We start from the raw sequence: 71747 nt of genomic DNA, 5'->3' as shown, positions 1-71747 counted from the left end.
TGGGAGAAAAATCGATTGGGCGCAGTCCCAATACGCTGCGATCGACGCATCAAAAGTTACAGCCAAAAAACGAGGACCTGAGTTTTCGACGTTTCTCAGCAGGATTTTTTTGCTCGCCATTTCTCTCCTCTCGGTCCTACGCTCTTTTCACTGCGTTTTCTGGGTTCCTGAGGGTCCAATTAGTCAGGTAAGGGCCATATAAATCGAATCTGAGACCTAAAATTTTCGGCTCGAAAATTGAAGAAAAAGTAAGGCTAACCGCTTTGCATTTTTGGCGAAAATTTTCGCAATTTCGAAAAGTGCTGGAAAAAATTCGTTCATGCACTATTCCGACGTAATTTTGCTAGAAAAATCGATTGGGCGCAGTCCCAATACGCTGCGATCGACGCATCAAAAGTCACAGCCAAAAAACGAGAACCTGAGTTTTCGACATTTTTCAGCAGGATTTTATCTGCTCGCCATTTCTCTCCTCTTGGTCCTACGCTCTTTTTGCTGCGTTTTCTGGGTTCCTGAGGGTCCAATTAGTCAGGTAAGGGTCATCTAAATCGAATCTGAGACCGGAAATTTTCGGCTCGAAAATTGAAGAAAAAGTAAGGCTAACCCCTTTGCATTTTTGGCGAAAATTTTCGCGATTTGGAAAAGTGCTGGAATAAATTCGCTCATGCACTATTTCGACGTAATTTTGGGAGAAAAATCGATTGGGCGCAGTCCCAATACGCTGCGATCGACGCATCAAAAGTTACAGCCAAAAAACGAGGACCTGAGTTTTCGACATTTCTTAGCAGGATTTTTTTGCTCGCCATTTCTCTCCTCTTGGTCCTACGCTCTTTTTGCTGCGTTTCCTGGGTTCCTGAGGGTCCAATTAGTCAGGTAAGGGTTATTCAAATCGAATTTAAGACCGAAAATTGTCAGCTCGAAAATTGAAAAAAAAGTAAGGCTAACCCCTTTGCATTTTTGGCGAAAATTTTCGCGATTTCGAAAAGTGCTGGAATAAATTCGCTCATGCACTATTTTGACGTAATTTTGGGAAAAGAATCGATTGGGCGCAGTCCCAATACGCTGCGATCGACGCATCAAAAGTTACAGCCAAAAAACGAGGACCTGACTTTTCGACATTTCTTAGCAGGATTTTTTTGCTCGCCATTTCTCTCCTCTTGGTCCTACGCTCTTTTTGCTGCGTTTTCTGGGTCCCTGAGGGTCCAATTAGTCAGGTGAGGGTTATATAAATCGAATCTGAGACCGAAAATTTTCGGCTCGAAAATTGAAGAAAAAGTCAGGCTAACCCCTTTGCATTTTTGGCGAAAACTTTCGCGATTCCGAAAAGTGCTGGAATAAATTCGTTCATGCACTATTCCGACGTAATTTTGCTAGAAAAATCGATTGGGCGCAGTCCCAATACGCTGCGATCGACGCATCAAAAGTTACAGCCAAAAAACGAGAACCTGAGTTTTCGACATTTTACAGCGGGATTTTTTTGCTGGCCGTTTCTCTCCTCTTGGTCCTACGCTCTTTTTGCTGCGTTTTCTGGGTTCCTGAGGGTCCAATTAGTCAGGTAAGGGTCATCTAAATCGAATCTGAGACCGGAAATTTTCGGCTCGAAAATTGAAGAAAAAGTAAGGCTAACCCCTTTGCATTTTTGGCGAAAATTTTCGCGATTTCGAAAAGTGCTGGAATAAATTCGTTCATGCACTATTTCGACGTAATTTTGCGAGAAAAATCGATTGGGCGCAGTCCCAATACGCTGCGATCGACGCATCAAAAGTTACAGCCAAAAAACGAGAACCTGAGTTTTCGACGTTTTTCAGCAGGATTTTATCTGCTCGCCATTTCTCTCCTCTTGATTCTACGCTCTTTTTGCTGCGTTTTCTGGGTTCCTAAGGGTCCAGTTAGTCAGGTAAGGGTCATTTAAATCGAATCTGAGACCGAAAATTGTCGGCTCGAAAATTGAAGAAAAAGTAAGGCTAACCCCTTTGCATTTTTGGCGAAAATTTTCGCGATTTCGAAAAGTGCTGGAATAAATTCGTTCATGCACTATTTCGACGTAATTTTGCGAGAAAAATCGATTGGGCGCAGTCCCAATACGCTGCGATCGACGCATCAAAAGTTACAGCCAAAAAACAAGGACCTGAGTTTTCGACATTTTTCAGCAGGATTTTTTTTGCTCGCCATTTCTCTCCTCTTGGTCCTACGCTCTTTTTGCTGCGTTTTCTGGGTTCCTGAGGGTCCAATTAGTCAGGTAAGGGTTATTTAAATCGAATCTAAGACCGAAAATTGTCAGCTCGAAAATTGAAAAAAAAGTAAGGCTAACCCCATTGCATTTTTGGCGAAAATTTTCGCGATTTCGAAAAGTGCTGGAATAAATTCGCACATGCACTATTTTGACGTAATTTTGGGAGAAGAATCGATTGGGCGCAGTCCCAATACGCTGCGATCGACGCATCAAAAGTTACAGCCAAAAAACGAGGACCTGACTTTTCGACATTTCTTAGCAGGATTTTTTTGCTCGCCATTTCTCTCCTCTTGGTCCTACGCTCTTTTTGCTGCGTTTTCTGGGTCCCTGAGGGTCCAATTAGTCAGGTGAGGGTTATATAAATCGAATCTGAGACCGAAAATTTTCGGCTCGAAAATTGAAGAAAAAGTAAGGCTAACCCCTTTGCATTTTTGGCGAAAATTTTCGTGATTTCGAAAAGTGCTGGAATAAATTCGTTCACGCACTATTCCGACGTAATTTTGCAAGAAAAATCGATTGGGCGCAGTCCCAATACGCTGCGATTGACGCATCAAAAGTTACAGCCAAAAAACGAGGACCTGAGTTTTCGACATTTCTTAGCAGGATTTTTTTGCTCGCCATTTCTCTCCTCTTGGTCCTACGCTCTTTTTGCTGCGTTTTCTGGGTTCCTGAGGGTCCAATTAGTCAGGTAAGGGTTATTTAAATCGAATCTGAGACCGAAAATTTTCGGCTCGAAAATTGAAGAAAAAGTAAGGCTAACCCCTTTGCATTTTTGGCGAAAATTTTCGCGATTTCGAAAAGTGCTGGAATAAATTCGTTCACGCACTATTCCGACGTAATTTTGCAAGAAAAATCGATTGGGCGCAGTCCCAATACGCTGCGATCGACGCATCAAAAGTTACAGCCAAAAAACGAGGACCTGAGTTTTTGACATTTCTTAGCAGGATTTTTTTGCTCGCCATTTCTCTCCTCTTGGTCCTACGCTCTTCTTGCTGCGTTTTCTGGGTTCCTGAGGGTCCAATTAGTCAGGTAAGGGTCATTTAAATCGAATCTGAGACCGGAAATTTTCGGCTCGAAAATTGAAGAAAAAGTAAGGCTAACCCCTTTGCATTTTTGGCGAAAATTTTCGCAATTTCGAAAAGTGCTGGAATAAATTCGTTCACGCACTATTCCGACGTAATTTTGCAAGAAAAATCGATTGGGCGCAGTCCCAATACGCTGCGATCGACGCATCAAAAGTTACAGCCAAAAAACGAGGACCTGAGTTTTCGACATTTCTTAGCAGGATTTTTTTGCTCGCCATTTCTCTCCTCTTGGTCCTTCGCTCTTTTTGCTGCGTTTTCTGGGTTCCTGAGGGTCCAATTAGTCAGGTGAGGGTTATTTAAATCGAATCTGAGACCGAAAATTTTCGGCTCGAAAATTGAAGAAAAAGTAAGGCTAACCCCTTTGCATTTTTGGCGAAAATTTTCGCGATTTCGAAAAGTGCTGGAATAAATTCGTTCATGCACCATTCCGACGTAATTTTGCGAGAAAAATCGATTGGGCGCAGTCCCAATACGCTGCGATCGACGCATCAAAAGTTACAGCCAAAAAACGAGGACCTGAGTTTTCGACATTTTTCAGCAGGATTGTTTTTGCTCGCCATTTCTCTCCTCTTGGTCCTACGCTCTTTTTGCTGCGTTTTCTGGGTTCCTGAGGGTCCAATTAGTCAGGTAAGGGTCATCTAAATCGAATCTGAGACCGGAAATTTTCGGCTCGAAAATTGAAGAAAAAGTAAGGCTAACCCCTTTGCATTTTTGGCGAAAATTTTCGCGATTTCGAAAAGTGCTGGAATAAATTCGTTCATGCACTATTTCGACGTAATTTTGCGAGAAAAATCGATTGGGCGCAGTCCCAATACGCTGCGATCGACGCATCAAAAGTTACAGCCAAAAAACAAGGACCTGAGTTTTCGACATTTTTCAGCAGGATTTTTTTTGCTCGCCATTTCTCTCCTCTTGGTCCTACGCTCTTTTTGCTGCGTTTTCTGGGTTCCTGAGGGTCCAATTAGTCAGGTAAGGGTCATTTAAATCGAATCTGAGACCGAAAATTTTCGGCTCGAAAATTGAAGAAAAAGTAAGGCTAACCCCTTTGCATTTTTGGCGAAAATTTTCGCGATTTCGAAAAGTGCTGGAATAAATTCGCTCATGCACTATTTCGACGTAATTTTGGGAGAAAAATCGATTGGGCGCAGTCCCAATACGCTGCGATCGACGCATCATAAGTTACAGCCAAAAAACGAGAACCTGAGTTTTCGACGTTTTTCAGCAGGATTTTATCTGCTCGCCATTTCTCTCCTCTTGATCCTACGCTCTTTTTGCTGCGTTTTCTGGGTTCCTGAGGGTCCAGTTAGTCAGGTAAGGGTCATTTAAATCGAATCTGAGACCGAAAATTGTCGGCTCGAAAATTGAAGAAAAAGTAAGGCTAACCCCTTTGCATTTTTGGCGAAAATTTTCGCGATTTCGAAAAGTGCTGGAATAAATTTGTTCATGCACTATTCCGACGTAATTTTGCTAGAAAAATCGATTGGGCGCAGTCCCAATACGCTGCGATCGACGCATCAAAAGTCACAGCCAAAAAACGAGAACCTGAGTTTTCGACATTTTTCAGCAGGATTTTATCTGCTCGCCATTTCTCTCCTCTTGGTCCTACGCTCTTTTTGCTGCGTTTTCTGGGTTCCTGAGGGTCCAATTAGTCAGGTAAGGGTCATCTAAATCGAATCTGAGACCGGAAATTTTCGGCTCGAAAATTGAAGAAAAAGTAAGGCTAACCCCTTTGCATTTTTGGCGAAAATTTTCGCGATTTGGAAAAGTGCTGGAATAAATTCGCTCATGCACTATTTCGACGTAATTTTGGGAGAAAAATCGATTGGGCGCAGTCCCAATACGCTGCGATCGACGCATCAAAAGTTACAGCCAAAAAACGAGGACCTGAGTTTTCGACATTTCTTAGCAGGATTTTTTTGCTCGCCATTTCTCTCCTCTTGGTCCTACGCTCTTTTTGCTGCGTTTCCTGGGTTCCTGAGGGTCCAATTAGTCAGGTAAGGGTTATTCAAATCGAATTTAAGACCGAAAATTGTCAGCTCGAAAATTGAAAAAAAAGTAAGGCTAACCCCTTTGCATTTTTGGCGAAAATTTTCGCGATTTCGAAAAGTGCTGGAATAAATTCGCTCATGCACTATTTTGACGTAATTTTGGGAAAAGAATCGATTGGGCGCAGTCCCAATACGCTGCGATCGACGCATCAAAAGTTACAGCCAAAAAACGAGGACCTGACTTTTCGACATTTCTTAGCAGGATTTTTTTGCTCGCCATTTCTCTCCTCTTGGTCCTACGCTCTTTTTGCTGCGTTTTCTGGGTCCCTGAGGGTCCAATTAGTCAGGTGAGGGTTATATAAATCGAATCTGAGACCGAAAATTTTCGGCTCGAAAATTGAAGAAAAAGTCAGGCTAACCCCTTTGCATTTTTGGCGAAAACTTTCGCGATTCCGAAAAGTGCTGGAATAAATTCGTTCATGCACTATTCCGACGTAATTTTGCTAGAAAAATCGATTGGGCGCAGTCCCAATACGCTGCGATCGACGCATCAAAAGTTACAGCCAAAAAACGAGAACCTGAGTTTTCGACATTTTACAGCAGGATTTTTTTGCTGGCCGTTTCTCTCCTCTTGGTCCTACGCTCTTTTTGCTGCGTTTTCTGGGTTCCTGAGGGTCCAATTAGTCAGGTAAGGGTCATCTAAATCGAATCTGAGACCGGAAATTTTCGGCTCGAAAATTGAAGAAAAAGTAAGGCTAACCCCTTTGCATTTTTGGCGAAAATTTTCGCGATTTCGAAAAGTGCTGGAATAAATTCGTTCATGCACTATTTCGACGTAATTTTGCGAGAAAAATCGATTGGGCGCAGTCCCAATACGCTGCGATCGACGCATCAAAAGTTACAGCCAAAAAACGAGAACCTGAGTTTTCGACGTTTTTCAGCAGGATTTTATCTGCTCGCCATTTCTCTCCTCTTGATTCTACGCTCTTTTTGCTGCGTTTTCTGGGTTCCTAAGGGTCCAGTTAGTCAGGTAAGGGTCATTTAAATCGAATCTGAGACCGAAAATTGTCGGCTCGAAAATTGAAGAAAAAGTAAGGCTAACCCCTTTGCATTTTTGGCGAAAATTTTCGCGATTTCGAAAAGTGCTGGAATAAATTCGTTCATGCACTATTTCGACGTAATTTTGCGAGAAAAATCGATTGGGCGCAGTCCCAATACGCTGCGATCGACGCATCAAAAGTTACAGCCAAAAAACGAGGACCTGACTTTTCGACATTTCTTAGCAGGATTTTTTTGCTCGCCATTTCTCTCCTCTTGGTCCTACGCTCTTTTTGCTGCGTTTTCTGGGTCCCTGAGGGTCCAATTAGTCAGGTGAGGGTTATATAAATCGAATCTGAGACCGAAAATTTTCGGCTCGAAAATTGAAGAAAAAGTAAGGCTAACCCCTTTGCATTTTTGGCGAAAATTTTCGCGATTTCGAAAAGTGCTGGAATAAATTCGTTCACGCACTATTCCGACGTAATTTTGCAAGAAAAATCGATTGGGCGCAGTCCCAATACGCTGCGATTGACGCATCAAAAGTTACAGCCAAAAAACGAGGACCTGAGTTTTCGACATTTCTTAGCAGGATTTTTTTGCTCGCCATTTCTCTCCTCTTGGTCCTACGCTCTTTTTGCTGCGTTTTCTGGGTTCCTGAGGGTCCAATTAGTCAGGTAAGGGTTATTTAAATCGAATCTGAGACCGAAAATTTTCGGCTCGAAAATTGAAGAAAAAGTAAGGCTAACCCCTTTGCATTTTTGGCGAAAATTTTCGCGATTTCGAAAAGTGCTGGAATAAATTCGTTCACGCACTATTCCGACGTAATTTTGCAAGAAAAATCGATTGGGCGCAGTCCCAATACGCTGCGATCGACGCATCAAAAGTTACAGCCAAAAAACGAGGACCTGAGTTTTTGACATTTCTTAGCAGGATTTTTTTGCTCGCCATTTCTCTCCTCTTGGTCCTACGCTCTTCTTGCTGCGTTTTCTGGGTTCCTGAGGGTCCAATTAGTCAGGTAAGGGTCATTTAAATCGAATCTGAGACCGGAAATTTTCGGCTCGAAAATTGAAGAAAAAGTAAGGCTAACCCCTTTGCATTTTTGGCGAAAATTTTCGCAATTTCGAAAAGTGCTGGAATAAATTCGTTCACGCACTATTCCGACGTAATTTTGCAAGAAAAATCGATTGGGCGCAGTCCCAATACGCTGCGATCGACGCATCAAAAGTTACAGCCAAAAAACGAGGACCTGAGTTTTCGACATTTCTTAGCAGGATTTTTTTGCTCGCCATTTCTCTCCTCTTGGTCCTTCGCTCTTTTTGCTGCGTTTTCTGGGTTCCTGAGGGTCCAATTAGTCAGGTGAGGGTTATTTAAATCGAATCTGAGACCGAAAATTTTCGGCTCGAAAATTGAAGAAAAAGTAAGGCTAACCCCTTTGCATTTTTGGCGAAAATTTTCGCGATTTCGAAAAGTGCTGGAATAAATTCGTTCATGCACCATTCCGACGTAATTTTGCGAGAAAAATCGATTGGGCGCAGTCCCAATACGCTGCGATCGACGCATCAAAAGTTACAGCCAAAAAACGAGGACCTGAGTTTTCGACATTTTTCAGCAGGATTGTTTTTGCTCGCCATTTCTCTCCTCTTGGTCCTACGCTCTTTTTGCTGCGTTTTCTGGGTTCCTGAGGGTCCAATTAGTCAGGTAAGGGTCATCTAAATCGAATCTGAGACCGGAAATTTTCGGCTCGAAAATTGAAGAAAAAGTAAGGCTAACCCCTTTGCATTTTTGGCGAAAATTTTCGCGATTTCGAAAAGTGCTGGAATAAATTCGTTCATGCACTATTTCGACGTAATTTTGCGAGAAAAATCGATTGGGCGCAGTCCCAATACGCTGCGATCGACGCATCAAAAGTTACAGCCAAAAAACAAGGACCTGAGTTTTCGACATTTTTCAGCAGGATTTTTTTTGCTCGCCATTTCTCTCCTCTTGGTCCTACGCTCTTTTTGCTGCGTTTTCTGGGTTCCTGAGGGTCCAATTAGTCAGGTAAGGGTCATTTAAATCGAATCTGAGACCGAAAATTTTCGGCTCGAAAATTGAAGAAAAAGTAAGGCTAACCCCTTTGCATTTTTGGCGAAAATTTTCGCGATTTCGAAAAGTGCTGGAATAAATTCGCTCATGCACTATTTCGACGTAATTTTGGGAGAAAAATCGATTGGGCGCAGTCCCAATACGCTGCGATCGACGCATCATAAGTTACAGCCAAAAAACGAGAACCTGAGTTTTCGACGTTTTTCAGCAGGATTTTATCTGCTCGCCATTTCTCTCCTCTTGATCCTACGCTCTTTTTGCTGCGTTTTCTGGGTTCCTGAGGGTCCAGTTAGTCAGGTAAGGGTCATTTAAATCGAATCTGAGACCGAAAATTGTCGGCTCGAAAATTGAAGAAAAAGTAAGGCTAACCCCTTTGCATTTTTGGCGAAAATTTTCGCGATTTGGAAAAGTGCTGGAATAAATTCGCTCATGCACTATTTCGACGTAATTTTGGGAGAAAAATCGATTGGGCGCAGTCCCAATACGCTGCGATCGACGCATCAAAAGTTACAGCCAAAAAACGAGGACCTGAGTTTTCGACATTTCTTAGCAGGATTTTTTTGCTCGCCATTTCTCTCCTCTTGGTCCTACGCTCTTTTTGCTGCGTTTTCTGGGTCCCTGAGGGTCCAATTAGTCAGGTGAGGGTTATATAAATCGAATCTGAGACCGAAAATTTTCGGCTCGAAAATTGAAGAAAAAGTCAGGCTAACCCCTTTGCATTTTTGGCGAAAACTTTCGCGATTCCGAAAAGTGCTGGAATAAATTCGTTCATGCACTATTCCGACGTAATTTTGCTAGAAAAATCGATTGGGCGCAGTCCCAATACGCTGCGATCGACGCATCAAAAGTTACAGCCAAAAAACGAGAACCTGAGTTTTCGACATTTTACAGCAGGATTTTTTTGCTGGCCGTTTCTCTCCTCTTGGTCCTACGCTCTTTTTGCTGCGTTTTCTGGGTTCCTGAGGGTCCAATTAGTCAGGTAAGGGTCATCTAAATCGAATCTGAGACCGGAAATTTTCGGCTCGAAAATTGAAGAAAAAGTAAGGCTAACCCCTTTGCATTTTTGGCGAAAATTTTCGCGATTTCGAAAAGTGCTGGAATAAATTCGTTCATGCACTATTTCGACGTAATTTTGCGAGAAAAATCGATTGGGCGCAGTCCCAATACGCTGCGATCGACGCATCAAAAGTTACAGCCAAAAAACGAGAACCTGAGTTTTCGACGTTTTTCAGCAGGATTTTATCTGCTCGCCATTTCTCTCCTCTTGATTCTACGCTCTTTTTGCTGCGTTTTCTGGGTTCCTAAGGGTCCAGTTAGTCAGGTAAGGGTCATTTAAATCGAATCTGAGACCGAAAATTGTCGGCTCGAAAATTGAAGAAAAAGTAAGGCTAACCCCTTTGCATTTTTGGCGAAAATTTTCGCGATTTCGAAAAGTGCTGGAATAAATTCGTTCATGCACTATTTCGACGTAATTTTGCGAGAAAAATCGATTGGGCGCAGTCCCAATACGCTGCGATCGACGCATCAAAAGTTACAGCCAAAAAACAAGGACCTGAGTTTTCGACATTTTTCAGCAGGATTTTTTTTGCTCGCCATTTCTCTCCTCTTGGTCCTACGCTCTTTTTGCTGCGTTTTCTGGGTTCCTGAGGGTCCAATTAGTCAGGTAAGGGTTATTTAAATCGAATCTAAGACCGAAAATTGTCAGCTCGAAAATTGAAAAAAAAGTAAGGCTAACCCCATTGCATTTTTGGCGAAAATTTTCGCGATTTCGAAAAGTGCTGGAATAAATTCGCACATGCACTATTTTGACGTAATTTTGGGAGAAGAATCGATTGGGCGCAGTCCCAATACGCTGCGATCGACGCATCAAAAGTTACAGCCAAAAAACGAGGACCTGACTTTTCGACATTTCTTAGCAGGATTTTTTTGCTCGCCATTTCTCTCCTCTTGGTCCTACGCTCTTTTTGCTGCGTTTTCTGGGTCCCTGAGGGTCCAATTAGTCAGGTGAGGGTTATATAAATCGAATCTGAGACCGAAAATTTTCGGCTCGAAAATTGAAGAAAAAGTAAGGCTAACCCCTTTGCATTTTTGGCGAAAATTTTCGCGATTTCGAAAAGTGCTGGAATAAATTCGTTCACGCACTATTCCGACGTAATTTTGCAAGAAAAATCGATTGGGCGCAGTCCCAATACGCTGCGATTGACGCATCAAAAGTTACAGCCAAAAAACGAGGACCTGAGTTTTCGACATTTCTTAGCAGGATTTTTTTGCTCGCCATTTCTCTCCTCTTGGTCCTACGCTCTTTTTGCTGCGTTTTCTGGGTTCCTGAGGGTCCAATTAGTCAGGTAAGGGTTATTTAAATCGAGTCTGAGACCGAAAATTTTCGGCTCGAAAATTGAAGAAAAAGTAAGGCTAACCCCTTTGCATTTTTGGCGAAAATTTTCGCGATTTCGAAAAGTGCTGGAATAAATTCGTTCACGCACTATTCCGACGTAATTTTGCAAGAAAAATCGATTGGGCGCAGTCCCAATACGCTGCGATCGACGCATCAAAAGTTACAGCCAAAAAACGAGGACCTGAGTTTTTGACATTTCTTAGCAGGATTTTTTTGCTCGCCATTTCTCTCCTCTTGGTCCTACGCTCTTCTTGCTGCGTTTTCTGGGTTCCTGAGGGTCCAATTAGTCAGGTAAGGGTCATTTAAATCGAATCTGAGACCGGAAATTTTCGGCTCGAAAATTGAAGAAAAAGTAAGGCTAACCCCTTTGCATTTTTGGCGAAAATTTTCGCAATTTCGAAAAGTGCTGGAATAAATTCGTTCACGCACTATTCCGACGTAATTTTGCAAGAAAAATCGATTGGGCGCAGTCCCAATACGCTGCGATCGACGCATCAAAAGTTACAGCCAAAAAACGAGGACCTGAGTTTTCGACATTTCTTAGCAGGATTTTTTTGCTCGCCATTTCTCTCCTCTTGGTCCTTCGCTCTTTTTGCTGCGTTTTCTGGGTTCCTGAGGGTCCAATTAGTCAGGTGAGGGTTATTTAAATCGAATCTGAGACCGAAAATTTTCGGCTCGAAAATTGAAGAAAAAGTAAGGCTAACCCCTTTGCATTTTTGGCGAAAATTTTCGCGATTTCGAAAAGTGCTGGAATAAATTCGTTCATGCACCATTCCGACGTAATTTTGCGAGAAAAATCGATTGGGCGCAGTCCCAATACGCTGCGATCGACGCATCAAAAGTTACAGCCAAAAAACGAGGACCTGAGTTTTCGACATTTTTCAGCAGGATTGTTTTTGCTCGCCATTTCTCTCCTCTTGGTCCTACGCTCTTTTTGCTGCGTTTTCTGGGTTCCTGAGGGTCCAATTAGTCAGGTAAGGGTCATCTAAATCGAATCTGAGACCGGAAATTTTCGGCTCGAAAATTGAAGAAAAAGTAAGGCTAACCCCTTTGCATTTTTGGCGAAAATTTTCGCGATTTCGAAAAGTGCTGGAATAAATTCGTTCATGCACTATTTCGACGTAATTTTGCGAGAAAAATCGATTGGGCGCAGTCCCAATACGCTGCGATCGACGCATCAAAAGTTACAGCCAAAAAACAAGGACCTGAGTTTTCGACATTTTTCAGCAGGATTTTTTTTGCTCGCCATTTCTCTCCTCTTGGTCCTACGCTCTTTTTGCTGCGTTTTCTGGGTTCCTGAGGGTCCAATTAGTCAGGTAAGGGTCATTTAAATCGAATCTGAGACCGAAAATTGTCGGCTCGAAAATTGAAGAAAAAGTAAGGCTAACCCCTTTGCATTTTTGGCGAAAATTTTCGCGATTTCGAAAAGTGCTGGAATAAATTTGTTCATGCACTATTCCGACGTAATTTTGCTAGAAAAATCGATTGGGCGCAGTCCCAATACGCTGCGATCGACGCATCAAAAGTTACAGCCAAAAAAGGAGAACCTGAGTTTTCGACATTTTTCAGCAGGATTTTTTTTGCTCGCCATTTCTCTCCTCTTGGTTCTACGCTCTTTTTGCTGCGTTTTTTGGGTTTCTGAGGGTCCAATTAGTCAGGTAAGGGTCATTTAAATCGAATCTGAGACCGAAAATTTTCAGCTCAGAAATTGAAGAAAAAGTAAGGCTAACCCCTTTGCATTTTTGGCGAAAATTTTCGCGATTTCGAAAAGTGCTGGAATAAATTCGTTCATGCACTATTTCGACGTAATTTTGCAAGAAAATTCGATTGGGCACAGTCCTAATACGCCGCGATCGACGCATCAAAAGTTACAGCCGAAAAACGAGGACCTGAGTTTTCGACATTTTTCAGCAGGATTTTATCTGCTCGCCATTACTCTCCTCTTGGTCCTACGCTCTTTTTGCTGCGTTTTCTGGGTTCCTGAGGGTCCAATTAGTCAGGTAAGGGTCATTTAAATCGAATCTGAGACCGGAAATTTTCGGCTCGAAAATTGAAGAAAAAGTAAGGCTAACCCCTCTGCATTTTTGGCGAAAATTTTCGCGATTTCGAAAAGTGCTGGAATGAATTCGTTCATGCACTATTTCGACGTAATTTTGGGAGAAAAATCGATTGGGCGCAGTCCCAATACGCTGCGATCGACGCATCAAAAGTTACAGCCAAAAAACGAGGACCTGAGTTTTCGACATTTCTCAGCAGGATTTTTTTGTTCGCCATTTCTCTCCTCTTGGTCCTACGCTCTTTTTGCTGCGTTTTCTGGGTTCCTGAGGGTCCAATTAGTCAGGTAAGGGTCATTTGAATCGAATCTGAGACCGAAAATTTTCAGCTCAGAAATTGAAGAAAAAGTAAGGCTAACCCCTTTGCATTTTTGGCGAAAATTTTCGCGATTTCGAAAAGTGCTGGAATAAATTCGTTCATGCACTATTCCGACGTAATTTTGCGAGAAAAATCGATTGGGCGCAGTCCCAATACGCTGCGATCGACGCATCAAAAGTTACAGCCAAAAAACGAGGACCTGAGTTTTCGACATGTCTCAGCAGGATTTTTTTGCTCGCCATTTCTCTCCTCTTGGTCCTACGCTCTTCTAGCTGCGTTTTCTGGGTTTCTGAGGGTCCAATTAGTCAGGTGAGGGTCATTTAAATCGAATCTGAGACCGAAAATTTTCGGCTCGAAAATTGAAGAAAAAGTAAGGCTAACCCCTTTGCATTTTTGGCGAAAATTTTCGCGATTTCGAAAAGTGCTGGAATAAATTCGTTCATGCACTATTTCGGCGTAATTTTGGGAGAAAAATCGATTGGGCGCAGTCCCAATACGCTGCGATCGACGCATCAAAAGTTACAGCCAAAAAACGAGGACCTGAGTTTTCGACGTTTCTCAGCAGGATTTTTTTGCTCGCCATTTCTCTCCTCTCGGTCCTACGCTCTTTTCACTGCGTTTTCTGGGTTCCTGAGGGTCCAATTAGTCAGGTAAGGGCCATATAAATCGAATCTGAGACCTAAAATTTTCGGCTCGAAAATTGAAGAAAAAGTAAGGCTAACCGCTTTGCATTTTTGGCGAAAATTTTCGCAATTTCGAAAAGTGCTGGAAAAAATTCGTTCATGCACTATTCCGACGTAATTTTGCTAGAAAAATCGATTGGGCGCAGTCCCAATACGCTGCGATCGACGCATCAAAAGTCACAGCCAAAAAACGAGAACCTGAGTTTTCGACATTTTTCAGCAGGATTTTATCTGCTCGCCATTTCTCTCCTCTTGGTCCTACGCTCTTTTTGCTGCGTTTTCTGGGTTCCTGAGGGTCCAATTAGTCAGGTTAGGGTCATTTAAATCGAATCTGAGACCGGAAATTTTCGGCTCGAAAATTGAAGAAAAAGTAAGGCTAACCCCTTTGCATTTTTGGCGAAAATTTTCGCAATTTCGAAAAGTGCTGGAATAAATTCGTTCACGCACTATTCCGACGTAATTTTGCAAGAAAAATCGATTGGGCGCAGTCCCAATACGCTGCGATCGATGCATCAAAAGTTACAGCCAAAAAACGAGGACCTGAGTTTTCGACATTTCTTAGCAGGATTTTTTTGCTCGCCATTTCTCTCCTCTTGGTCCTACGCTCTTTTTGCTGCGTTTTCTGGGTTTCTGAGGGTCCAATTAGTCAGGTGAGGGTCATTCAAATCGAATCTGAGACCGAAAATTTTCGGCTCGAAAATTGAAGAAAAAGTAAGGCTAACCCCTTTGCATTTTTGGCGAAAATTTTCGCAATTTCGAAAAGTGCTGGAATGAATTCGTTCATGCACTATTCCGTCGTAATTTTGCTAGAAAAATCGATTGGGCGCAGTCCCAATACGCTGCGATCGACGCATCAAAAGTTACAGCCAAAAAACGAGGACCTGAGTTTTCGACATTTCTTAGCAGGATTTATTTGCTCGCCATTTCTCTCCTCTTGGTCCTACGCTCTTTTTGCTGCGTTTTCTGGGTTCCTGAGGGTCCAATTAGTCAGGTAAGGGTTATTTAAATCGAATCTGAGACCGAAAATTTTCGGCTCGAAAATTGAAGAAAAAGTAAGGCTAACCCCTTTGCATTTTTGGCGAAAATTTTCGCGATTTCGAAAAGTGCTGGAATAAATTCGTTCACGCACTATTCCGACGTAATTTTGCAAGAAAAATCGATTGGGCGCAGTCCCAATACGCTGCGATCGACGCATCAAAAGTTACAGCCAAAAAACGAGGACCTGAGTTTTCGACATTTCTTAGCAGGATTTTTTTGCTCGCCATTTCTCTCCTCTTGGTCCTACGCTCTTCTTGCTGCGTTTTCTGGGTTCCTGAGGGTCCAATTAGTCAGGTAAGGGTCATTTAAATCGAATCTGAGACCGGAAATTTTCGGCTCGAAAATTGAAGAAAAAGTAAGGCTAACCCCTTTGCATTTTTGGCGAAAATTTTCGCAATTTCGAAAAGTGCTGGAATAAATTCGTTCACGCACTATTCCGACGTAATTTTGCAAGAAAAATCGATTGGGCGCAGTCCCAATACGCTGCGATCGACGCATCAAAAGTTACAGCCAAAAAACGAGGACCTGAGTTTTCGACATTTCTTAGCAGGATTTTTTTGCTCGCCATTTCTCTCCTCTTGGTCCTACGCTCTTCTTGCTGCGTTTTCTGGGTTCCTGAGGGTCCAATTAGTCAGGTAAGGGTCATTTAAATCGAATCTGAGACCGGAAATTTTCGGCTCGAAAATTGAAGAAAAAGTAAGGCTAACCCCTTTGCATTTTTGGCGAAAATTTTCGCAATTTCGAAAAGTGCTGGAATAAATTCGTTCACGCACTATTCCGACGTAATTTTGCGAGAAAAATCGATTGGGCGCAGTCCCAATACGCTGCGATCGACGCATCAAAAGTTACAGCCAAAAAACGAGGACCTGAGTTTTCGACATTTCTCAGCAGGATTTTTTTGTTCGCCATTTCTCTCCTCTTGGTCCTACGCTCTTTTTGCTGCGTTTTCTGGGTTCCTGAGGGTCCAATTAGTCAGGTAAGGGTCATTTGAATCGAATCTGAGACCGAAAATTTTCAGCTCAGAAATTGAAGAAAAAGTAAGGCTAACCCCTTTGCATTTTTGGCGAAAATTTTCGCGATTTCGAAAAGTGCTGGAATAAATTCGTTCATGCACTATTCCGACGTAATTTTGCGAGAAAAATCGATTGGGCGCAGTCCCAATACGCTGCGATCGACGCATCAAAAGTTACAGCCAAAAAACGAGGACCTGAGTTTTCGACATGTCTCAGCAGGATTTTTTTGCTCGCCATTTCTCTCCTCTTGGTCCTACGCTCTTCTAGCTGCGTTTTCTGGGTTTCTGAGGGTCCAATTAGTCAGGTGAGGGTCATTTAAATCGAATCTGAGACCGAAAATTTTCGGCTCGAAAATTGAAGAAAAAGTAAGGCTAACCCCTTTGCATTTTTGGCGAAAATTTTCGCGATTTCGAAAAGTGCTGGAATAAATTCGTTCATGCACTATTTCGGCGTAATTTTGGGAGAAAAATCGATTGGGCGCAGTCCCAATACGCTGCGATCGACGCATCAAAAGTTACAGCCAAAAAACGAGGACCTGAGTTTTCGACATTTCTTAGCAGGATTTTTTTGCTCGCTATTTCTCTCCTCTCGGTCCTACGCTCTTTTCACTGCGTTTTCTGGGTTCCTGAGGGTCCAATTAGTCAGGTAAGGGCCATATAAATCGAATCTGAGACCTAAAATTTTCGGCTCGAAAATTGAAGAAAAAGTAAGGCTAACCGCTTTGCATTTTTGGCGAAAATTTTCGCAATTTCGAAAAGTGCTGGAGAAAATTCGTTCATGCACTATTCCGACGTAATTTTGCTAGAAAAATCGATTGGGCGCAGTCCCAATACGCTGCGATCGACGCATCAAAAGTCACAGCCAAAAAACGAGAACCTGAGTTTTCGACATTTTTCAGCAGGATTTTATCTGCTCGCCATTTCTCTCCTCTTGGTCCTACGCTCTTTTTGCTGCGTTTTCTGGGTTCCTGAGGGTCCAATTAGTCAGGTTAGGGTCATTTAAATCGAATCTGAGACCGAAAATTTTCGGCTCGAAAATTGAAGAAAAAGTAAGGCTAACCCCTTTGCATTTTTGGCGAAAATTTTCGCGATTTCGAAAAGTGCTGGAATAAATTCGTTCATGCACTATTCCGACGTGATTTTGCGAGAAAAATCGATTGGGCGCAGTCCCAATACGCTGCGATCGACGCATCAAAAGTTACAGCCAAAAAACGAGGACCTGAGTTTTCGACATTTCTCAGCAGGATTTTTTTGCTCGCCATTTCTCTCCTCTTGGTCCTACGCTCTTTTTGCTGCGTTTCCTGGGTTCCTGAGGGTCCAATTAGTCAGGTAAGGGTTATTCAAATCGAATCTAAGACCGAAAATTGTCAGCTCGAAAATTGAAAAAAAAGTAAGGCTAACCCCTTTGCATTTTTGGCGAAAATTTTCGCGATTTCGAAAAGTGCTAGAATAAATTCGCTCATGCACTATTTTGACGTAATTTTGGGAAAAGAATCGATTGGGCGCAGTCCCAATACGCTGCGATCGACGCATCAAAAGTTACAGCCAAAAAACGAGGACCTGACTTTTCGACATTTCTTAGCAGGATTTTTTTGCTCGCCATTTCTCTCCTCTCGGTCCTACGCTCTTTTTGCTGCGTTTTCTGGGTTTCTGAGGGTCCAATTAGTCAGGTGAGGGTCATTTAAATCGAATCTGAGACCGAAAATTTTCGGCTCGAAAATTGAAGAAAAAGTAAGGCTAACCCCTTTGCATTTTTGGCGAAAATTTTCGCAATTTCGAAAAGTGCTGGAATAAATTCGTTCATGCACTATTCCGTCGTAATTTTGCTAGAAAAATCGATTGGGCGCAGTCTCAATACGCTGCGATCGACGCATCAAAAGTTACAGCCAAAAAACGAGGACCTGAGTTTTCGACATTTCTTAGCAGGATTTTTTTGCTCGCCATTTCTCTCCTCTTGGTTCTACGCTCTTTTTGCTGCGTTTTCTGGGTCCCTGAGGGTCCAATTAGTCAGGTGAGGGTCATTTGAATCGAATCTGAGACCGAAAATTTTCGGCTCGGAAATTGAAGAAAAAGTAAGGCTAACCCCTTTGCATTTTTGGCGAAAATTTTCGCGATTTCGAAAAGTGCTGGAATAAATTCGTTCATGCACTATTCCGACGTAATTTTGCTAGAAAAAACGATTGGGCGCAGTTCCAATACGCTGCGATCGACGCATCAAAAGTTACAGCCAAAAAAGGAGAACCTGAGTTTTCGACATTTTTCAGCAGGATTTTTTTTGCTCGTCATTTCTCTCCTCTTGGTTCTACGCTCTTTTTGCTGCGTTTTTTGGGTTTCTGAGGGTCCAATTAGTCAGGTAAGGGTCATTTAAATTGAATCTGAGACCGAAAATTTTCAGCTCAGAAATTGAAGAAAAAGTAAGGCTAACCCCTTTGCATTTTTGGCGAAAATTTTCGCGATTTCGAAAAGTGCTGGAATAAATTCGTTCATGCACTATTTCGACGTAATTTTGCAAGAAAATTCGATTGGGCACAGTCCTAATACGCCGCGATCGACGCATCAAAAGTTACAGCCAAAAAACGAGGACCTGAGTTTTCGACATTTTTCAGCAGGATTTTTTTTGCTCGCCATTTCTCTCCTCTTGGTCCTACGCTCTTTTTGCTGCGTTTTCTGGGTTCCTGAGGGTCCAATTAGTCAGGTAAGGGTTATTTAAATCGAATCTGAGACCGAAAATTTTCGGCTCGAAAATTGAAGAAAAAGTAAGGCTAACCCCTTTGCATTTTTGGCGAAAATTTTCGCGATTTCGAAAAGTGCTGGAATAAATTCGTTCATGCACTATTTCGACGTAATTTTGGGAGAAAAATCGATTGGGCGCAGTCCCAATACGCTGCGATCGACGCATCAAAAGTTACAGCCAAAAAACAAGGACCTGAGTTTTCGACATTTTTCAGCAGGATTTTTTTTGCTCGCCATTTCTCTCCTCTTGGTCCTACGCTCTTTTTGCTGCGTTTTCTGGGTTCCTGAGGGTCCAATTAGTCAGGTAAGGGTCATTTGAATCAAATTTGAGACCGAAATTTTTCAGCTCAGAAATTGAAGAATAAGTAAGGCTAACCCTTTTGCATTTTTGGCGAAAATTTTCGCGATTTCGAAAAGTGCTGGAATAAATTCGTTCATGCACTATTCCGACGTAATTTTGCGAGAAAAATCGATTGGGCGCAGTCCCAATACGCTGCGATCGACGCATCAAAAGTTACAGCCAAAAAACGAGAACCTGAGTTTTCGACATTTCTCAGCAGGATTCTTTTGCTCGCCATTTCTCTCCTCTTGGTCCTACGCTCTTTTTGCTGCGTTTTCTGGGTTTCTGAGGGTCCAATTAGTCAGGTGAGGGTCATTTAAATCGAATCTGAGACCGAAAATTTTCGGCTCGAAAATTGAAGAAAAAGTAAGGCTAACCCCTTTGCATTTTTGGCGAAAATTTTCGCGATTTCGAAAAGTGCTGGAATAAATTCGCTCATGCACTATTTCGACGTAATTTTGGGAGAAAAATCGATTGGGCGCAGTCCCAATACGCTGCGATCGACGCATCAAAAGTTACAGCCAAAAAACGAGGACCTGACTTTTCGACATTTCTTAGCAGGATTTTTTTGCTCGCCATTTCTCTCCTCTTGGTCCTACGCTCTTTTTGCTGCGTTTTCTGGGTCCCTGAGGGTCCAATTAGTCAGGTGAGGGTCATTTGAATCGAATCTGAGACCGAAAATTTTCGGCTCGGAAATTGAAGAAAAAGTAAGGCTAACCCCTTTGCATTTTTGGCGAAAATTTTCGCGATTTCGAAAAGTGCTGGAATAAATTCGTTCATGCACTATTCCGACGTAATTTCGCAAGAAAAATCGATTGGGCGCAGTCTCAATACGCTGCGATCGACGCATCAAAAGTTACAGCCAAAAAACGAGGACCTGAGTTTTCGACATTTCTCAGCAGGATTTTTTTGCTCGCCATTTCTCTCCTCTTGGTCCTACGCTCTTCTAGCTGCGTTTTCTGGGTTTCTGAGGGTCCAATTAGTCAGGTGAGGGTCATTTAAATCGAATCTGAGACCGAAAATTTTCGGCTCGAAAATTGAAGAAAAAGTAAGGCTAACCCCTTTGCATTTTTGGCGAAAATTTTCGCGATTTCGAAAAGTGCTGGAATAAATTCGTTCATGCACTATTTCGGCGTAATTTTGGGAGAAAAATCGATTGGGCGCAGTCCCAATACGCTGCGATCGACGCATCAAAAGTTACAGCCAAAAAACGAGGACCTGAGTTTTCGACGTTTCTCAGCAGGATTTTTTTGCTCGCCATTTCTCTCCTCTCGGTCCTACGCTCTTTTCACTGCGTTTTCTGGGTTCCTGAGGGTCCAATTAGTCAGGTAAGGGCCATATAAATCGAATCTGAGACCTAAAATTTTCGGCTCGAAAATTGAAGAAAAAGTAAGGCTAACCGCTTTGCATTTTTGGCGAAAATTTTCGCAATTTCGAAAAGTGCTGGAAAAAATTCGTTCATGCACTATTCCGACGTAATTTTGCTAGAAAAATCGATTGGGCGCAGTCCCAATACGCTGCGATCGACGCATCAAAAGTCACAGCCAAAAAACGAGAACCTGAGTTTTCGACATTTTTCAGCAGGATTTTATCTGCTCGCCATTTCTCTCCTCTTGGTCCTACGCTCTTTTTGCTGCGTTTTCTGGGTTCCTGAGGGTCCAATTAGTCAGGTTAGGGTCATTTAAATCGAATCTGAGACCGAAAATTTTCGGCTCGAAAATTGAAGAAAAAGTAAGGCTAACCCCTTTGCATTTTTGGCGAAAATTTTCGCGATTTCGAAAAGTGCTGGAATAAATTCGTTCATGCACTATTCCGACGTAATTTTGCGAGAAAAATCGATTCGGCGCAGTCCCAATACGCTGCGATCGACGCATCAAAAGTTACAGCCAAAAAAGGAGAACCTGAGTTTTCGACATTTTTCAGCAGGATTTTTTTTGCTCGCCATTTCTCTCCTCTTGGTCCTACGCTCTTTTTGCTGCGTTTTCTGGGTTCCTGAGGGTCCAATTAGTCAGGTAAGGGTCATTCAAATCGAATCTGAGAGCGAAAATTTTCGGCTCGAAAATTGATGAAAAAGTAAGGCTAACCCCTTTGCATTTTTGGCGAAAAATTTCGCGATTTCGGAAAGTGCTGGAATAAATTCGTTCATGCACTATTCCGACGTAATTAACCGAGAGAAATCGATTGGGCTCAGTCCCAATACTCTGCGATCAACGCATCGAAAATTACAGCCAAAAAACGAGAACTCGTGTTTTCGACATTTTTCAGCTGCTGCTTTTTTCTTAGTCATTTCTCTCCTGTAATCCCACGCTCGTTTTGCTGCGTTTTCTCAGTTTCTGGGGCTTCAATTTTGAATTATTTTCATATCATATTTGAATCGAATCTGAGACCAAAAATTTTCGGCCCCAAAAATCGGCAAAAAGTAAGGCTAATGTTACGTGGGGGTGAGCGTGTGCTGAGCGGTAATAGTTAATGATAAAGATGCTTCCCCGTTACGACGATGAATAAAAATCAAAACTGGGAAAGACCTACCTCTCGATAAGCCGGTAATTTGTAGGATCGTGTTGCTATAGTCCTGTACAGGTCTGTGAGGCTTGCTCAAATTGTTGAGGCCCATTTATAATAATGCAAATTGGACAAGGTCGTCTTTCAAAATAAATGGTCTCAAATGATTCGACTGGTAAGAGATTAAGTATATTTTGTAGCGATTCGGTGATTGAAATGTTTGGTAACAATGAATGACGATAATGACGAAGAAGCCGAAAGTAACAATTCATAACGTGTTTGAGTTTATACAACAATCCACGCCGACGGTCGAATTCATATTTAAATGCAGACAAGCTTTAGAATCACTAAATTTGACCATTTGCGTGTTTGAGCAAATCGTGCGTTATTCTATTCTAAATCACATTATTATTTGACATCCAGAACATATATCCTGATCGATCCTTATAACTAGCTGGTCGTGATTATTTGATATTGTATCTTTCTTTTCAAATCATCTTAAACTTAAATTAACATGCGGTTGGTATATAATTTATGTCAAGAATTTCAATTGTTCATGGCCTATAATAATTATGAAGTGGGGGCCCAGCTGAAGACTGGAGAATAATTCTCGGAATTCCCAAGGAAATTGTCTATAGCTGGACACCAATACTTAGTTGCTGTTATTTCAAATCGTGTTCAAATCTTGGAAACAATACGTTTGATTTAATTTGGGGTTAGTGAAGCTAGCCACCAACTCTAGTCTTGCTTTTGAATGGATATTGTGATAGTAAATTTTGGTTAGAAAGGTGAAAACAAGAATTCGTTCGATGTTGGAGATCAGCACTCGGATTGACTTATCTTCAGATGTGTTCCTGTGGTGACGAGATTGAGAGCCGTCGGATCGTGTCGGTCTGCGTCAGTAGTATTCTGGACCAGGGCCTCACCTTGAGTTTTTAGGGGTGGATGGATGATATTGGAAACGATGAACCCGGTCCCTCAGTCTTGATTGATTTCAATAGGTTGATTATCAACAAGTTACTGTTCACAATAAATGTCCGAATGTTTCACTCCCGGCTTTGATATGAGATGGTTTGAATTATTACTATCTAAAGTTTTATGAAAGTAACGAAGTTCTTGATTATTAAAGTAAATGCTTAATATCACCAGGTCCGGATTGAATCTGGGCCAAACTTGGTTCAATTTGAGGAAAACGGAATATCATAAAAATGTCTATTCTCGAAGATATAAGAAATAGTAAAGAACAGGAAAGAATTTGGAAGGTTGGAGATAAGTGAGTCTTTTCAAATCACAAGATAATATGAATTCTCGAGTTGACGGATTAGCAAGAGATTTTAGGTCCGTCACAACTAAGATTTTCCGAACGCCACTATTACTCGAAGAGGGCTAATGCGGGTTGACGTCCATGCACTTCGCGGCTTGACAGACGAAAAGACGTGGCTGCTTGGGCCTGAGGGTCTAGGAGCCTACAATTGCAACTAAGTTATGACGGCAATTAGCCAATGAAGTGCGAGGCCGACTCGAGGTGTTCCTGGGTCAGCTCTTTCCGTTGGAGCGCAACCTTCCGGTTCCCGCTTCCACGTGGACAATGTTACCTCGAGTGCGACTCGAGTCCTCCTTCGGTTTTCAATCTCGTCGGTGACATATCAAAAATATGAACAAGAGATATTAACATACAATGTTCACACATTCATCCATACATCTTAATAAGTAATCTATTTTAATTTAGTTCACAATGGATGGATAGCTTATGCTAATTATTAATGATAATTTTGCCGTGAAAAGAGAGGTATTATTAGGCTGAGCTCCGCTGTTACTAGCTCAGCAATTCTATAGCGCAGTTCTTGGTATCGGCAAATAAGATACAATGTTGACTGATACCGAGGACTGTACGTGACTTTTTCTGGGAGGGGTGGAACTTGCTGTTCTTAGAATATGAGATTTTAATGAAATAATATCTGTGCATTGAAGAAATTAAAGAAATGAAATGAAATGGAGTTTTGAAAAAGTTACGCCAAGGCGGTACGTCGGGGCGTGACACCGGTGACTGAAATTAACTGTGTACAATGACATATTCTAATAATTATTTCTCATGTTGAGGTGAACAGAAGAAAACCACTCACTTGAACTCAAGATCGTCACTAAAACACAATCAGACGGTGAGCGCATTTCGGTTCTCTTCAAAACCGCCCGACTCTGACCACGAACAGTTAACGACTGAATTTGCAAACCTCTTCAAGAGTCACGTAAACTGCAGGCCGAGACCGAAATTCGCGGAGTGGGGGTAACGCCCGAGAGAGTCGAGCAGGGAGGGGTGGCAGGGGAGGCCCAAAGACAAGGCGCGTCATTGGTGAGGCCCAATGCCGGCTTAACCGATAGGAAGTGGACTAGATAATCGCTAATCGGCCTCTAACCCAAGCTGAAGTGCCGGATTTAGGGGCGGGGGGGCAACCGGGGCTACAGACCCGAGGCCTCCACGAAAGAGGGGCCCCCACAATTGAGACTTCGAAAAAAAAAATTTGAAATTCCAACTAGTATATAAACACTAGTAAAAAATTTTTTACGCCGTTTTCGCTTTTAGAAATTTTTCTTTCGCTGTTTTACCTTGCAAGTGGCAAGTGTGAGTTTTGTTTCTTTTTGTTGTAATCTTCAAAAGCCAAATTATTCATTGAAAAGCTAAACGGAAAAGAATTGTCCACTTTATTTGGAAAATAATTTGGGGCCAGGGGGCCTCCACTCCTTTGTTGCCCCGAAGCCTCTCGACCTCTAAATCCAGCCCTGCCAAGCTGATTCACTTGATTACACCGATTTGGAAAAAAAATTATTTCTCGTGTCTTTGTTGACTTAACGCTCGTTCCAAGGCAAAAATCTTGTAAAACACGATTACCCAAAGTGCGTGTTTCCGTGAAATCACTGAATATCTGTGGGTTTGAATAGAGAATCAGCTTTTGGAACAAAAGAAAAGATTGTCGCTCACCTTTCGTCGCTCTCGTTGAACTGGTAAATAATGCATTTTGTTTTGCTAGATGCCTTCAGGATGATGAATCGTAATTGGACACAACTGTCAATCAAGTCAACTGGAAGTTCAGCTTATACATAATACCAAATGGTTTATTCAAAACACTGGTTATTTTAAAGAAAATTGCAAAAATATGTTTGTCAGCAGACAAGGTGAATAACCGTTTATACTGGTTTCTTCTTATTCTCGCACCTAAAATTCACTTTTAATTTTCAGTCAAGAATTGCCCCGTTGTGAGATCTAAATGTGGGACTTTCAGGTTTAAAAATTTTAAAGAGTTCTTCACGAGTTTACAATAAAATTTTTGAAAGAACTGAGTAGTTTTAATCAAGTTTTGAGGTATTCGCGAGAAGATTTCCAGAAATACTGCCATTTTCGAAGTCAAGGTTCAAGTGAACTGAACTAGTTGGAAAAACGACCTCTTATAGTTCGTTTTGAGTGTTTTAGAATCTGAGAAGCTCTCTGATTTGTTCTTCGACATTTCAAGGAATTCGCACCACTGAGAAAATGGCACAAGGAGAGAAAATATTTCAAGCCATATTATTTGACCGTTTTGTTTTTGCACCCTGAGCCTGGCGTAGTAGGACGGTAACGGCCATTTCAGTTCTCTCCGAGGGTGCGGGGTGCAGGCAACAATTCCTTCTTTGTCCTTCATACCTTAACTATTCCACTTATTGTTGCAGCTACCCTAAAAATATACGATTCTATTGCGTTGAACACACGCGGCAGATCCTGCATCCAGGAAAATATCGCCAAACATTTTCTGGCATTTTACTATTTTACAAAAATATTTGTTTCTGGAGGTGAAAATTCTCACTGGTGCGCATCCGCATGGAAGCTTACTTAGGCTAAGGCTGTCGTGAAAGCTATTCTATCTCAAAGCGAAACAAAGAAAAACAGTTAAACCGTCTGAGGTGTTTCAAATATAACGAAGAGAAAAATCGGAGGCTTTTAGGTGCATGATATAATAGTGAATGATGTATCACTCTGTTCATTTCAGCATTCAAGGGCAGAAGGTGTCGAAGATGCGACACACGCGTGATTATTATAGTGTAAATGATACTGAACAGAGAAAAAGTATGATTTGTCAACATCGTTTTATTATGCAGTCAGGAGATTGCTGTTTAAAAATTTAAGATAATCTAGGATTTCAATTATTCAGCTGATAAAAATCATGGATTTTCTTAATTTTCTGGACAGCACGCTCTTGGTTACGAAGGCAAACCTCTTCGACGAATATTAATTTATCGGTGCTTGGTATTACATAATCTATAGTAATCACATGCACGAATCCTGAGCATAAGATCCGTTTAGACTGGTGTTATTTAGTTTCAAAAAAATTATACATAATCAAGTCGATATAATGTATCGGAGAAATAATCCCAGCATTATTCAAAATCGTCAATATTTTGACCAAAAACCCAGAAGGGTAGTCAGCCTCGCTTTTTTCGAGCAAAAAATATTCCGTCTCGGACATCGAAAACAACGTAGGACCAACAGCATAAACTGAAGCGAAAACTCTTGCAACATTGATTACAAACTGGCTACGGTCTTTCTTTAAGAATAATACGCTTCTTCTCAAACATAGTATTGTCGGTACTGCAACTTGTCTGTGATGCAAACTGTTTTTTCACAAGCCTTCAAAGCGGATCACAAATACGTATTTTTACTCAGGTTTGATGGAGTTCGATATCCTTTTACATTGAAGTCCAAGAAAATTCACAAACAAATATAAAATGAGACAGAAATGGATTTGAGAAGAAGCGTTCATCGTCGTGGATATCTTTTTGGAGACAACGATTAAAGATTCGCAAGTAATTTACAAGCGTTCGTTTTCCTGTACATCATATAACATTTTCTCTTTCATAATTCAAATCTTCGCAATGAAATGGAAGGTTTTCTAGATTATATGTATAAGTAAGAATAAGTGATAACTCAATCGTGACGGCTGGTGCAAGAAATCTGAAAACATTATAAAATGTATACATGATACAATGGAAAGAGAAAAACAATCAAGTCAAATTTGAACGTCAGTTTATTTTGACTACAAGGCATTGCAGGTAGAGAATACACAAAGGGAATCACAAATTATCTGAAATCCGCAGTTAATTGGGACGGAAAGCTGCGATAATCTGCCATTCTATTACAGCCGTGGGACGTTTCGCCGCAACGACTCCAAGAGTCTAGTGACTATAAAAGTACAATAAATGCAACTCCACAGAAACTGTAAAAGCGAAGAGATTAGCCCTTTTCCTCTTCAGTGTTTTCCACGGTGCGTAACGCACAATGAGAGTTAGTCATGGCCTGCGTTTGATTGCTTTTAACCCTGAGGGTAAAATCGATTTCGGTGCAACAGCATGAGTCGTCCAAGTACATTAGGGTTATGGTATGGATATGCAAATGAACAAATTGATTTCGAATAATAATATACATTTATCGATAACAATTCGATGCAACCTTAGACGCTTTCTAAATTAGGTATTAAACGATGTTGACATCGTGGAAAAAGTCATTCCAACGGATTTGTTGACAAAGATTTCATGCAGTAAGACAAGCCAAAATAGAGTATAATTGAGAATCTAATAAATGTTGCACCATTTTGAAATGATTTGATACAAAGCGTCGGTTCTGTTAATAAGTCCGGTATTTTTTACGTTTGTATTTATAAATTGATCTTTGTACCTGACAAATGTGATAATTTAACAAAGGTTCTAACGCATACTTGTTACTTTATACGGATCCCACTAACAATTGACGAGTTGAAAGCATCGCACGAAACAATGAAGAATAACTTGTAGGGCAGCTTCTTAAATTCTGCTAAACCTTTTTCCAGGTGTAGATTGACTATCAGACGTCTTTGAACGGCATCGAACCATCAGGTGCAAGAACGCAGCTCTTGGTTCTCATCAGGAAAGATTGAAGAATTTGTCCCTCGCCTTTGGGCAGCCGACAATCTCGGTCGGCTCCTCGAGATGCTCTAAAGACTGCTACAATATCCTCAGCATCGAATTCATCTCCATTCGAGGGTTATTCGTCGTGTAAAAATTAAACGCGACGCTGAGTACCTGGCCAGATGAATATTTGAGGACGAAAGTCAGACAATTTCCCACGACGAGTTCCCAGAGCTTATCTATCAGTTCCGAAAAATCTTGTTCTGTAAGACCTGCAATCAAACACCCCTGCAGGTTAGCCTCCAAGCAAAATCCGTCCATGATGATATTTTATGATGTCGAAATCGTTAAATACTTGATTCTACAACATTGTACCGATATTGATTCTGATCAACAATTAGCAATGCCGATAGGTACTGAATTGACTATTGAACGATTGACAATCTATTGCAGTAGCAAGTAATGGGGAAATATTCTCAATGAAATCAGTCATCGTAGAACGTAATCAACCACCTTATATTATTTACCAATTTTGAAGCATTTCGAATGAAGTATCGATATCTATTTTTGAATGTAATTTCAAGATTTACTTATTTCTTGCATCGAGAGTGCTAGAATTTGTCTACTATTGGCTCACCAACCCCTCAAACTTGTCAGTTCACGTTCATTTCATGAAAAAGTCCGACGGCTTTCCGATCAAGAGATTCAAAGCATGTACTCACGAGATAACGTCCCAGTTGTGAGAGTCGTTCAGCTTCTCGATGTCGTAGAAATCGAAATCATCGGTCTTCAATTTCCGCAGCATCTCGCCCATGTTCTCTCCATTAACGAAGTGGGATGTTCCAATACGTCAGCCCTGGTCGCAAAGTCTGCCGATGGTGTTGATGGAATTCAGAGAGTTCCACCCAGCTCGTGAAAAAGGTTGGAAAAAGGACTCGGGAAGATGCGGCACGGGAGATTTTGGTAGTCCCGGAGAAATATGGTTGAAAACGCAGTGAATTAAAAATTAAACTCTCAGTATAATTGAAATGTCTTTTCTCATCAGCATCGCTCGGGATCTGATATCGCTGGAGTGAAATCTGTCTGTCAGTTTCTTCGTTTTCCAGTAGCGGAATGGATTCGGTGACCATCACACGTGGTATCATATATGGAGCAAGAATAGCGCGCAGTTGAGATTCAATTTGCAGACCGAAGACGAGTCTTTAGTCGCCCCGAAGGAAATGAGAGCGTGTAACAGATTATATAAGTGACCCTAGCCGATGAAAGTCTAAACTATAAAGTTGTTTACAGAGCTCATTATATTCGGTCAGAGTGCGCTTTTTTTCCAATTTATAGCATCCAGACTTTATTTTGGTTAGAGAAAATGCATTTTGTTCTGTTTTAACAACAGAAATGTATTCCTTCACCCTTTATTTACCTGCGAAAGCTCTTTGAACTTTGAACGGAGCACGACCGCTTTATCAACGGCTAGGGATGTCACGACAGCTCTTTTGACTTGTGCACGATCAACCTGGTGTCCTCAGATCGTAATTTGCGAATCCGTCCTCCCCTCGTGAATTGATGTGTCTTCGACCATTCATAATTACCGGTACGATAAATCTTAGGAGTATTTTGGAGGACGCCAAGTTGTTATCACGTTATTTCTAGAGCGCAGCACTTGCTAAACAACGTTCTTTTTATTTTCAGTTATTATTTATTAGATATTTCTGTTTTAGCATTTGTTAAAGCGCACAGCTGATGTGACGTCACGATGGCTGCAGCGCACAATTCGTTCTCAATCGGGTAACGACTGAATATACCAGGCAAACTTTTACATCAGTATGGATAATTGATCAACATGATCTTCTTAAAGGGTCTCCAACCTGTAAAATGACCTAATGTGCACAATCGAAGCAATTTTTTTAGGGATCATTCATACAACACAATTTCTGAGTTCCGGGTATTCGTTCGCTTCTTTTGAACGTGAAAATATCAAAACTTGAACATAGAATTTTCGGTAATATTTTGAAAATTTTCAAAACGTTGGAACGTGATGTTCCGTTTGTTCAAAATGTTGAAAGAAATGGAAAAAAAATAGAAGAACAATCCGACCCATCATAGGGGTGTCGAAATAATCCGGATGTTAAATAAGATTTTTGAGAAGTTTTCAAGATTTTTCAAAAAGATCAATTTTTAATATGGGCATGAATAATCATAGAAAATCAACGGCTGGAGGGAAAAGTTTGATGAAATTCAGGAGTCCTTTTCGAGGCCGTATAATCGTATGAAAAATCGTGACGCGAATCAAAAATGGTGGGGATTTTTCATTTTTCGAGGGGACATGGAAAACCCCGTATGTAATGATTGACCGACTGCTCAATACATGCTAACAGTTAAAGTCCGTTATTTCAACGTTGCTAGATACGGCGCTATGAATATGTATACTTGATCCTTTCCCTTTTCCAAAATTCATCGTTGGCGGGTGGGGCGCTGGGAAATGTTCTCTTCTTTCAAAAAGACTTTTTTATAGTTACTTATTTGATGGTCAGGTTGTAGATAATATAAGACACGATTATATAAAACGAGCACAATGATTTATTCGATAGACACAGAGAAATTGCTACGATTAACAAAAGGTGCGACTTATGATTATGGTCGAAGTTACCGGAATACGCGACGAAGATTATGAGTTGAAGGTTTCAGAACTACAGAATTAAATGCACTAAATGCACCAAATACCACTGTGTGCCCTGAGGTGAGGTTCCTTCTATTCCTCGAGGTAAGAATATCACTATCAAAATTTGCACCAGAGCCAAATCGTCGGTAAGTAAGTTAAACGATTTGATAAAGTGTATACCGGGCCACGCGAGGTCTTCTGCAAGCGCTAGGACTGAAAGTACCTCATGGTAGAACAGTTCCTTGTCCAAGGAAAGTAATCAATTTTGTCCACAACTCTGAGGTTTTAAATATGGTCTCACACCTTGAGTGACTAAATCACGCGAATTTAATATTCACGATATTTACTTGTTGCTGATGATTCGAATTTAGACTGAATAGTTGATCGATATGGACTCGACCAAATGGTGTCCAATCGATGATTGCTCCTTGTTAACAAACTTTGGTTCAGGGTAGAGATGATGACTTGTCATCCTTTCCTATTCCCATAGTTTTCGTCTTGCGATTCTTTGCCAGGGAGCTAAGAGGGGATAGTTTATGTTATCTGCTATACTGATCGGACTCCGAATATGACACCCCTGTACCTCCCTGTCGATTCATCTAGTTAACTTGTACGAATTAGCATATGCGTATGGCCCGAGTCATATACCGGGACAATCTCTAGAAACTATACAGTCAATGCGCATGTGCAGGTTTTATCAGCTGCTCGGGTAGGCTAGCCACTCCGAGTTTCAGCTGTCAAACTCTGTTTCTGGCAATTCTTTGTTGCGTCGGTTGAATGTTTCCCGATATGGACCACGGTATTGCTGAACGATACTATACTTTTTAGACAATTCACGCTACGTAAAAATAAACAGCAACATAACCTCAATCCGCGGTTTTATGCGCGAGAGATTTACAGCTCTCGAGTCTTGTTTCATTTTGTGTATGTTGGCCCCCTGCTCAGCAGGCGAAAAGATCGCTGCGGGGCGATTTCACCGACCAATGAGATTGAATTATTTGGCGCATGGGCATTGACTGTATAGATTGAGAGATTGTCCCGGTATACGCAGCGATATACCGCGTTGTTTTCCGGGCTGAATTAAAATGTTATATAATGTTACTTTCTTCCAATAAGTCGGATTCCAAATTTTATAGAACAGAGTATTTAGTCATATCACGGGCCATTGCTAGAAACGATTACTACATGTTCATACGTGTAGCTTCTCATATCTTATAATAGTAACCTATAACAGTGGTTTAATCTTATGAGGTGTAGTTTTTTCATAATTATAGTAGCAGTTCAGTACGGTAGTAAAGTCTTTGGTTATATTGGACAGTGAACCGACTTTTCATGTCACGGGTATGGCACTGGGTTCATGGTCTGTTCTTAGAATAACTGAATATACTTGGCTGGAGCATTAAGTATACATATGAAGGAGCCATCCACAACGGCGACGTCACGATATCCGTTTGCATTTTAGTCTACGAGAACCTGTCATCAAAACTTCAAGGGGGAATAATTGAGATTATCATTTCAGATGCAAGTAAACACTATAATTTGTTTGATAGCGAATTCCACTCACCAAACTGATAATAACATCAATTTCAACCGCAATGATAAACGGCCCAATGGCTGAAAGTGAATATCAGAAAGTCCATATTTCAGGACAAAAAACACCCCTAAGTGTTTCAACAGGATGCGTGATCCAGAGGGCCGATACTCCCTTACAATTGTTTAGACCATTACGCTGTTATTGAGGTTGTTAAAGGTTTCTCGATAACAAAGCCCAAGTTTTATGTGCACAAACGAAGGTGCGGATATGGCATGGAGCCGACAACCCAAATTTTTCTCTCATGGCATCCCGGCCAAAGCCGTTTCAATTCGATAGATCAGGTGACCCTGAACCTATAAACGTGGATTTCCGATATTGTGCGCGCAGTGTTCCATCAGAGTGCATTTTGAAAAATGTCTACAAATCTGGACTAAGCGTATCATAGCATCCCGTCTGATTTCAGGAATCTACTTGGATGATGGTCCTGAGATACCGAGCCTACTTTTTTCGGGCGCCGTTAGCGTAGCGCGTTCCTAGGAAACCGTTACCAAAGAAAGAGGCAATGAAAATCATATCAAATTCCTATAATTGAATTGAATTTGTCTAATGCAAAGAAGTCAATTTTGAGAAAACGGTCTTATCGCCTCACATAAGAGCTTCGAAAATGTTAACGAACTTTACCGACCGGTAACACAGCATCACTTCTGAAAACTGTTGGACATGATAAAACGAGTTGCACAGATGTAGAAAAAATTCACGTCAGACATATTGAGTGCAGCATCTGATTGTACTGGACACTATATGCGGTGTTAGAAATATCTGAAAACAATATTTTGGAAATATCGGCAGCCATAAGAATGATTTGAAACAAAATTTAACGGGGATGCTACGATACACTTAGGTAAGATTTATTATCACCTTTGAAAATTCTCACAGATCAGACGCTGAGCGCAAAATGTCTCCAAGCCAGAGTTTTAGAAATAAAATAACAAAATATATCTACATTTTCAAGATCAGACAGGATATGAAAATACCGGCTACCAATTGTTTTGACATGATAGGAATGGCCCTCCGCAAAGCTGCTAAGTTTTCGACAGTAACTGCCAACTTTGTCTTGTTAACAGTCATCTAATCTATGGATTTTATACGCTTTTAGCCGGGATGCTATGAGATATGATTTTGATCGTTGGCTCTCGTACTATTAGGAATAAAATGAAATGCTTCATTAAAGAATATCACGCGCAACGGATTGACTTCAACGGATACCGTTGCTGATCTCACGATTAATTTAAGTAGACATGTTTGAGAATTAAAATCCACATCTAGGACATGATTCCTGAAAAAAACTTTCGCCGTCAATCATGCTTATTCGTATTGGCTGAAAACCTCACGACGTTTGCGTCGACCGTAACAAGTGTGAAGGCCGTAGATGCATGAATAACATTAATTTAACAGATGACGAGCATACAAACGATTTCTTCAGCATATATCGCCTCGTTTTCTACACATCATGCTTTGCCATTTTATTTCCACACTTACTCAGAAAGTTTGATTTTTGAAGCCTGTTGAGCATGCTCCATAGGGCGTCACGTTTTCAATTCACGAAGCAATCAAAAAGTTCCATTTCACACATTGGGGCTTTCTTTAGCGTGTGTGCACTCGCGAATAATCTAATTTTATGCACCGTGTGATTGAGTGCGAGCTACTTATATCCTATTGCGTACACTGCCAGTGGCATTTTCGTTGCTTCTCAAATCAAACTTTCCATTGTGGGTGGTGGTGAGAATTGTATGTACACATGCGGACGGGCCATATCAAATTCGTGTTGACGCAAGAATATCTAAGTAATTGTATAGAGCAGCCACGTGCTGCAACGTCATTCCTGAATCGTCCCGTACGTTGACGTCGCAACATCGGTCTTCCACAAGCCACTTTAGCACATCTGAGCTACCACATTCAGCAGCTATGTGCTGCAACGTCATCCCTAAATTATCCCGTACGTTGACGTCGCAGCCTCGGTCTTCCACAAGCCACTTTAGCATATCTAAGTTATTACATTCAGCAGCCACGTGCTGCAACGTCATCCCTGAATCGTCCCGTACGTTGACGTCGCAACCTCGATCTTCCACAAGCCACTTTAGCATATCTAAGTTATTACATCCAGCAGCCACGTGCTGCAACGTCATCCCAGAATCATCCCGTACGTTGACGTCGCAACCTCGGTCTTCCACGAGCCACTTGAGCATATCTAAGTTATTATATTCACCAGCTATATGCTGCAACGTCATCCCTGAATTGTCCCGTACGTTGACGTCGCAACCTCGGTCTTCCACAAGCCACTTTAGCACGTCTAACTTATTACATTCAGCAGCTATATGCTGCAACGTCGACCCCATATTACTCCATACGTTGACGTCGCAACCTCGGTCTTCCACAAGCCACTTTAGCACATCTAAATTATTACATGCAGCAGCCACGTGCTGCAACGTTATCCCTGAATCATTCCGTACGTTAACGTCGCAACCTCGGTCTTCCACAAGCCACTTTAGCATATCTAAGTTATTACATTCAGCAGCTAAGTACTGCAACGTAATCCCCGACTCATTCCGTACGTTGACGTCGCAACCTCGGTCTTCCACAAGCCACTTTAGCACATCTAACTTATTACATTTAGCAGCTATGTGCTGCAACGTCGACCCCATATTACTCCGTACGTTAACGTCGCAACCTCGGTCTTCCACAAGCCACTTTAGCATATCTAAGTTATTACATCCAGCAGCCACGTGCTGCAACGTCATCCCTGAATCGTCCCGTACGTTGACGTCGCAACCTCGGTCTTCCACAAGCCACTTTAGCACATCTAAGTTATTACGTGCAGCAGCCACGTGCTGCAACGTTATCCCTGAATCATTCCGTACGTTAACGTCGCAACCTCGGTCTTCCACAAGCCACTTTAGCATATCTAAGTTATTACATTCAGCAGCTAAGTACTGCAACGTAATCCCCGAATCATTCCGTACGTTGACGTCGCAACCTCGGTCTTCCACAAGCCACTTTAGCACATCTAAGTTATTACGTGCAGCAGCCACGTGCTGCAACGTTATCCCTGAATCATTCCGTACGTTAACGTCGCAACCTCGGTCTTCCACAAGCCACTTTAGCATATCTAAGTTATTACATTCAGCAGCCACGTGCTGCAACGTCATCCCTGAATCATCCCGTACGTTGACGTCGCAGCCTCGGTCTTCCACAAGCCACTTTAGCATATCTAAGTTATTACATTCAGCAGCCACGTGCTGCAACGTCATCCCTGAATCGTCCCGTACGTTGACGTCGCAACCTCGGTCTTCCACAAGCCACTTTAGCATATCTAAGTTATTACATCCAGCAGCCACGTGCTGCAACGTCATCCCAGAATCATCCCGTACGTTGACGTCGCAACCTCGGTCTTCCACGAGCCACTTGAGCATATCTAAGTTATTATATTCACCAGCTATATGCTGCAACGTCATCCCTGAATTGTCCCGTACGTTGACGTCGCAACCTCGGTCTTCCACAAGCCACTTTAGCACATCTAACTTATTACATTCAGCAGCTATATGCTGCAACGTCGACCCCATATTACTCCGTACGTTGACGTCGCAACCTCGGTCTTCCACAAGCCACTTTAGCACATCTAAATTATTACATGCAGCAGCCACGTGCTGCAACGTTATCCCTGAATCATTCCGTACGTTAACGTCGCAACCTCGGTCTTCCACAAGCCACTTTAGCATATCTAAGTTATTACATTCAGCAGCTAAGTACTGCAACGTAATCCCCGAATCATTCCGTACGTTGACGTCGCAACCTCGGTCTTCCACAAGCCACTTTAGCACATCTAACTTATTACATTTAGCAGCTATATGCTGCAACGTCGACCCCATATTACTCCGTACGTTGACGTCGCAACCTCGGTCTTCCACAAGCCACTTTAGCATATCTAAGTTATTACATCCAGCAGCCACGTGCTGCAACGTCATCCCTGAATCGTCCCGTACGTTGACGTCGCAACCTCGGTCTTCCACAAGCCACTTTAGCACATCTAAGTTATTACGTGCAGCAGCCACGTGCTGCAACGTTATCCCTGAATCATTCCGTACGTTAACGTCGCAACCTCGGTCTTCCACAAGCCACTTTAGCATATCTAAGTTATTACATTCAGCAGCTAAGTACTGCAACGTAATCCCCGAATCATTCCGTACGTTGACGTCGCAACCTCGGTCTTCCACAAGCCACTTTAGCACATCTAAGTTATTACGTGCAGCAGCCACGTGCTGCAACGTTATCCCTGGATCATTCCGTACGTTAACGTCGCAACCTCGGTCTTCCACAAGCCACTTTAGCATATCTAAGTTATTACATTCAGTAGCTAAGTACTGCAACGTAATCCCCGAATCATTCCGTACGTTGACGTCGCAACCTCGGTCTTCCACAAGCCACTTTAGCACATCTAAGTTATTCCATGCAGCAGCCACGTGCTGCAACGTTATCCCTGAATCATTCCGTACGTTAACGTCGCAACCTCGGTCTTCCACAAGCCACTTTAGCATATCTAAGTTATTACATTTAGCAGCTAAGTACTGCAACGTCATCCCCGAATCATTCCGTACGTTGACGTCGCAACCTCGGTCTTCCACAAGCCACTTTAGCATATCTAAGTTATTACATTCAGCAGCTAAGTACTGCAACGTAATCCCCGAATCATTCCGTACGTTGACGTCGCAACCTCGGTCTTCCACAAGCCACTTTAGCATATCTAAGTTATTCCATGCAGCAGCCACGTGCTGCAACGTTATCCCTGAATCATTCCGTACGTTGACGTCGCAACCTCGGTCTTCCACAAGCCACTTGAGCATATCTAAGTTATTACGTTTAGCAGCTAAGTACTGCAACGTAATCCCCGAATCATTCCGTACGTTGACGTCGCAACCTCGGTCTTCCACAAGCCACTTTAGCATATCTAAGTTATTACATGCAGCAGCCACGTGCTGCAACGTCATCCCTGAATCATACCGTACGTTAACGTCGCAACCTCGGTCTTCCACAAGCCACTTTAGCACATCTAAGTTATTACATGCAGCAGCCACGTGCTGCAACGTTATCCCTGAATCATTCCGTACGTTGACGTCGCAACCTCGGTATTCCACAAGCCACTTCAGCATATCAAAGTTTTGGAATACAAAATCCACGTGCTGCAACGTCATACCGGAATCGTCCCATACATTGACGTCGCGACCTCGGTCTTCCACAACCTGCTTTGGCATTTTTGACACCTTAAATTTAGCAAATGTACGCTGCCACGTCATCCCTGAATCGTCCCGTACGTTGACTTCGCAATTTTGGTCTTTCACAAGCCAGTTCAGCTCATCTAAGTCATCATATCCAATAGCCACGTGCTGCAACGTCATCTCTGAATGATCCTGTACGTTGACGTCGCGACCTCGGTCGTCCACAACCTGCTTTGGCATTTTTGACACCTTAAATTCAGCAAATATACGCTGCCACATTATCCCTGAATCGTCCCGTACGTTGACTTCGCAATTTTGGTCTCTCACAAGCCAGTTCAGCACATCTAAGTTATAATATCCAGCAGCCACGTGTTGCAACGTCATCCCTGAATCATCCTGTACGTTGACGTCGCAACCCTGGTCTTCCAAAAGCCACTTTAGCATATCTAACTTCTGAAATTTAGCAGCTATATGCTGCAATGTTTCACCCTTGTCATTTCGAGCGGTCATGTCAGCTCCTCCCTGATCTGCCAATAATTTCAGAACCATCAAATTTCCTCTCATAACAGCCAAGTGCATTGAAGTATTCCCTGCAGAATCGGTAACATTGACATCAGCCTTGTGTTCCAGCAACCATGTCAGAGCTGCTCTTTCAGCTTTAGCTAATGTGCTCTGGCATCTGTGTAGCGGCATGTTCTTAATCACTTGATTTATCAGAGTTAGGTCAAAAAATGTGAACTTTGCGTTAATGAACTTCTGTGGATCTGAGGAATTCTTTGCAAGCCAAGAAAAGACGAATTCCATGATCTCGTAATTGCCTTCCCTCGCAGCAATCTTCGAAATCGGTCCGTAGTATCTGCTGGATACGTATACCTCCCATTCTTCCGTAGAGATAGGAGCGTCGAATATCGAGTTTACTGGCGGTTCGGATAATAGATCGTTAAGGAAGGCACGAATCACTTTACATTCTGTTTTTTGCAGAATTTTAATCAAAATAAACTCTTTTAACCGCTCAGTCGACTCATTCGCGTCCGATTTTTTGAGGCTATGAAACAAATAACTGGCCACGAAATATTCTAGAAAAGTTCTATGAATGAAACGCACTCTCTGATTGATTGTACTTGTCACGATGCCCATTCGTTCATCACCGCGTCTTATCTCAGCAATCGATTTATTCACTTTGACAATTTCCTCTGCAGATAAAGTCCACGTTTCTGATTTTTTTTCTTGGAGAAACGTGTACATAGCTAATCGCCGATGGTTCTCTAAAAATTCTGCTCTCAGTTTCTTGGCATATCCCCGTACCGCAAGGATGGTGGGGTCAACTTTCAACTTTTCTTCGCAGTGTATTTCAAACATTCTGTCAAAAAACATACGGTACAGATCAGCCAGTTTAATACAATCTCGCCCATCCGATTCGAAACCATCACGATTAACCACTGAAACCGTATTGACATTCTCGTGAGCGAATATTTCTCCAATGAGCTGAGTTTGCAGTGCAATACCAGCGAATTCATTGAGCCTATCAGAGACTGCATTTCCAATTTCCTCCAACACTATTCCAGCACGTGTTTTCAGTGTTTGCAGTGTTTCGTCAACTTGATTGCATACGTTCCTCCAATACCTGACTAAGAAATCGATTTGATCTTCTCGAGAAAACGGTTCCATTGCGTAAGAAAATGTCTGAAGCGTACTTTCTAATGCACTTGGCATTTGGGGTCTTGTGGTAACGACCAATTTCACTCCTGAATATTCTTTTAATGCTTTCAGCATTTTTATTACTGTTTCCGTGTACCGGGGACTTATTTCATCAAAACCGTCAAAAAGTAAAGCCACGCTACCTGGTACCTTGATAAGATATTTCAGAATCACTCTTTCCATTTCAGTCTTGAGTTCCAAAAAATCGTTGACGAGGAACTTGGTCACGCTCTCCTCGTCACCCGCTTTCACATTGCATTCGCTTTTTTCTCTCGCCAACGCCTCTGTATAATCGTTCAAATTAATACGGATCACCCACATTTTGGGGTTATTCTCTTCCATCTTCGTCGTAAAGTGAGTTAGAATTGTTGTTTTTCCCATGCCCGCGACATCAGAAACAATTACGGGCCCCACATTCTGAGCATTTAGTTCATCAACTATTATATTGCTGGCTGCGCTTTTACATACCGCACACCGGTAGTTACAATCAAAATTTCTTCCTAAGTCTCTGTACTTCAGCAAAGTATCGATACTACCATTCGATCGTATCCATAGTAATCCTCCCTCTCCCCACATAAGCCAGTGAACGTTTTGGCTTGGATTTGCGTTACATAGCTCTTCGAATCGCGTCTCCTCTTCACCACTGTTCAATTCAACGAATCTACGTTGCTGTTTCAAGGAATGAATTCGCTGAGAAGATCTCATTTTTCCATGCGCCCTTTGGTTCTGTGAGAAATTGAGGTCCACGTGCCCGACGGCGTAGATCTCGGAAGTCAGTTCAGACTCAAAGACGTCGGCCTTGATGATAACCCGCCGATGAAATGTACGATTCATGAAATAATTTTTTATAGAACCCAAACCTTGCGGGGCAGAGCCTATTTTTATATTATTCCTGCCACGGATCAGCTTCTCCAACGTTGTGGAGTCGATGGCGTCTCTGAAGTTTTTAAAACCGTTCGGATCTACATTTTCCGATTGTTGAATTCGCAATAACTTTGTGAAACTCATGTTTTCTTTTCGATCTTGCAAATTAACGAGCTGTTTGTTCAATAGTTTCCTCTGTGACTCGTCTGTAAGGTCATTGAAGCCTAAATCACAGTGAATCTGATAACAGTTTTCGAAACGTAACTCCGTGCTTGTAACAAAAATCAGCCTCTTCATCTCATATCCTTTATCCGTCATAATTTCGTTCAAATCTTTGTACAGTATACCTAAGTCCCGAAGCTCCTGATCATTGCACCCTTCAGAAACGACAACCAGCAAATGATACCGGTCCTTCATTCGAAATACATCTATTACATGTTTTCTGATACTGGGCAACAAGAGCTCGTTCAGCCGTATAATTACACTTTTATGTTCTCCGTGAAACTCGGGTGAATTCTTGATCTCTCGGTGAACTTGAATGGCTGCTATCAGTGTTCCCTCGGTTGCGACTAAATTACAAGCGGCATTTTTCTTTCCTGTATCTTTTGTCAAATTGTTTAAATACTTCACCAACTCCTTATTTGCTTCTTCGAAATACATGCCGTAATTTTCAAGCTGCTCCGGGTATTCCGAATTCAATCCCGACAATTTCAGCGTTATAATTTCATTTACAGTTTTATCGAGAAATTCACGGACGTCATCCCCTGATTTATATGAACCTTTTTCGTAAAGAAACCATTTCTCCATCTCTCTTTGGAAAGACATGGTAACTGAATCAGCACATAGTACATCTAACATGCAATCTTGAGCCAACTCTATTTTTAATATTTCGTCCAGTTCATTTTCGTCCGGCTGTTTCACCGCAACCGTCAACTTCTCGAGGAAACATCGGATTTCTTCTACGCTGACGTCACTGTCATGAAACTTCCTTAAATTTCCGATTTCAAAATGATATTTACTGAGATCGGCGAATTTTTTTTTTCCCATTTTGTTTCGCAGAGCAGTTCTCAGTTTCGGTATGTCCCCAGGCAGCTCGTCATCAGACATATCGTTCAAAAACTCTGACTTGAATCGAATCTTGTCGGTAGTTTCTTCAATCAATACATATCTCAACAAAGTGTCGATGTTAGTTACGATATTGGGCGCATAGGCTTTTCCTTTGTCTTTCCCAGAGACTTTTTCTGGCGACGTTTCTATTATGACTAGTTTGTTATCGTCGGCAGAATCCAATAATTTTTGGAATTCCGCGGGTAACTTTTTCAGATTCTCGAGTACGCAGTCCGAGACGAAACTATCCGAGAATTTGAGAGACTTTTCCTTTATATCATTCCAAATCTCTTCTTGGTTCACATCATTTTCCGGGTGTTCAGTTTGTTGCAAATACTGACGAAAAAATTTCTCGCGGAAATTTTTCGCCCCATCGGACAATGGTTCCCCTTTAATAAAAGCGTCGGAAAATTTCTTTTTCTCCACATTGATAACTTCCTTTGTCAGTATGTGACGATATTTTTTCAGAATTTCGTTGTCAACCGTCAACTTTTCCCCATTGAGAACTTTCGCAGCCAACGTCTGAGCCAGATAGTAAGCTTCCGATGCTAGCTTTTCATAGATCATAGATGGTCCTTTACTGTCGAACTTGTATCGTCTGTTTCCGTTGTTTGGGTTTTTGAAATCCAGAAAATCGTCATCTGGTTCATCCTGTATCAGCTTAATCCCTTGAGATTCGAGTTTCTTTGCATCTAGATCTACGGTAGTATAAATTATGAAATCTTTCAAATCGCCCTGACTGAAAACGGGATGTCTTTTTATCTGACGGTAGGAATCAAAGTATTTCCTCAAGTCGAAGACATCATTCCTGAAAAGGTCCAGAGCACTGGTCAGCGGCGAATCATGCTGTCTATGTTTGGCCTGAAGAAATCGGTAAGCCTTCTTACTATTGGTGTCGTCGTCGCATTTAAACTCAAGCACGAGATCATCAAAGTTTCCCGCCGCCATCATTTCGGTCGCTAAACGAAACTTTAGATCTTTCCGTAATCCGCGGATCATGAAGAGCATTAGCACCTTCAGCTGGTAAAGAAAGCCTATCAGACTCCCCTGCCCGCCCCGTGCTTCATACTCATCATCTACGACGTTTGGCACTTCGCCGTTCGCGTTGTTGGGTTTCATACCGGAAATTTGATTTCTTCCGTCAGTTATAAATTTTTCATCAGTGGTTGTCAAGACTTGAGTTCACATCAATCGTCAATGATTATCCTGAAAAAAATTATCCATAAATCAGCGAAGAAGCCTGCGTTGAAGCGTGTCTTTCATTATCAGTATTCGGGTGCCTTCCTTAATATGATCACTTGCATTAGTGAAATATTTATTTCGGATGAAGATCATCGGCTGGACCGTAAATATTATATTATATATATATAAATCATGGTTGCATTTTCTCGCAATGAATCAAGATTTTGATATATTGCAGAGAAACAATCAGGTATGACAGTGAACACGGTGGACTCTGAATACAGTTGATTCATTGAAAGTGAATATATTTAAGAAATGTTACCTTCTAACAGCTCTTGTTCCTCTGTCACGGGTATCTCCCTCACAATGAGCGTTCCTGCCTGTTGTCAATTGTGACGATTTCCGATCACGGCAAAAACGGGGGTCGAGTCTAACGGAAAAATTGACCAAATATTAGGTTTTTCTTCAACATCTGGCATCATTGTAACAAACTTATGAAAAATATATCTTGCGTACGATTCATGAGAATAGTTCTAGAAGAAAAACGGTGGCGCGACCTTATCTCGGATGCACTGAAATTCATTTGACACTAAAATGCAGGGCAAACTGATCGAACGTATTTGGTCAACACATTCAGTGAACTGCAATATTTTCTTTCTCTAAATGCAAGAGAAAAAAAAATTTCGAGGGTGTGCGATTCGTCGCAATTGCATGGTATAATAATGTAAATTTTTTCTCAGATAGAACACTCATCACCACTGAAATCTCGCAATTGCAGATTTTTTTCAGCATTATTACTTATACAATAAAATATCCACTGAGAACGTGTCCGAAACACACCTATCTCAACCGGGGAAATCCACCCTGTTGTCGGCACTGGGTAGAGTTTGATTTAAAACTTTGAAACATTAGGCCTTTGTTTTTTAATTCTGTGAAATTTATTTGTGAGGTATGCTTGAAAAATTCGTCAATACCCTCATGTTGGCATATTTCACTTGACATGTCATTTTAGGTACCTGAAACTGAACTAAATTCTATTACTCCCGACTCAATCATAAAGTTGACTTTCTTTACCTGAAAAGCGGAATGAAAGTGACTTATTATTCCCTCTGTACTTTTTTCACTCATCCCTGAGATAAAAAATAGCAGTTTTGTCCCGCGTTCTCAGGAAATATGATCATGACGCAAATCCACGTTAGTGGGAAACATGAGGTCACATTACCTGCTATTTAGTTTGACAGTTTTTCTGGGTTTCTCTCTCTCTCCTATCCAACTCAAACCCTTCCTCTATCTTTGTATTGTTATAAGCTTTGAATAATATTAGATCAGGTTTCAGACTGATAGATCGTACCCACACATAAAAGAAAAACACTTTGAAGTAAATAATGTGGCCAGAGCTGATTCCGGAATAAAATCCCACGTATACGTAACATAGAATAAGAGTCGATCATTTCCAGGGCTTGCGTTGACTGAGCTTTCACATGTTAAAAAATAAATAAGATTGCCGCGTAAACGCATATTATTGTATAAACGGTCCTGTTTTAGACTTTGAACTGCAAACGCGTATTTCCAATAAAAGCATCTTTCTTGCGTGTTTTATTTATACCTCTTTGATCACTTTTTCACGCTCAACGAACCCCATCATTTTGTCTAATCACTCCCGAGAGAGTAGCTATAAGTATGTATATAGTCTCACAAGCTACATATCGACGCTCTGAGTAGAAAAGTGTCTGGCTCCACATTTCTCGAAAATCGTTGATTTTGGGTTTTCTGCTGATGAATATCATGCTTCATATGTTCTGAACTTGGTAAGCGCGTAATTTGAATTTTCGAGTTCGAAAACTTGCCGCATGTAAACTGTCTATCCGTAGCGCTGAAATCTTCACAGTAAGAAAACTGTCTGACTCCACTAAAATGTGCAAAGCTTTGATTGTTGAAGTTCTCGTGGTCTATTTATTAACCTTTTGGTTTTGTTAACCACAATATGAGAGAAAAATTATTGAACAACGAAATTTTTATTGCAATTGGAGGTATTTAATAATATATTACTAGTCAATCCTTTATGAGATTAAAAGTATCATTTATCCAAAGTTAGAGGTCGCGTTTATCCTTATTGTTTATAAACAGTTGGAATTGACGACAGAAAAAAAAAAGAAAAAAAAAATGAGAGGATTACAGTTCAATGACGAAATTGATGAAGGACAAGTAGCTTATTTGATTTATAATCAACAAAAAAATATCACTGATACATCAAGAAGTGATTTTCAGAGATTTTAAATCATTTAATGAAATAAAGTTTTTTTCCTCAGTACGTCCAGGAAACAGAACAGGTGATCCAGTTGTCACTCACACAAGAAGAATAAAATATTCACCCGATGGTAACATTCGCTATAAATAAAAATTTTTGGCTGAATGGGCTTTAATCCTTGGAAGAAAAAGAATAAAAACATGTTTGACCTTTGATTAATTACCAGGACTCTATCTCGCCAGACTTGAAATAAAAAAAAAATCATCATGATTTACAAGAATTAAAGAAAACATAACCGATTGACTATCGTCAATTTTGTGATAATCTTCCTGGCGAAAAATAAAAAAGGTTATTGCTTTCTAATTTGTATTAATTTATAATTCGATTATAAACTATGAAATATGAGCTTGTTATAAAATATCAATTTTAACTAGGAGTTAAGACTAATACGACCAAATATATATATACAATACAATATAATATATATATATATATATATATATATATATATATATATATATATTAGGGTGGGCCAAAAAAATCGACTATTTTTTTTTTCACTTTATACTCCGAAAACTTGGTTGGTAGAGACCTGAAAAACATTCTCTCCAAGTATAAGCTCTTCATTTTAATGGGAAGGTCCTCCGCCTCCCAGTTTTCTATTTTTTTCTTATGGTGAGGAAGAAAAATACATATCTTGGTATCTACTATTTATAAAAAAAAAATTCGTCTCATATTTTCATAGGTAATTGAATTTTCTACAGAAAAGGTCGCCTACAATTTTTTTGTATACTTCACTGTTCGGAAGTTATTGAAGGTTAGAGTTTGATCATTTTGAGGTAGATGTCTTTTTTTCTTATAAATTTTATAACTCTTTAACGGAAAGTCATTATAATACGCGCAACTCATTGTTGTGTCGGAAATTTACTGCTCTACAATAATGGACTCTTACGATCAGTCGATTGAATTAACCGTTCAGAAGATATTCACCGTCAAACTTCAATGCGCACTATTTTTAACAGTCTTTTGTTATTAATTCAAACAATTTCAATTCATTTCACGAGTTTCGGGGAAATTTGTACAAATTTCAGTTTCTATGAACATGAAAATGTTTTAATCGTTAATTCTCGTTTTTTTTTTTTTTAGACCCAGCCATGTTTGGGTACATCGAAACAAATAATTATTGCACAAGTTTGACGGTGAATATCTTCTGAACGGTTAATATAATCGACTAATCATAAAAGACCATTATTGTGAAGAACAGGGTCTACTTCCCCTTAAGCCACAGAAAAAGAAAAAAAAAATGTAACAATCTACCCCAGGGCCGTAACTTCTTGCCCCGGACCGGGGTAAGATTTGACAGTCTGTTCAAGTTTAAAAAAAATGCATATCTCAAGAACGATTTGCGATATCCAATAAGTTCTGTTGCAGAATTAATATTTGATAGTAAACCTAACGCCGCATCAATTAGGGATGAATTCGTATTTCTACATTGTGCGAAATTTCATTTCTTGTGAAAAGTGTTACTTCAAGCCCCGGTCTCCCCTAAATCAAAAAAAAAAAGATATGTATCCCTTTCTTAGAGTAAATGAACGAGGAAAACTTGTAATAAACTTTAAAGAAAGCAAACAAACTGATGGTACTTCTAGATATTGCGTTCTACAACAAATTTTGTTTGTAGTCTGATCCTGGTATCTTTGTAAATAAGTTTGTCTTTTCGTTTAACGGAATATTTCTTATAATAGAGTAATAAGCCGTTTCAACTTGAATTCGTTTGTTAGATTTTTGTTTCTTTTCTTTTGAAGTCAATAACGTGGCCAGAGTTGAGTCGGAAATGAACTCCTACGTATATAACTCAGGAATAAAATTCGATTATTCCCTGGGATAATTTGTGCCCGCGAGAATACATTTACCTTTTATTCCTCTTCGAAATAATATACTATGTTATGTGAAACCTGGATAGGCTAGCCAGACTGGAATCTCAAGAAAGTGAAGCGTATTTTACTCTTAATTAATGCGAGATGATAAATCCGCATAAAGCTCTTCAATCGTCGCCGTGAAATTACAAACAGCCCGCTTAATATGCGCCTGAGAAACAGAATTAGCAGAAATACATACCACGTGAAATTCCCCTGCCTCTGTCGTACGCTTGGAAATGAACGCCACTCGGTTCAGCGAGTCCAGTAAACTGTCAATCTGTTCGATCGGCGATCCGTTGTCACGTGCGTTCTCAAAAAAAAAAGAAAAATCCCATAGATTTTTGGAAATTTAATCAAACTCAATCAAGTATCTTGCTCAGCATGAAAACGAGAAGTTGTAGCCGTCACGAGAACAAGTCTGACAATGAGAGCGAATGAAGGAAAAGGCTACGTTCTGACGAATACATTATTGCGATAAGTACACCCCCCCTCTCTTTCCTGCGGTAGGACTCACCCAGATTTCATCCGGTAATGAAACGGAAGTCTTTGCGAGGCGCCGCGTTTTTTCCAATGACGCAAACTCGTGGGTTTTCACCACAAACGCGAGAAAGAAAGATAACAAAGAGAACGATAACCGATCGTCGTGAAGTACAATGTAGAGAATTTACATTATTCAACTTTATAGATTTGCGGAATAATTTGATGTTCTGGAATTTAACGCACTAGGAAATTACACTGACATGAATATCGTTTTAATTATAACTTGCGCGTGTGATTAGAATTACGCGATAATATTTTAAACACTAACATATGTTAATAATTGTCCGCCGCGATCTCAGTAATGGTAATAAATTCTCTCAAAGAGATACAATGTACAAGACCATGTATCTCTCTCTTAAATAAGACCGCCGAATACCGCTGTCTTCTCGTTTTACAAAAATAACAACAATTATCAGGTATTTATGCGATAACGAGTATTTGGGAACCTCACTTTAACTACTCAAATATAATACTTCGTCTATTCCTTCTAGTATTTGAATTGAAATCATTATTCCATACAAGATCCTTGAATTCGAATCATTATATACGCGAACTGCAGTTTTATTTCTGTTCACGCGACAACGTCACCTTCCTGTTCAACGGGAAGCGGTTATTATCGCAGTAAAAGATAACATAATCACGGTTTCAAGTGCACGATGGTCTGACTTTTGTTTCTGCGATTCGTTCTCTTCTAAAATTTCAATAAGAAAAAAATGTTATAAATGGAAAATTCCGTGTGACGCCGGTACAATTGTGAATCAATGCGAATTTTCGGTACTGAGGCAGTTCTCGGTAATGAAATCGTAGATTGATTCTTATGTTGGCGAGTAAATGTACTACGCTTGATTCAAACGCATTTGGTGTAAAATAATATTGTACGTAAGCGCGTAAATAACAATAATATCACGTACCGTACAAAATCATTTTTGTTTTTTCTTCTGTCACGTATTATATGTCAACAGTTTTTAAAACTTTGAATCTGATCCCCTGAAACATTTGAGCAGCCCTGTGCATCACGTTTCTCTTCGAATTCCGCAAGCGACTCTAGAATATCTAAGTTATTGTATGGACCAGCCACGTCCTGCAACGTCCTCCCTGAATTATCCCGTACGTTGACTTCGCAACCTCGGTCCTCCACAAGCCATTTGAAAAAAAAAAAAAAAATAACATCATGATTCACAAGAATTGAAGAAAACATTACCGATTGACTATCATCAATTTCGTGATAATCTTCCTCGCGAAAAATAATGAAGTTAATTGCTTTCCAATTGATATTAATTTATAGTTCGATTATTTATTTTAAAATGTGAGCTTGTTATAAAATAATAATTTTAACTCGAAGTCAAGACTAATTCGACCAAATAGTACAATATATCTATATACTTTGCCAAATTTTCATGTGATACTAAATATTTATAATTTCGTTGAATATAAGTTTCGTCGATTATTGAAGAAGTATTATAATTCAATCATAATTATTGTTACTGATATCCGATCTGGTAAAAAATTTCAATTTCATAAATGTATGATATTTCAACTGATTTAATTGTTAATTCTAACTGTTATCTACTTTCAAAATTTTAGAACGAATATTGTACAACTCCCTATATATTTTTAGAATTTCAAAACGATAATGGTCGAACCCCAGAAAGTGCTACTAAATGACACAATTGTAATACGCCGATATATTTTTACGCATGTACTGAACACCAAACGCATTGTTAACAATACTACATATTTTTTTCATTCAATCTTACCATTTTTCTATTTGCAAAATGTTTCTTGGCTCTCCTGAAAAATTCACGAAGATGGAGTTGGACAATTTGCTTATTACAGCGTCGATATTCTTTACATTGAACAAGGTTTAGTCATAGTATTTCTAATGTGAACGAGACATGACGAAAACACTGCTCTATGGTTTAACGAACTCAGTCAACAATTACAACGAAAAATAAAATTTCAGGTAAAAAAAGACAAAAGAACAGAAAGAAGAATTGTTAGTGTGGAGAAGGCCAGTAATACGAACCACAATAAATTATGAATTCATTTTGAAAACGGATGGTAGTATGTATATGTATATAAAAACGGCGTGTCTTAATACGGTGTACGAATGAGCAGATGATTGAATGATATTTTGAAACAAGAATTATTATTTCAAATTTCATGTATACCAATTCGTTTACTTACTCGTTATTTCTGTAGTAGGGGAGACCGGGGCTAGAAGTTACATGGGAAGGTTGTTACAACGGTCATTAGTTATAAACTATGGAAGATGGTGCCACGGTTTAAACTAAAAAAGCCATGTTCTAACGTAAGAAACAAATTTTGCGCCGCTACAATAAGTACGTGTAGTGCTACAAGACTGACACGTAAGTAAATATTTATAAATGTTTTACTTTTGGTCCGCCATCCATAATAATGATTTTAGTAGTATAGTGACAGGTTTTATTCTATCATCCCACACCGAACACTTTCCAAGATTATACAAATATGTGACGTAATATTTTAGACGCTATACGCATGATTTACGTCACGTTTAAGCTAATTTTCTGGATAAAAAAGAGTTAAATGTCCGGCTAAAAAACGTATACCATACCGTAATGAGACGCCCGTTCGGACATCCGAGATACGGCTTGTGAGCGTACCATTTGCGACTCGTGTACGTATAATTATGTAGTCTTCCCATCTCAATACGTAGCTTTATCTAATAAACACCACTTCCATACGTATAGTGTACGTAGTATTGGAGATGTGGTATGTCTAACACACCGGAAATTATCCAACATTGTATATATATTGGACGTGATAATTTAGTCACAATACGTCTCATGTACGTAAGTAAGAAGCATATTTTTTAGATAAAGAAGAGCTAAATGTCCGGCTATCATACGTATAGCGTACTGTAATGAGACGTGCATCACGACGTCCAAATTACGGATTGCGAGCGTACCGTTTGCCACTTGTGTACGTACATGTACATAGTGTTCTTATCCCGATACGTCGCTTTATGTATCAGGCACTAATTCTATACGTACAGTGTACGTAGTACTGAAGATGCGTTACGTCCGCTATTCGAAGATCAGAGGTATAGTCTTAGATATCGAAGAGCTGAATCATCGGCTCGGATACGTGTACCGTACGATAACGAAACATTTATCCTAATGTATGAGGTACGAATTTCGAGCTTTCATTTACCAATCTTCTACGAACAGCGTATGTAGTTCTCCCATACCAATACATCGATTTGCAGTAGATGTTCCAATACCATACGTACGGTGCACGTACTACTGAAGATATGGTACATCTTCGTTACAAACATTAGAGGTATAATCTCAGTTAACGAAGGGCTCGACGGCCGCTTACGATACGTATGCGAAACGATGACGAGGTATCCATTCTTACGTAGAGGACATAGATTTTGCGTATTCCAAGGACCAAGTTGATACGTTTGTGAAGGATCAGCGACCAGGAGGTAGATTGAAGAATGACGAAGGTTTTGTCGGAATCCGGTCAGGTATAAAGATATGTTCAATTGATGGGCGAACGAACATGTTTGCGTTTGCGACGTTTCGGCCAATTTCGCAAATTTCATACATATCCTAAAAATTGTCGCTTCAACATGTCACAATATATAGTCTATAATTAAGTTGAAAAAAACAGTAACTATCCCTACCAACATAGTCTCTGTTCTAATTAGAATGTCTTCTGAAACATTTTGTAATTATTATAGCCTGATGATGGTCGGCGGGGCGCGGCCGAAACGTCGCAAACGCAAACATGTCCGTTCGCCCATTAATTGAACATATCTTTAAACCTGACCGGATTTCGACAAAACCTTCTTCATTCTTCAAGCTGATACGTATATCCCACATTATCGTCTTATAGCAATATGTCAGCTATACATGGATGGAAGGTAGTGTGAGATTATACAAATAACAAAATATATTTAATTCTGGGAATCTAGCTTCACCAGTCCGACGTCCGATTTTCCTTCTTTACAACAATTAAATAATAGAATATCGGTTCACTAGCCGTACAATCCCTACAGGGCGAAATTACAATGGTTTGAGCAACTTATCTTCTCTAGATGCCTCGTCGATCGTTGGCTCTTTCTTTTAGACTCCGGGGACTCTCGCATGGTGATTTGGCGGAGAATTAATTTGTGGAATCTTCCGATGTTCAACTCGATCGGGATGGGCCGTCCGTATCCAGTCCACGTTACCCTCCCTTCCTCCTTCTCCAGTTATTATAAATTGGCACGCGACTGATCTCTTCAACGTCCCCGGAGAGAAAGAGAAAGAGATCCCGTGGTCCCCGAAAATCTTACCCCTTTCGCTGGCCGAGCGAATACCGCGAACGTATCGGCTATTAACGCTACTCGGCGCCGCGTCACCGATCTCCTCTAATTTACCATCTTAGTGGCCTAATAAGGCCGCGAATATTTGAACTTGGCATCGGCACTTACAGTAGAGTGAACAGCTGACTCACTGGCGATGACACGAACACTGAACGATCACGAGACTTTGGCCGTTTGTTGTTTTTCTTTTGAGATAATTTTCTAACACAACACGCACTAAGTGATTTCATTCCTCCTATTCCGCTAGATTCGACCAATGAAATCACTTAGTCTCGAGTTATGTCAGAAAATTGATGTAAAAGGATAACGCCTACCATTTAATGCGGCTCTCACGGAATCTGGACGATAAATTCAGAAATACTACTACACGGAAATGGAAATAAAGATTATGCGTAATAGTAAGTAACAATTACCATGTTTGTTATTCGGCGTCATACAAATGGGATTAAAATATATTTGGTAGTTGATGTTGGGAAAACTTGAATGCTTATTTATCGAACTTGAGGTTTTAGGTACAAAGACAGGGCGTCGTCATCTCTGCCAAAAATGTTCATTTGATAAATCACAAGAGGTTACGACCGAATTCAACACGTCATTTGTTATATGATCCATTTTGTGAATTCGCGAGAAATATATAAAAAATTACGTAATGAATTACAACAGCACGCCTCATCAAATAAATTAGATCAAGAATCACATACATTCGACTATGTGATTTTTGATGTAGTATATCTGATGATTCGCATTTCTGCGATTCATTCCGTGATTTTTTATATATTTTTCCCGAACTTACAAGATGAATCGTGTAATGAATTACGTGCCGATTTCGGTCGTAACATCTCAAGATTACTAAACGCATCGCGTAAATCATTGCCGTATTGTTCCAATTACAAGTTGACCCTAATTTGAGTTTGATTTCGAGTTCCAATTATCAGATATCGCGATTTTATAACCAAATACGAGATGTGCATAGATTTCTACGACTGGTCGAAATTGTGCAGAATTGCGTTTCATTTTCTCGTAAAAACTAGCCTAACATATCACTTATAATCAAAGCACTGCATGTATACATAAATCAATGAATAGACTTATACGAGTAAATTTTCTCAAACGTTTCCTTCAATCGGGAATGTGTCATTAGAGCGACAAATGAAGAAAGTAACAGATTTAAACAGAAGGTAACAGTTTTCCAATAATTTTAACGTCCGCATTTCATCACTGCCAAGTCTTGTACTACAATTTCGATTGGCTTCAATATATATTTATTCAAGATGGATATTCAGGGCTCATAGCAGTCTGAGTGGTTAAAAAAAGTGACAAAAGTGACGACAATTATTTGAAAAGTGACCATCTAGTGATAAAAAAGTGATTAAAAAGTAACATATTTTGGAAAAGTTATAGATGTAATTTCAGAGTATATGGTTTACACCCACCTGTCTGTCCGTTAGGGTGGAGCTAAAATGTAAGATTTTCTAAAGTTGATATGGCTGGGTGTGGAAATGCTGTGGGTGCGCTTGCAAGTATAGAAAATTTTTTGCCGCACCGCAAAAGTTGGGATTTCCAGCTCCAAAGAAAAGGTAGAGGGAGAGGGCGAGGAAGAGGGAGAGGGAGAGGGAGACGAAGAAGGAGACGGAGCGGGAAAGGGAGCGGGAGACGGACGGAGACGGAGAGGGATAATTTTCAATTTATCGATCAACCGGATCTTCAAAGTTTGCTCCGGAGTTTCGTCCGGAGAATTGTCTGTACCTGCACGTGCCCCCACAACTTTTCCGCACTTGGCTGTATCGTTTTTTAAAAATTTCGCATTTTCGCTACACCCTAATAAAAAAGTTACAGGCAGTAAACAAAAAGAAAAGAAATTTCGCAGTTTATAAAAGTGAGTTAAAAAAAAAGTGAAAGTCAGGAAAGTGACACACTATGAGCCTTGAATATCTGATCGAGGATTACGAGCGTTCACACATATTTCTATCAAGGTTAGCAATTGAGTTTAAAACTGGTTTCAAATTACGCTACGTAAGAAAGCCTCACTGCAAGCTATCATGCAAATCATATCCTTACACCTAATGATCAAGCAGTCTCCAGTTTCTAAAAAGGAACGTCGAACTTGCACAACCGGAGCGTACTTCTTGAAAGCTGTGGGTTCTATGGCCAAATATGTATTATTCCAAGCAGAGGAAATGCGAATTAGACATCGGAACTGAAATTAAAGAATCGTGTATTATAGTATAATTTTATGATCCTCTGATTCAATTTAAGGTGGACTGAGTTGATCTTTGGCTCTTACCGTACCGGCTCGTTCAAGCCCTCAGTTTTCCGCAACTGTGTTTCTGCTAGTGCTACCAGCCTGTTTTGCTGCAGTTTCGCTAAGCCATGCTTTAACTAACGTTACAAACTTTTCGAGTTCAGTATCAGGCCGTACTTTCAAAACTGCTTCTGCAAAATGATCCAAACATTACTTAGGCACAGTTCAAATATTATGTACCGCTGTTTCTAGCTATTTTCTGAACAAATTACAATTTCGATTCTGATGAGATACTCAACTGTAGTAAACATCAAAGATTTTCATGCCCCGTATTTTTTTAGATCCCTCATATTTTTTCCAGGGGTCAAAAGTAGTAGCGTTGTCTTCAAAGATTTTGGTAAGAGGTTGTTGTACAGCGTAGGTTAAAGTCCACTTTTGATGTAGCTTTCTTTTATCCTTCTGAGTCTCCTCAACTAAAGTTTTGAAGAATTCTTCCTGCGAATTTGGAAAGTGTTACTCTAGAATCTAGTTTGACAAACCAATCGCAGTGATACAACAACCAGTTTTTTTCTACCAGCATCTTCGTTAATTTTCGTCTCGATAAATTGTACAGTTTGATATACTAACACATTGAGGAAACAAAAATATTTTTGGTTCGGAAAAAAAGTAATAAACTGAAAAAGTTTACGAAGACACATATTAAATATGTTCTAAAACGAGGTTGGAGAAATAGGCTCGGAGACAAGTCCAAGTCTCCGAGTTTGGATCTCCGAGCATTAGTACGTACACAAATCTGATGTTGTGTCATTCGATTTGGCCATCATCACTCAGTGGTAATATAAAATACATTAACATCAAATAGTAAAATCGACATGCTGTATTCAAATTTTACGTAGTAAAATACAGAGACTTTGCATGTGCTCGTATCTTGACATTTACCATTCCAATATATGAGACGTGCTCCGTTTCAGGGGCCATCCATAAATAACTAAGCTATTAACACAGGCGTGTAAATATTGATCGTTTGAAAACATTTTGAACTTGAAGTTGAAAGGCAATACAATAGTGGAATAGTGATATAGATAGTGGAATTGCACATTCATTATAATAAAGTAATGTAACAAAATACTCGAGGACACGTGAAATGTAAGCTTGAAAATAATCAACTTGTACCTACAAGTTGAAATTAATTTGTTACTTCAAATTTTTATCGAACAGCATCCCCCCCCCTCTTCACCCAGTAGGCCGTTACGCAATTTATGGATGGACACTTAATAAATTTACTCGCTTAGGTAATATAAGAAGCAATGATTTGTGTTTCATACATGTCTGCCGTACAACCATTCAATTGTAAAGTATGTACATACGTACATAGGCACAAGGCTGATAATTGTTGGAATACAGAAGGGAGGAAAAAAAAAAAAATTGAAAATCAAAAAATAAAGATTCGGTAGCACCCAAGCGGAGGGTTGCAAAAATCTGTGATACTTTCTTCTATTAATTAAAAATTTTTCCAACCTCCAGTTCGGAGCTACCGAATCTTCACTTTCTAACAGCTGTATATGGGGCATTCCACGTCACTTCGCCGGGCCATGGGCCTGACCCCTTCCGATTTTAATGTCCAATTTATTTTGGGTTCTGTTTGGCCCAAAATACGACTTCAAATTTTCGGAAATTTTTATTTCATTTTGAAGGGGTTGCACGAGCTCAAAAATCATGAATTTGTGAGAAAACATGAAGAGGGATCGTTTTTAAATTGATGATTTTTTATCACAGAAACTAGGACCCAAAACATAATTTTGCGTCCTAGTCCGAAAGTGGGCCGAGAATCACCATTGTCGATTTTGTTTTTTTCAAGAATATTTTATTTTATTTGGCGGATGTTACGTCCTCTAGACTTCTTATTCCTTTCCCACACTCTTAGTTACCTTACGCTCTGTGGTCTACTCTTATCGTCCGCGAGTCAGCAGATTCTTCTGTAACTCGCGGCTAGCTTGCCTTCTACATCCCGCTAAACTAAGCAGATCCATCCTAGCGCTCAAGCAAGACACCTATCCCTCTAAACCAAGACCGTACCTTTTTCCCTCGACCGACTCCGTTGCATTGACTACTAATAAACAATCATATACTTTGAATCGTTTACCTTCCCTTAATACCGATCCCTTTCTATTCCATTCACTTCCTGCATTGGGAGTAGTAGCACGCGAGTGCATAGTCGACGTGAACGGACCCTATGATAGCCAAATAACACCTTGGCTGGGCGTGGAGTAAGCTCCGATTACCGCTCATCGGAGCCTACGCAATCTACCCCGCGACACTTGTGAAACTTTTTTGATTTTTTTAGAATAAACGTAGATATAAAATAGTCACTTAGTGAAAAGTAGAGCTTCTTCGACAATTTTTGGGCCTCTTTTTTTATTTTCTAAACTATTTTTTTTTTTTGTTTTTCGTCCGCAAAATAAAATAAAATATTCTTGAAAAAAAAAAAATCAACAATGTTAGTTCTCGGCCCGCTTTCGGACTAGGACGCAAAATTATGTTTTGGGTCCTAGTTTATGTAAAAAAAAAATCATCAATTTGAAAACGATCCCTCTTCATGTTTTCTCACAATTTCATGATTTTTGAGCTCGTGCAACCCCTCAAAAATAGAATAAAAATTTCCAAAAATTTGAGGTCGTATTTTGAGCGAAACAGAACCCAAAATAAATTGGACATGAAAATCGGAAGGGGTCAAGCCCATGGCCCGGCGAAGTGACGTGGAATGCCCCATATACACATCTGTGACTGTACTCACCAACTCTTCAGCTTTCCTGTCATTTTGAGTTATCAGATCTTCTAACGCCATCACGTCTTCCACAGTTCTCAGTTTAAAGGAGCCGTCGAAAATTGTACTTCCGGAAATTCCCACACTTTGATTATTTGATTGCGCCATTGGCGGCGATAACCCCAATTGTTGTACACCCGTTGCTATTCCTCCAATGTCACGTTCTATCAGTCGATCGAAAACAAAATGATGATAAGAGTATCACATTTTTTGTAAATGGAGCCACGAAAGTCAGGTAAAGGTCAACTTGGTATTTTAGTTCAAATACAAAAGTATATTTCTTTTTCCATCGGTATCTCAGAGGCCATAAAATTTTCCGTCAAAAAGTACTTACAAACTTACTACCATACCTCGAATAGTGATAAGATACGAGCCAGTCAAATTGCTATGGAGTAAGTTATCGCTAACTTGTTTAGTCTGTGCCTTGAGAATTTTTTTTCTTTTCCTTTAATTATGGGAAAATGATGATGAATTTGTTGGAGGTAGATTAAAATAACTTGCAACCGATACTCAAAAGCGACAAACAATAATTAGCGGATCAGAGGGTCCGTCGTGCGCTGAGTTACCCTATTTAAAAGACGTTTTTATCTAAACTTAAACAGAAAAACCAAGCGTGCACAGAAACTCAAGAATTGACTGCTTCATTCATGTTACAAGACTATATTCAATTTTTTCTATTCATACGGGTCTTCAGAAATACCCATCTCGATCACTGTTCATGAGGTGGGTTGAATTCCATAGAAAACGACCATGGAAGGTACTCAAAAGTTTTCTCCTGATCTCCAATTACTTAAAAATGAGTAATAATAATGAATGATTTACCATTGCTTTCAGATGCCACGGGATCTTGTGTTCGCGGAGTCGACCTTATGCTATCATCACTCTCATTAATACTTGTTATTGGGGACGTCGAAGCTGGGATCGGCGAGCGTACTCTTTCCGGATTCTCTACAGCTACATTTGGTTCATGGCTTGTGCTCCTTAATACGGAATTCCTTTCATCTTCAGTGTCCGAGTCAGAGTTTTCCCCCAGGTGCTCACACTCACCCATAGCTTGATCATACGTCCCTGTAACAAATTCAAACACTCCTTAAATAAATTGAAAATCAATTCTTTATATTTATGTATGATTTCAGATCACTTTTTTGTAATTACCGATGATCTACTTGTTAGTCAACATAATCAGATTTACTGTGATGGAATTCTTTCAAATAAATTGAAATTAGAATTGACTTACACAGAACTAAGAAGAAAACACTGCTGTCAAGATAAATTCCTACGTCGTGTTTGTATATTCGTTATTATGAGTTGAGAATATAGGTAGATCAGGCTACTTGAAAAATATGTCACTTAAGAAATTATTCTGATATTATTATGATATTCTGATTCAAAACCGGACAGAGTAAGAATAGAAATAAAATAATAATGTTAATAGCAGGTGGACGTTTGCATAACTTGATATAATGTGAACTGTTCCTTGATGCCAATGAAATTATGGGATCAAACGAATTTACCTGTAAGTGAAGTTCGATCTTAATTGTATGAAGCGCCTCTTCCGAAGAGATCAGAATGTAGTTATTTAAAGTTCGTTACGGCAGATATTCCATGACTCAGAAATTCGATATCCTTATACATTTATTTTCCAAACGTATTATACAATGCATCTATCCAAAATCGCTTTCGCAAACACGCCTTTACTCCCTACAACACGACGGTCGTAGAACCTAGCGAAGGTCCCCGAACGTTCTGTCCAGCCGGCGGCTTTTCTAGTAGCGTCTATTTTGACCCCACTCTTTTTCGCGGACGAAGTCGATGCATGACGAGTGCTGTAAGTATCAAATACGTCTTTAACCGCGCCGGAATTTTAATTTCGATCAACCCCGTTGATTTTTCTATATTCCGAATATCGATTGACGCGAGTGTCTGCATACGCTGCGCTGTGACTAGTGCCAACAATGTAACCAGCTTGAGGGTAAAAGTCTCCGTACTCCGGCGTCTTCTCCCAACTTGGGCCCCCGCAACAGCGCAATCGCGGATCGGCAGCTGTTCAGTGTGCCATAAGAAGCGCCCATCTCAAATTCGGCAGACAAAAATCTTATTATTTGTGATGTGTCACATTTGTACGGATCTATGCCCTCTCCATGGCAAAATGACCACCACTTTTTTAGACAGCTGTCATATTGTCTGAGTGATGAATCCGACAACTAGGAGAGCATAATAGAAAGTGCTTCCTCCGGCACGCTTCTCCTCTTCAGCGCTTCCCGGACAGCCGTCCTGCCACCAGGGTAATCCTCCTCCAGATCGGGTGCGGTTGTCTATCGAGAAAGCGCAAAAGGTTGACGTTTTGTTTAAAATAAATTGGTTCGCAATCCAACATGGCAGTTAAGACGGGGAACCAAACCTGAGCTGGCCAATACGGTACAATTACGATACCTCTAGCACGGTCGTCTCTGAATTTTCTTAAAACGCGTGAAATTATTGCGAACGGCGGAAATGCATAACAAAACCATCGGCTCAAATCTACCGTAAATGCATCCACCGCAGCTGAGTCGGGGTCTCGCGACCAAGAAATATATAGCCTACATTTCGCATTTGCTCTTGTTGCAAATAAATCTATTTCCGGCTCCCCCCATCTATCTTGAATCTCGCCAAAAGCCGAATTCGATAAAGCATATTCTGTTTCTGGCCTAAGTCGTCTCGATTCAAAGGCAGCTTCATAATTGTCCCGAGACGAAATATATGATTCGAAAATGTAAATATTTTTTCTCTCGCACCATTTCCAAATTGTTCTTGCTAGCCTACTCAAGACTGGAAATTGAATGCCGCCCATCTTATTGATATATGCGATCGCGGTAGTATTATCGATTCTCAATAATATATCGCAGTCTTTCAGGTTCTTCGCGAAACATTTTAAGGCAAACATGGCCTTCAATAATTCTAAATAATTAATGTGGTGTTATAGAACGCACTGCTTTGCGAATGTGAATTTTCCACCACTCAAAATCTACCTGTAAATCGTCTGAGAGATACATGCGCGCGTCAAAATTTCCGTGATTCGGCCCGAGAGCCAAGAATTATGCTCGCTCAAAATTTTTCATGTGAACCCATCCGTACTTCAATGCTGAGCAACACGAACCTAGTGTTCCGATTAATCCCTCAAATTCTCGGATTGTACAGCGGCTCATTCTACTAAATTTTTCAATATTTTGTGCAATCTTGACAACTTTTTCTTCCGGAAGCCTGATATCCAATCTTTCGGAATCGTAAATGAACCCGAGAAATTTACGTCTCGTCGAGGGAATTACGTGACTCTTTTTTTCATTAATAACAAAACCTTACTCTTCAAATAACCGTTTTGTTATATGAGTATTTCTCAAACATTCCTCATATGAGTCCCCCAGAATCAATAGATCGTCTAAGTATATTACCGATAGTAATCCACGCTCTCTGAGATGCAACACTGCCGGCTTAATTAATTTTGTAAACGTGTACGGAGCTCTGTTCAGCCCGAAGGGCATACACGTAAATTGATACAGTTTCCCTTCGAAAATAAACCGTAAAAATTTTCGATCAGATTTCGCAATGGGAATTAGATAATACGCGACCTTTAAGTCAATAGTCGTCATAAAACATCCGCGAGTTATCATTTGCTTCACCGTTTTTCCGTCTTCTAATTGAAAATGCTCCGTAGCTGTAAATTCGTTTAGCTGTTTTAAATTCAATATAAAACGGTGAGAACCATCCGGTTTTGGCACGAGAAAAATTTTTGAGATGAATTGTCCGGTCTCCGACTGACACTTTTGTATCGCGCCTTTCCCCAACAACGTTACGATTTGTTCTCGCATTGCCTTCCTTTCTTGATCCGACCACCGAGGCCCGGCGGGTGGTGTGTATTGGTCTACCTTTGATGTAAAAGGTATTCTATAGCCTGTGACCCAGCTCAGGATGGTTTCGTCCGAGGTTACTTCGAGCCAGGTTCGTTTAAAAAAAGCTAACCGACCGGCCAATTTACATACGTTTAATCGCTTTTCTTCAGAGGCTGACGGTCTTTCTGCTGATAATTCCTCCCCCGTGACGTGGACTTGTTGCCTCGGTTGTTGCGACTGTAATTGTTGTAAGTTTGCTTGTACCCGCCCCCCCTCGAATAAGTATTCGGCTGATACTGGTGTTGTTGAGGCGGGCCCCTCGAGTTTTCTGAATTTTTTCCTTGATCCGACAATTGCTTGGCGGGTTGTTTTAAATCCTTCGATGATTGCTGTAAAACTTTAACAGCTTTTATTTTTTCGCTAAGTTCTTTCCCAAACAGCCAGTCGCTCGATGACGAATCTTTCAGCGTGTCTTTGAACGGTGCCTTAATGTTTTTCAGAATCAGACTCTTCCGGCTCGATGTTTAGTCGTGTTGCAGGTCCGCCAGGAGTTTTGCAACGCCGTTGAGGGGTTCTAAATATTGCTTCTTATCCGCAAGATTCGATTTGATCAGCAGATCTATAACCTTCCCCACGCCGGCGAGCGAAGCAGCGGCCTTTTCTTGTTTTTCGACAATTCTTTCGTCTCTTTTTACGACTGTACTATCCAAGGCTGCCTTAACCTCCAAATTCAATTTGGGAGGATCGATGAAGACACAATTCTGCGGAGGCGAAATCTTTTTCAAAAACCCTTTCCGTTTCTCCGCCGGGAGACCCTTCTCGATAATTTCCAGCCAAAGCGTCACGAGATGACTGTACACCGCCGGGGCTGGCACTAGTTCCGGTCTGAGACGTTCTCCGAACACTTCCAAAACCTCTGCTTCCAATTCGGTCTCTTGTGTCTCGGCTGACACCTCTCCCGTACCTGGCTTCGCATTGGCAAGAATCGCGCCAGTCGTAATGACTGGGGTATCCGCGACATCTCGAGTGTTCGGTTGAGCGACGTTTGTTTTGTCGCCGGAGTTTCCCTCCTGTGGGTCGAACGAGGGAAATATCGAGTGCGCGCGTGACTGCGAATCAAAAAGTTCTCTTGGTGATTCGCTTCTCGAGTTTCTTGCGCGATCCAGAGACAACTCAGTCCCACTGCGTCTATCGCGGTCGCGACAGCTCGCAGGATCCGTGTACGAATGATTTTGTTCTCGTTGATAGGAGCGACTACGCCTAGAGCGACGATCTTTGTCACGACGATTTGCATAATCGTCGTAACTCTTACCGTCGATGTAACCTTGGTGAGACGTAATCATCGCGATCTCTTCTATGAGATCGACTCCGTGATCGACTCCGTGTCGAACCCCGTCTTCTGTCGCCTGTTAAAGCGAGAAGAGAACAAAACCAAAATGAATCGGCTTGTTTATATTTGTCTCTTGTTTATAGAATTTAGGGTTATTCGCTTCCACGAGTCGGTTGCATACCGCTACGTGAAATATTGTATATGGCCGGCGGATCTCACACTCGCGACCGTTGGACGATCGTGAGACAGAATCCGCCTGGCATAATGTACAGGGTTATGTACACATACGATGTTGCAGACATCGTTCTGACACATTTATGGTTTATGGTTAGACCAAAGAAACACATTTTTCCCTTTCGTACGATATCGAGTCCCACGAAGAATCTCAAATACTTACTACGCTTGTCTTCATGGTTTCCGTCTATTTGCTCTTGGAATTGTTTCTCCAGCCATTCGACTCGATCTCGTAGTTTCTTTCGATCCTCGTCGTCCGACGAGCGATGCCTGTGTTTCTTTTTTCCCATTTCTCTTTTTTTTTCCTTTTCCAATTTCTGAGTAAACGTGTGACGTGATCGGCACAAAGAAGAAGAATGAGTTGCGTACCGGAATATACATGGAATAGGACCGGAACAAAAAACTTGAACTATAAAGATTGTGGCGACATCGGTGCATAGTAGGGGCACTACATTCTGATCTTGAGGAAGAGGCGCAAAATACAATTGCATGGGAGATGTGATATATTTATACATCAGATACATGATGTAATGTCGACATCACAACAGTGTCAAATGATCGATTAATTTGACGTACCATATGGTCCATAAGTTTTCTTTATTTTGTGAGATATCCAATTTCCCCCCGGTGGTGTTCTCATCTGAGCTGCAGTTCCAATTTCCACTTGTTGTTCGGCATTTGGAAGCAAACACAGTTGATTTTATGGCCACATCCATATATCTGGTATAATAAAATACGACCGGTCTTCAAATAACACAACCCAGAAGAAGTTCAATTCTGCACCATTGTCCATCGCCATCTTTCAAAAGTGTAGCACAACACCTGATACAAGACCAAAACAATCAACAGATAATTATGTAACAAATATATGTGTTTCATTATATAAGTCATTCTACTACAGTCCCAGTGTATTTTTACCACACAAGTGGGAGATCCAGGATAAAAGATTTTTGCCAAGATCCACTGAGATTTGAGGTTTTCCTAACAGACAGGTACATTTATCGGAAGCTTTCCCGATCTAATTGAGAAGCACAACTCTGTACTAAAATTACGATGATAAAATAGACCCAGGGCTGTAATGCTCGTAACATACATGTACTAACAATAAGACGGATAAAAGTTCCCAGAATATTACAGAAATAATGAAATAATAAGGTTTTTGTGTGAAGCATCTGAAACTCACGCATCAATATTTTCCGTCTTTTCATATACATCAGTGCAAAAGTGAGACAGCTGCTGTACTGCCTGTTCCATATGGAATCAACATGTATTCACATTTGACTGAATTGACTGGCCAACTTCTCAACGGCCCTAACCGGTCAACTTTGTTAATACCGACCAAAGTTGAAGGACATGGTTTTCTATGTACTGGTCCAATTTTGCTCCGTGCTCTACCAACAATGCGACATTCGCCGTCCGGAGATGTTGCAAAATTTTCTATGCATATTATCTGATCGCCAACACCGCTGCAGTTATTGGGACGTTTTCCAGAGAGTGTGAAATTTGGAGTCACTATGTTCCGGAACTGTGGATTGGTACATGAATCTACAAGAGGGCCGTTACTATGTTCATCTCTTTTTACAATGTCAGTAACCGCAGTCTTTTCTTTGCTAATGAAACAGTTTTGCATTTCCGTATAACGACGGTGTAATTGCTCGAGTGGCCTGTCTGCTTTCCGGAAGAATTTTTTGAGAATCTTCATATAATTTTCGTAACGGATCATGCTGAACGAATTTATAGTCCCAAAGTTTCTTACATCGTCAGGTAAATGTAAGAGAGTGTGCACGTTGCGCGATGAATATTGTGGTCCATAGATTCTAGCAAAAGATCTGATAAAATCTATAAGTAAGCTCTCGGCGTAATTCACATACTGCAATAGTTCAAAGTTAAACAGTATTCTAATAGCGACATGTAAGGCCAGAAAATTGTGATAGATTTTGCCTTTCAATTGTTTCCGGAATACAAATGGACCGGTATAAAATGAACGCTGACGGAATTCTGTTGCTTTCCACTGAGCATGACTGTTCGATTCTCTTGGTCTCCGAGCAAACTCTTTCGGTGGACAGCGTCTGAGATGGATCAACAGTTCCGAAATTGTTCGTAATGTACTTAGCTTTATGCGATACTGACGGCTCTTCGTCAGCCAAAGATCAATCAATTTCTTAACAATTCCCAATAGATGCATATAATCCGGAGAAATTTGAGAATCAGGTGCAAAATGTGGTATTTCCATGTTGATGACCTATAGATTTTTTAGATCTTATGGGTCAAAATAAGCACCTCTAATTTTTCGACATTTTTCCGGCATTTTGTAAAAGTGCGGCGATCCGAAATATCCTTTACAAGAAAATGAACTTGTTCAAATCAAAGAAATGTTTTTTTTGAATCGGGTACTCGAAAAACACATCTTTTTGTCATGATTCAAAACTGGGATGACAATGCCGAATATATTTGTTTTTAATACCGATTTTGAAAAAAAAGTTCTGGTCCGAATTATTCGTTTAAGATCGATTCTTGTAGTAAAAAATAAAATAAAAAGAAACTCTGTGCTGATAAAACTCAATCATCTTTTTGATTCAAGAGTAAAACGAAGAAAATGATTTGTTTTTGATCGAATTGAGCATCGTTTTCTCGAAATCTCAAGTGTTCAATGCTGTTATTGAATAAAGATTATTATTCATAATCACAATTGTTGCGTTATATTGTGAAGGTAAAGAACAGGGTCAACTTCCTCTTAGGCCACCGAAAAAAAAAAAAAATATGTAACAATCTAATCCAGGGCCGCAACTTCTTGCCCCAGACCGGGGTAAGATTTGACAGTCTGTTAAAGTTTAAAAAATTGCATATCTCAAGAACGATTTGCGATATCCAATAAGTTCTGTTGCAGAATCAATATTTGATAGTAAACCTGAAGCCGCATCAATTAGGGATGAATTCGTATTTATACATTGTGCGAAATTTCATTTCTTGTAAAAAGTGTTGCTTCAAGCCCCGGTCTCCCCTAAATCAAAAAAAAGATAAGTAAACCCCTTTCTTAGAGTAAATAAACGATAAAAATTGCAATAAACTTTAAAGAAAGCAAACAAACTGATGGTACTTCTAGATATTGCGATCTGCAACAAATTTTGTTTGTAGTCTGATCCTGGTATCTCTGAAAATAAGTTTGTCTTTCCGTTTAACGGAATATTTCTTACAATAGAGTAATAACCCGTTTCAACTTGAATTCGTTAGTTCGATTTTCGTTTCTTTTCTTTTGAAGTCAATAACGTGGCCAGAGTTGAGTCGGAAATGAACTCCTACGTATATAACTCAGGAATAAAATTCAATTATTCCTTGGGGTGATTTCTGCCCGCGGGAATACATTTACCTTTTATTCCTCTTTGAAATAATATACTATGTTATGTGAAACCTGGATAGGCTAGCCAGGCTGGAATCTCAAGAAAGTGAAGCGTATTTTACTCTTAATTAATGCGTGAAGATGAATACGCATAAAGCTTTTCAATCGTCGCTGTGAAATTACAAACAGCCCGCTTAATATGCGCCTGAGAAACAGAATTAGCAGAAATACATACCACGTGAAATTCCCCTGCCTCTGTCGTACGCTTGGAAATGAACGCCACTCGGTTCAGCGAGTTCAGTAAACTGTCAATCTGTTTGATCGGCGATCAGTTGTCACGTGCGTTCTCAAAAAAAAAAGAAAAATCCCATAGATTTTTGCAAGTTTAATAAAACTCAATCAAGTATCTTGCTCAGCATGAAAACTAGAAGTTGTAGCCGTCACGAGAACAAGTCCGACAATGAGAGCGAATGAAGGAGAAGGCTACGTTCGGACGAATACATTATTGCGATAAGTACACCCCCCCTCTCTTTCCTGCGGTAGGACTCGCCCAGATTTCATCCGGTAATGAAACGGAAGTCTTTGCGAGGCGTCGCGTTTTTTCCAATGACGCAAACTCGTGGGTTTTCACCACAAACGCGAGAAAGAAAGATAACAAAGAGAACGATAACAGATCGTCGTGAAGTACAATGTAGAGAATTTACGTTATTGAACTTTATAGATTTGAGGAATAATCTGATGTTCTGGCATTTAACGCACTAGGAAATTACACTGAAATGAATGTCGTTTTCGAATAGCGAATCACTCGCGCGTATGATTAGAATTACTCGATAATATTTTAAACACTAATATATGGTAATAATTGTCCGCCGCGATCTCAGTAATGGTGATAAATTTTCGCAAATAGATACAATGTACAAGACCATGTATCTTCCTCTCAAATAAGACCGACTAATACCGCCGTCTTCTCGTTTTTCAAAAATATCAATAATTATCAGGTATTTATGCGATAACGAGTATTTGGGAACCTCACTTCAACTACTCAAATATAAAACTTCGTTAATTCCTTGTAGTCTTTGAATCGAAATCATTATTCCATACAAGATCCTTGAATTCGAATCATTATATAAGTGAACTACAGTTTTATTCCTGTTCACGCAACAACGACACCTTCCTGTTTAACGGGAAGCGGTTATTATCGCAGTAAAAGATAACATAATCACGGTTTCAAATGCACGATGCGACTTTTGTTTCTGCAATTCGTTCTCTCATGAAATTTCAATGAGAAAAAAATTTTATAAATGGAAAATCTTGTGTGTCGAAGATTATTGCTAGATGTGGCGTCATGTGCTGCTCGTGATTCCGTCATTGACACCAACTCGTACAATTTATTAGCTGCTTTAGTTTACTGTCCAGGTTGACTATCATTGGGGACTTCTTGAAGGAGATCATGCAGTCACACGGTTGGATTACCGCAACATTTAAACCGGGGACCATGATTCGCATGATTACAGGGCTTCTTAGTTAACGTGAAGAATACGTATGCCAATTGTAAAAGTTTCGTCGCAGCTGATACCGATTGCTGCACGTATGACTCGCGTATAGTTATGGAATAGCTGAGGTTAGCTGTTGAACGATTCTGATAACATAACTGTGATGTATGAAGTATGTATAAGAGACGCTTGCTGAAGGAGGTCTCACGCGACGCCTCCTAGATATATCGTGTATATGTGTTAGGTTGCAACAGCCCTTCAATTATTCACCAATCACGTACGGTACAAATGCGTATAAAGAACGCGAAGCAAACACGCCGATATCGTACAAGCTATTCGTGTCAAATATACGTCAGTCAGACGTGTGACCAAGAGCTTTGGAATTCACGTAATGTTTATGTCTCGTATATATATCGACTACGTAAGGAACATACGTATACGCGCCTTACGTTGTGTATATGTATATATATATGACGTACGAAACAATTTATTATAGCTTAGGGAGGTTCGACCGAATCTTATGTAAAAAATGATTTCCAACTTTGAGCTTAGAAATTAAGTATACATATAAATAAATATGTAATTTATCATATCCTAGAATTTGAAAATGATTCAACGTTTAGTTATTTAGATATTAAATTTTAAAAATCACATTCTCTCTCTCCTTATACATGGGCTCTTATGGCGGACAAACTTTTGTAGAGACTATTTTTATTTTTTTCAATATGAACCTCCCAACTTTAACGAATAAAAAACTACACACAAGAAACTTAAACTATTGTAAAATATAAGAAAAATCTAAAAACAATACATTACCGATACGATTTTGAAGATATTCGAAGTTGAAGCTTATTTTTTTAACTCTGTTATCGACGGCTATTTACTTGAATTAAGATTTGGCAACGCCGCGTCAACGGCTGAGAAAAAAGAAAAGGATAGAAACATAGTTACAGCGAGAAAAAATACAGAAAATGACACAATGTTAGAAATATAACAACAATTGTTCATATTGGTAAATAAATTAAAAACAATGTCTCACTCACACACTCATGCACGTTTCCGTAATGGATATAATGAAACGCGCTGTTGCTAAATCTGTTTAATCAATCCGGCGCGTAATAAATACGAAAGTCATTTTATTACTTTATTTTATTAAATAAATAAAAATTATAAATTATTGAATTTTTCAAATGATTTTGAATTAAATTAATGAATTTTAACAAATATTAGGATAACTGAAGGTTGAATAAAATTTAAACATCATCTTGACTCATAAGTTGCGGTCGAACCTCCTTAACACGCAGTCAGATCTAGCAACGTTCTGTATACGTATTCCGCACACGGTGTTCCGTGTGGGATACAAGTGTCCAAAAGTTGTGTGAACGCTACTTTTTCTACACTTTGAAAGGTTGGAACGTTTCAAGTATATTATAAAAAAAGTAAAATTAAGGTCAAACGTTACAGCAGCTCGGGATATATTGTGACACTGTCACAAGTTGCCCCATTGATACGAAAAAAGTATCTAAATATATTTTTCTTGTTGGATGAGAACGTACGAAGAAAAGAAAAATCGCGTAACCACATCTTTAGACGTATAGGGCACTCCACGTCAAAGCAGCGGGTCATCGCCCGACCCTTGGGATCTTGATGACCAATAGATTTTTTAGATCTTATGGGTCAAAATGAGCACCTCTAATTTTTCGACGTTTTGCCACCATTTTGTAAAAGTGTGGCGATCCGAAATATGCTTTATAAGAAGATGGACTTTTTTAAACCGAAGAAACTTTTTTTTAAAATCAGGTACTCGAAACACACATCTTTTTGTCATGATTCGAAAATGGGATGACAATGCCGAATATATTTTTTTTTAATACTCATTGTCAGAAAAAAGTTCTTGTTCAAATTAATTGTTTAAGATGGATTCTTGTAGTAAAAAATAAAACAAAAAGAAACTCCGTCCTGATAAAACTCGATTTTCTTTTTGATTCAAGAGTAAAACGAAGAAAATGATTTGTTTTTGATCGAATTGAGCATCGTTTTCTCGAAATCTCAAGTGTTCAATGCTGTTATTAAATGGAGATTATTATTTATAATCACAATTGTTGCATTTTATTGCGAAGGTAAAAAACAGGGTCAATTTCCACTTGAGTCGCGAAAAAAAAGGGATATATGAAACAATTTACCCCAGGGTCGTAACTTCTTGCCCCAGACCGGGGTAAGATTTGACAGTCTGTTAAATTCTAAAAAAAAATGCATATTTCAACAACGATTTTCGATATCCAATTAGTTCTGTCGAAGAATTAATATTTTATAGTAAACCTAAAGCCTCATCAATTAGGGATGAATTCGTATTTATACATTGTGCGAAATTTCATCTCTTTAAAGAGTGTAACTTCCAGCCACAGTCTCCCAAAAAAAAAGATATGTAAACCCCTTTTTTTAGAGGAAATTAACGATTCAAAATTGTCATAAAATTTACAGAAAGCAAACAAATTGATGGTACTTCTAGAAATTGCGTTCTACGATAAATTCTGTTTGTAGTCTGATCCTGGTATCTTCGAAAATAAGTTTGTCTTTCCGTTTAACGGAATATTTCTTATAATAGAGTAATAACCCGTTTCAACTTGAATTCGTTTGTTAGATTTTTGTTTCTTTTCTTTTGAAGTCAATAACGTGGCCAGAGTTGAGTCGGAAATGAACTCCTACGATTATAACCCCGGAATAAAATTCGATTATTCCTTGGGGTGATTTCTGCCCGCGATAATACATTTACCTTTTATTCCCCTTTTAAATAATATACTATGTTATGTGAAACCTGGATAGGCTGGCCAGACTGGAATCTCAAGAAAGTGAAGCGTATTTTACTCTTAATTAATGCGAGACGATGAATACGCATAAAGCTCTTCAATCGTCGCTGTGAAATTACAAACAGTCCGCTTAATATGCGCCTGAGAAACAGAATTAGCAGAAATACATACCACGTGAAATTCCCCTGCCTCTGTCGTACGCTTGGAAATGAACGCCACTCGGTTCAGCGAGTCCAGTAAACTGTCAATCTGTTCGATCGGCGAACCGTTGTCACGTGCGTTCTCAAAAAAAAAAAGAAAAATCCCATAGATTTTTGCAAATTCAATCAAACTCAATCAAGTATCTTGCTCAGCATGAAAACGAGAAGTTGTAGCCGTCACGAGAACAAGTCTGACAATGAGAGCGAATGAAGGAGAAGGCTACGTTCGGACGAATATATTATTGCGATAAGTACACCTCCCCTCTCTTTCCTGCGGTAGGACTCGCCCAGATTTCATCCGGTAACGAAACGGAAGTCTTTGCGAGGCGCCGCGTTTTTTCCAATGACGCAAACTCGTGGGTTTTCACCACAAACGCGAGAAAGAAAGATAACAAAGAGAACGATAACAGATCGTCGTGAAGTACAATATGGAGAATTTACATTATTCAACTTTATAGATTCGCGGAATAATCTGATGTCCTGGCATTTAACGCACTAGGAAATTTCACTGAAATGAATATCGTTTTCGAATAGCGAATAACTCGCGCGTATGATTAGAATTACTCGATAATATTTTAAACACTAATGTATGTTAATAATTGTCCGCCGCGTTGTCAGTGATGGTAATAAATTATCTCAAACAGATGTACAATACCACGTATCTCTTTCTCAAATAAGACCGACTAATACCGCCGTCTTCTCGTTTTTCAAAAATAACAACAATTATCAGGTATTCATGCGATAACAAGTATTTGGGAACTTCACTTCAACTACTCGAATATAAAACTTCGTTGATTCCTTCTAGTATTTAAATTGAAATCATTATTCCATACAAGATCCTTGAATTCGAATCATTATATACGTGAACTACAGTTTTATTCCTGTTCACGCGACAACGTCACCTTCCTGTTCAACGGGAAGCGGTTATTATCGCAGTAAAAAATAACATAATCACGGTTTCAAATGCACGATGGCCTGACTTTTGTTTCTACAATTTGTCTTCTCATAAAATTTCAATGAGAAAAAAATTTTTTAAATGGAAAATTCCGTGTGACGGTACAATTGTGAATCGATGCGAATTTTCGATTCTGAGGCAGTTCTCCGTAATCAAATCGTAGATTGATTCTTATATTGGTGAGTAAATGTACGACGCTTGATTCAAACGCATTTGGTGTAAAATTATATTGTACGTAAACGCGTAAATCACAATAACATCACAGACCGTACAAAATCATTCCTGGTTTTTCTGCTGTCACGTATTATATGTGAAAAGTCTCAAAACTTTGAATCTGACCAACGCAAGACAATTGAAATATTTATTCACCTTTTGTAAAAGCCATTTCTTATCGGCAATCGGTACAGCAATACGTACTGCAGGTTTCTCACTAACCCCTTGTTGCAGGCAACTACCACGCCACCTTAGCCGAAACGGTTTCGTGAAATTGCTGCTCCGACATATATGGCGGGCTACTTACATTTTAACTACTGATTCATGGCTCCATCTAGCGGCGTCGTCGGCAAATGTAATCGTGTGTTTCTCAGGTTGCCCACAATTAGGCGGACTACACTTCTGTCTGAAAGATCTTGAGCGGAACCTTAAACTAGGCGGCAGTTTATCCAGTTGCGTATAATAAGGGACATGTCAGGAAAACGCTTTAGATCCGTACGATTGGGTATGAGAGAAATTTTACTCCCATATTGATTGCAATAATCATCTTCTCTCATGCTATTCCAAATTGTACGTTTTCGTTCACGTGTGGTATACGGTCCTTTCGGAACAACTCCGTTTGTTAGCACGGGGCTGATGCGAAACTCAGGAAATGGTCAGAGTGGACTTGTTCCCCGAATTGCCTATAATTAGGGGTCTCCTGATGTGCATCCACGAAAACTCATGGTATGACCCACAGTATCAGCAATACTCCGAGATGTTGTGGAATTATTTGGACTACGTATTGGTGGTAAATAGTCTGACTACATTCGGTTTGATACGGTGGATATGAAACTGCAGGATCTCTGATTTCCTTACCAATGAATGACGGGTAGATTTTCTACGGTACATCTTTTTGAGAAGAAAGTTGTTTTGACTCGTACGAGTGCTGATTATACAGTGTTTGATTCGTTGACACATACCTTTGCTAGTATTTGTGAGTACATACTGTATATAGAGTGGATACAGCTGTATAAAAAAAAACCATAATTACATGCAGAAGACAAGTGTGTAAGTTTAATACCGAAATTCACGTCCGCATATCAATAATTATTTCGGAACTGTTATCCTTCCAAATTATTCGTCACTGGCTAACAGTGGATTATTATAAACCGCACGGAGATCGAGAATGAATAAAGTATCCAATCTCAAGAATAATTATAGAAGAGGATGCAAGATGATGAATAGAGAGCGAGGATGAATCTTAAAAACACATCGGTCATCATTTCTCGATGAAAGATATTATATATATTTATCGCTTTTATTTCCGCGATCAGTGGCGCTTACTTTTTTCTCGTCTTTTTCTACTTCGCAGTACCTCACTGGCTGCACGCAATGGTATACAATATAAAAAGAATTTCGAACATAGTGTGTACAGGTACACACACATACAACACGGAGCTGATTTGCATCCATATTG

The 71747-nt window shown here is 40.2% G+C and overlaps 3 protein-coding genes and 1 long non-coding RNA gene across 20 annotated transcripts; all 4 read right to left on the bottom strand.

Moving 5' to 3' along the window:
• Nucleotides 1-26774: 26774 nt before the first annotated feature.
• Nucleotides 26775-46226, bottom strand: LOC124293658. Of its 12 annotated transcripts, none has more exons than XM_046735458.1 (8): nucleotides 46090-46226; nucleotides 42046-42153; nucleotides 36881-41747; nucleotides 35555-36778; nucleotides 35249-35452; nucleotides 28135-34942; nucleotides 27587-27684; nucleotides 26775-27505 (listed from the first exon to the last, which is right to left on the bottom strand). In XM_046735458.1, the coding sequence occupies exons 3-6, from the start codon at nucleotides 41658-41660 to the stop codon at nucleotides 33417-33419; spliced, it is 7734 nt and encodes a 2577-aa protein (XP_046591414.1). In that variant the 5' UTR covers nucleotides 41661-41747; nucleotides 42046-42153; nucleotides 46090-46226; the 3' UTR covers nucleotides 26775-27505; nucleotides 27587-27684; nucleotides 28135-33416. The 12 variants fall into 12 exon arrangements, with proteins under 12 accessions (XP_046591414.1, XP_046591416.1, XP_046591419.1 ...); XM_046735460.1 differs by having other exon boundaries at nucleotides 26775-27684; nucleotides 28135-33922; nucleotides 34025-34942; XM_046735463.1 differs by having other exon boundaries at nucleotides 26775-27684; nucleotides 28135-33718; nucleotides 34025-34942.
• On the bottom strand, nucleotides 32389-46218 carry LOC124293660. Its single transcript, XR_006903547.1, has 3 exons — nucleotides 46086-46218; nucleotides 32869-32873; nucleotides 32389-32399 (listed from the first exon to the last, which is right to left on the bottom strand). It is a non-coding gene; the product is annotated as an uncharacterized LOC124293660 (long non-coding RNA).
• A 4960-nt stretch (nucleotides 46227-51186) lies between the features above and the next one.
• On the bottom strand, nucleotides 51187-69295 carry LOC107223520. Of its 6 annotated transcripts, none has more exons than XM_046735472.1 (8): nucleotides 69092-69295; nucleotides 64856-64966; nucleotides 61860-62105; nucleotides 56676-56921; nucleotides 55824-56017; nucleotides 53329-53524; nucleotides 53072-53220; nucleotides 51187-52984 (listed from the first exon to the last, which is right to left on the bottom strand). In XM_046735472.1, exons 3-7 carry the CDS (start codon nucleotides 61921-61923, stop codon nucleotides 53093-53095), a joined length of 828 nt encoding a protein of 275 aa, XP_046591428.1. In that variant the 5' UTR covers nucleotides 61924-62105; nucleotides 64856-64966; nucleotides 69092-69295; the 3' UTR covers nucleotides 51187-52984; nucleotides 53072-53092. The 6 variants fall into 6 exon arrangements, with proteins under 6 accessions (XP_046591428.1, XP_046591430.1, XP_046591431.1 ...); XM_046735474.1 differs by having other exon boundaries at nucleotides 53077-53220; XM_046735475.1 differs by having other exon boundaries at nucleotides 55824-55996.
• On the bottom strand, nucleotides 57370-61850 carry LOC124293659. The gene is made up of 2 exons (XM_046735471.1): nucleotides 61447-61850; nucleotides 57370-61125 (listed from the first exon to the last, which is right to left on the bottom strand). Exons 1-2 carry the CDS (start codon nucleotides 61459-61461, stop codon nucleotides 60244-60246), a joined length of 897 nt encoding a protein of 298 aa, XP_046591427.1. The 5' UTR covers nucleotides 61462-61850; the 3' UTR covers nucleotides 57370-60243.
• Nucleotides 69296-71747: the final 2452 nt, after the last annotated feature.

Source organism: Neodiprion lecontei, chromosome 3 (genome assembly GCF_021901455.1).
Source record: "Neodiprion lecontei isolate iyNeoLeco1 chromosome 3, iyNeoLeco1.1, whole genome shotgun sequence".
NCBI classification, from domain to species: domain Eukaryota; kingdom Metazoa; phylum Arthropoda; class Insecta; order Hymenoptera; family Diprionidae; genus Neodiprion; species Neodiprion lecontei.
Note: the sequence above shows the minus strand (reverse complement) of the source record. Positions and strands in the feature narration are given on the sequence as shown.

Bases quoted from the DNA above. Each gene is read 5' to 3' on its own strand.
- LOC124293658 (XM_046735456.1), bottom strand. From the start codon at position 41,660: ATGAAACCCAACAACGCGAACGGCGAAGTGCCAAACGTCGTAGATGAT. The intron at 36,779-36,880 runs GTCGCGACGTCA...TGGAATACCGAG, and splicing joins GCAGGTTGTGGAAGACCGAG to GTTGCGACGTCAACGTACGG. The intron at 34,943-35,248 runs GTTGCGACGTCA...TGGAAGACCGAG, and splicing joins GTGGCTTGTGGAAGACCGAG to GTTGCGACGTCAACGTACGG.
- LOC107223520 (XM_046735472.1), bottom strand. From the start codon at position 61,923: ATGAGAACACCACCGGGGGGAAATTGGATATCTCACAAAATAAAGAAA. The intron at 56,018-56,675 runs GTAAATCATTCA...ATCGACTGATAG, and splicing joins CGTGGCATCTGAAAGCAATG to AACGTGACATTGGAGGAATA. The intron at 53,221-53,328 runs GTTGAGTATCTC...ATCATTTTGCAG, and splicing joins AATCTTTGATGTTTACTACA to AAGCAGTTTTGAAAGTACGG.